Source organism: Delphinapterus leucas, chromosome 1 (assembly GCF_059928025.1).
Source record: "Delphinapterus leucas isolate spDelLeu-1000000601 "Yukka" chromosome 1, BTC_Dleu_Yukka2, whole genome shotgun sequence".
NCBI lineage: Eukaryota > Metazoa > Chordata > Mammalia > Artiodactyla > Monodontidae > Delphinapterus > Delphinapterus leucas.
Window position 1 is genome coordinate 6992952 of NC_143129.1, and position 60948 is coordinate 7053899.

General features: G+C 49.4%; 2 protein-coding genes and 1 long non-coding RNA gene across 5 annotated transcripts; all 3 read right to left on the reverse strand.

Moving 5' to 3' along the window:
* Positions 1–534: 534 nt before the first annotated feature.
* SHISA4 (shisa family member 4) lies at positions 535–3526 on the reverse strand. 2 transcript variants are annotated; one of them, XM_089904265.1, is made up of 5 exons: positions 3350–3526; positions 2913–3084; positions 2036–2169; positions 1186–1353; positions 535–690 (listed from the first exon to the last, which is right to left on the reverse strand). In XM_089904265.1, exons 1-5 carry the CDS (start codon positions 3420–3422, stop codon positions 551–553), a joined length of 687 nt encoding a protein of 228 aa, XP_089760391.1. In that variant the 5' UTR covers positions 3423–3526; the 3' UTR covers positions 535–550. The 2 variants fall into 2 exon arrangements, with proteins under 2 accessions (XP_089760391.1, XP_022417741.1); XM_022562033.3 differs by having other exon boundaries at positions 535–1012; positions 3350–3525.
* Positions 3527–14244: 10718 nt separating this feature from the next.
* On the reverse strand, positions 14245–60395 carry IPO9 (importin 9). 2 transcript variants are annotated; one of them, XM_022561964.2, is made up of 25 exons: positions 60237–60395; positions 56449–56557; positions 43476–43537; positions 43170–43256; positions 42248–42449; positions 39362–39450; positions 38561–38647; positions 37934–38053; positions 37722–37822; positions 37480–37538; positions 36736–36887; positions 35973–36071; positions 34997–35103; positions 34491–34630; positions 32072–32231; positions 21766–21992; positions 19713–19861; positions 19128–19256; positions 18248–18523; positions 17972–18138; positions 17299–17432; positions 16209–16331; positions 15766–15870; positions 15531–15607; positions 14245–15198 (listed from the first exon to the last, which is right to left on the reverse strand). In XM_022561964.2, the coding sequence occupies exons 1-25, from the start codon at positions 60378–60380 to the stop codon at positions 15088–15090; spliced, it is 3216 nt and encodes a 1071-aa protein (XP_022417672.2). In that variant the 5' UTR covers positions 60381–60395; the 3' UTR covers positions 14245–15087. The 2 variants fall into 2 exon arrangements, with proteins under 2 accessions (XP_022417672.2, XP_022417671.1); XM_022561963.3 differs by lacking the exon at positions 56449–56557 and having other exon boundaries at positions 60218–60395.
* Positions 23880–29859, reverse strand: LOC149750401 (uncharacterized). The gene is made up of 2 exons (XR_016391353.1): positions 25027–29859; positions 23880–24904 (listed from the first exon to the last, which is right to left on the reverse strand). It is a non-coding gene; the product is annotated as an uncharacterized LOC149750401 (long non-coding RNA).
* Positions 60396–60948: the final 553 nt, after the last annotated feature.

Below are 60948 nucleotides of genomic sequence, written 5' to 3' on the forward strand. Positions count from 1 at the left end.
GGTCAGGGGGGTGGGGGAGGGGACCTGCCTGGCCCAGTAGAGACACAGAATTGGGCCTGGGGGCCTCGTGCCTTGGGCGCACCTGCCCAGGCGGCCTCCTCTGATGGGGAAGGGCAGACCGGACCAAGCTTCCTGTACACGGTTCGCCCTCAGGACAGCCCCGAGGTAGCATCTGCATCCTAGAGACGAGGAGCTGAGAGCTGGCAGCCTCGGGAGACACAGGCACACCCAGGTTCGACGGGGCGGGGCCCGAGCGTGAGTCCAAGTGTACCGAAGAGGGGCAGGGGCCCTTGTGCGGCAGTGGTGCCTCACTCGCCGGCCCCTCGTGGGGAATTTGTAACCAACCAACGAGCACCCTCTTCCCCGCAGTGGCAAGATCCGCCTCCCCGGCTCTGGGAACCAGCCCGAGGAGCCCTCAGCCTGGGGGCTTCTGCCTGTGCTCCAGCCCTGGCACCCGCCCTCCCCTGCTTCGGGGCTGTGGGGCTGCCGGCAGAGCCAGGAAGTTGTGCGTGGCCCAATGACACAACCCACATGACATGTCATTACAGCTTTAATCCAGCAGCCGGGGCACGGCCCGTGGGGGCGCCAGCAGGAGGGCTTCTGCCCACGGCCGGTGGAGCCCCCTCAGCCCACGGCGGGCAAACAGGAGCAGCCCAGCCTTCCCGGCTGGCGTCCTGGGAGGAGAAGGGACTAAAAGAAAGCAGGGGCTGTGACCCAGGCTTTCCTGTCCTTCCCCCGCCCCGGATAAAAATAGTCCACGCGTCCCAGGCCCTCCCCACCCACCCCTCATTCACGGCCAAGTTCCAGCTCAGCTCCTGTTGCTCTCCCTGGGGCTCTGCTCCCAGAAGGTCTCAGGGTGTGGCTTGGTCTGGGGCCTGGCAAGCAGAGGACCCTGCCCACCCCCGGGCCGCATGAAGGTTCAGGAGGGGGCATCCCTGAGGGACGGCAGAGATGCAGCTGGTTGCTCAGGCTCCCGGGTAGGAGGGCTGGGGTGGCATATATGGGGGAGGAGCTGCAAGCCAAGGAGACAGGGTGAGGGTCACGGCGGCACGGGAGGGCGCAAGGGCGCCCCTGACCGCAGGGCCACGCGGGACCCACGGGGCCAAGGCAGCCTGGAGGTCTGGGAGAAGGACTCGGGTTGTGAGGGGGCGGGGGCGGGCAGGTGGGAGCAAAGGGCTCACTTACCTGCAGGGTTGTAGACAGGGGGCCCCGCCGGGTAGAGTGGATACTGGGGTGCAGGACCACTAGGTGGGTACATGAAGCCAGGCTGTGGGGCTGCAGGGCCAGCTTTGGGGTCCTGGGGGTACGGGTACACCGGCTGCACTGGGATGCCTGTCATTGGGATCTCCTGGCCTAGTTGGGGGCCAAGGACCAGTATTCAGAGCCCTGCCTCCATGGGAAGCCACCTCCTCCGGCCCGGGAGGCCCTGCCGCCTCTGCTCCCAGACCCTGCTCGGCCGAGTCCAGCAGGGAGCCTGCGGGTGGTCCCCGCTGCTCAGTCTGGGTTCAGCAGTTTGCTCCCTCAGGGGGTTTCAGAGACCTCCTGGGCCAGAGAGCACGGCCTGGGGAACGTCTTACCTGGGCAAGGAGATGGCCGCTGTGGGGCTGGAATCTTGCAGCCTAGCAGAGCTGCCCCCAGCGGGGGTCCCCCCACACTGACCCCCCGCCCGGGCGGGAGTCACCGTTCCCACGCCCACCAGTCTGGGCTTATGTGCAGCCACACACCAAGTCAGGCACACGTCCTCGAGCACGCACGGAGCGCACCGATGATGTTCACGCTCCAGGCCCCACCCCAAGTGCTTCCTACGAGCCAAGAGCGTGCACAAACCCAGGGCACACACGCGGATGCCGGCAAGCGGTGCAGGCGCACTCGTGCATACCAGTCCAGCGTTCACACAGGCCCCTGAACGCTCCTGTTTCCGGGGTTACGTGCTGGCAAGTGTGTGTCTGGGAGCACACGCTGCCGCAGAACCTCACCCCCGTGACCTCTGGTGCCCACCGTGGGTCTCAGCCTGGCCCGTCCCACATGGACGCACCTTCAAATGGGCTCTGCAGCTGCTGGCGCCGGCGGTACAGGTAGCAGCAGGAACAGAGGAAGCAGCAGATGGTGGTGGCGACCACGGCCACGAAGAGGATCACGGCGGAGGCGATGCCCGCTATGGTCTTGGGACTTAGACAAAGAACAGGTCCCCTCACCTTCCAACCTCAAGGGCGGGATCCTCACCACGCCGACAGTAACACTGGGCTCGGACCCCTGGCCAGCAGGGGGCCACCACAAACCGAGATGTGGGTCTCCTGGTGGGGCTGTGCCCGACTGGTGTGGGTAGATCTTAGGGGACCACACTTCCCGGAAGGCCAGGCGGCCTGCTGGTCAGAGAGTGGCCGGCGGAGATGTGGAGTGTGTGCCCCCGTCCATGACTTAACTGGTTAGACTCCAGCACGGGAGCCCTGAAAGCCCCCTGGGAAATGATCCAGAGCTGTTTTCTTAGATCCCTCTTTAATCACAGTCTCTCTATACCTGTTCTATATGTCAGCGTCCCCTCCAATAAGAAGTTTGAAAACCACTCATTGTGTCCCCCCCCCCTTTTCATGGAGAGGGAACAGTGGCCCACCCGGGACACGTCCTCCCCAAGATCATGCAGCTGGTGAGCAGAAGACCTGGGAATCAGACCCCGTCTCCCACCTTCCGGCCAGAGCTCCACTGCGCCCAGAGCTCCACTGCGCCCGGGTGCGCAGGCCCGGAGCGAGGGGAGGGCTCGGCCCAGCCAGCGGTGACCACATGACGGTAACTAGCCGGCCCCTCCTGGAACTCCCCAGCCCCGGCGCTACAGCCCTGCTTCGTGCCCAAGCCGGAGCCCTGGGTGTGGGCGAAGAATGTGGAGGCGGACAAGGAGGGAAGGGGCCGGAGCCCACCTGAAGGCCAGGCAGTGCTTCTGCTGCCTCTCGGTGATAAGCAAGGTCAGGTCCCGGCAGCAGTACCGATGGTAGCAGGTCCCGCAGCAGAAGGTGAAGAACTCGCAGTTGAAGCCCGGATGCCAGGAGCCATTCCGGTCCAGGTACCACAGGCAGTCCTCGCCGGCCAGCGCTGCGGGCACGGACGGGGGTACCCAGTGGCCGCCCAGCCCCACTCCCACTCCCCGGAGCTCCACCCTGGTCCCTGCGCCCAGAGGCCTCTGCCCGGAGCGGCCCCTGGGATCGGCCCCACGCCCGGCACCCGCCGCCCTCCCCTCCCGCGGACCCCGCAACGCCGGGGCGCGGACTCCCCCAGGGTCTCCGGGGCGCGGGCTCTCCCAGGGTCTCCGGGACCGCGCGCAGAGACCTCTCCCGCGCCCCCGGCCCCCGGCCCTTACCCAGGGGCGCCCCCAGCACCAGGAGCGCGATCGCGGCGAGCGGCGCGGCCCCGCGGAGCCCGGCGGGCGGCATGGCGGTGCGCGGGGAGCGGCGCGGGGCGCGCAGGACGACGCCGGCCGCCCAGCTCCGCGGGGCCAGCGCGCCCGCCGGCTCCTCTCCGCCTACTCTGGGCGGGGCTCGGCCGGTCTGCGCTGACCCTGCCCCCGCGCCCCGCCCGTCCGGGCTCCGCCCAGGACACGCCCAGGACACGCCCAGGACACGCCCCGAGCGGGCTCCTCCTTCCAAGTCCCCCCCCCCGGGACCAGTGGCTGCTGGGCGCTGCGGCCGGCGGGGCCCGCCCCCTGCCTCGGCCCAATCGGCGTCCCGGCCCCCAGAAGCCCGGATCCTGGTGCCACCTCCGAGTGCTCGGGCGCAGCGGCCAACCCTGACCTTCCCTGTGCGGGACCTCCTCTGCCCCAGTCCAGCCCGGGACATCCTGCGGCGGCGAGAGGAGAGCGAGGAGGCGGGGGTTACCCCGCCCCCACCAGAACACAGACGCCCATTGAGAGGCAGCTCAGAGCAGCTTTGTCCCCGCCGGGCCCACAGGCCGGGACCCTGCCAGCTGCGCTGGCTCCCTGAGTGGCCCCTTCCCCCTCCGAGTGGACAGCCCTGGCATGCGCCAGCCTATGGCCTCACCAGTCCGGATGGCAGGCAGCTGGGGCCACCTGGGGACCATCCAGTCCGACACCCTTGACAGTGAAAACCCCTTTCTTCACAAAGCAGCCCCGCAGAGATACTGCAGTAGCCAGAGAGCATAGGGAGGCCCTGCCCCCCACTCCCATAGGGAGTCATCAATCTCCTTGCAAATTTGTACTGAGTATTGCTAGCTGTGCCCCTGCTCCAGGGGCTCCCTGACCAGGAACATGCAGGGGACCAAGCTGTGGAAAAAATTCAAAGCTTCTCTTAGCTCCTCTGTGTGCATCCTTCAGGGCATTCAGACAGGCCCCTCATTTGGGGCTCCCCGGAATCCCACGAGCGAAACTAAGCTCACTGGTGGTATCAGTCCGTTTTACAGACGGAGATTTCTAGGATTCAAGGGTGTTAAAGGGTTCGTTCAAGGTAATAGAGCCAGTTAGGTGGCAGAGGCATTCTAAATCCAGCTTGCTTCGCCTACTGCGTGGGAGAAGGTATTTGCAAATGATATATCTGATAAGGGTCAAAATCCCAAATATACAAAGAGCTCATACAACTCAACATAAAAAAAAATAGATTAAAAAAATGGGCAGAGGACCTGAATAGACATTTTTCCAAAGAAGACATACAGATGGCCAACAGGTACATGAAAAGATGCTCAACGTCACTCATCATCAGGGAAATGCAAATCAAAACCACAGTGAGATGTCACCTCACACCTGTCAGAATGGCTGTCATCAAAAATACAACAAATAACAAATTTGTTGGTGAGGGTGTGGCGAAAAGGGAACCCTAGTACACTGTTGGTGGGAATGAAAATTGGTGCGGCCACTGTCGAAAACAGTATGGAGATTCCAAAAAATAAAAAATAGATCTACCATACGATTCAGCAATTCCATTCCTGGGTATTTACCTGAAGAAAGTGAAAACACTAATTTGAAAAGATTTATGCATCCTTATGTTCATTGCAGCACTATTCACAACAGCCAAGATATGGAAGCAGCCTAAGTGTCCATCGACAGATGAATGGATATAGAAGACGTGGTGCATTTCTACAAATGACTACTACTCAGCCATAAAAAAGAATGGAATTTTGCCATTTACGACAACATGGCTGCACCTGGAGGGTATTATCCTAAGTTAAATAAGTCAGAGAAAGACAAATACTGTATGATATCCCATATGTGGAATCTAAAAAAACGAAACAAATGAACAAACATAAAACAAAAACAGAGTTATAGATACAGAGGACAAACAGGTGGTTGCCAGAGGGGAGGGGGCTTGGGGAGAGGAAAGAAACAGGTGAGAGAGATTAGGAGGCACAAACTTCAAGTTACAAAGTAGAGTCACAGGGATGAGGAATATGGTGTGAGAAATAGAGTCAATAGCTCTGTAATATCTTTGTATGGTAACAGATGTAACTAGACTTATCATGGTGATCATCTTGGAACGTATAGAGATATTGAATCAGGACTTCCCTGGTGGCGCAGTGGTTAAGAATCCACCTGCCAATGTAGGGGACACGGGTTCGAGCCCTGGTCCGGGAAGATCCCACTTGCCGTGGAGCAACTAAGCCCATGAGCCACAACTACTGAAGCCTGCGTGCTGCAACTACTGAAGCCCACGCGCCTAGAGCCCGTGCTCTGCAACGAGAGGCCACCTCAATGAGAAGTCCGCACACGGCAACGAAGAGTAGCCCCCGCTCGCCACAACTAGAGAAAGCCCGTGCCCAGCAACGAAGACCCAACGCAGCCAAAAATAAACTTAAAAAAAAAATAATAAAATAATGCTTAAAAAAAAGATATTCAATCACTATGTTGTGAACAGGAACTAACAGTGTTGTAGGTCAATTATGGACAACCAAACAAACTCATAGAAAAAAAGAGATCAGATTTGTGGTCACCAGAGGAGGGGGGAGTTGGATGAAGAGTCAAAGGGTACAAACTCCCAGTTGTAAGATACTAAGCACTAGGGCTGTAATGTACAGCATGATCAATATAACGAATACGGCTGTAAGTTATACGAGAAAGCTGTCGAGAGGCTAAAGTCTGAGTTCTCATCACAAGGGTCCATCAGTCCAGCAATCCAGGTGGCTCCCATGCCCAACAGCAGACAGCCAGTCTCTCCAGTGTCCTGGGCGTGGAAGACCCAACAGAATCTAAACAGGTTAGGGAAGGGCAGCCAAAGAAGGCGCTGCCCTGTCCTGGGCCCCTGTGGGCGCTGGCACCCCACCAGGAGAGTGGAAGTGAGGAGAGGGTCGGCTCCTGCCCCAGGAAGCGGCTGGTAGTCTGATGGGGGCGGGGCGGGGGGCAGCGTACATCTGTCCTGACGCAGAAGCCGTGAAAAATGCCACAGAGACGGATGTATGGAGAGAGTTCCCAGTTCCTCACGCCTGACGGTGTGTCCATTCCCAGACCACAGGCTCTGTGAGTGTGGGGACCATAGGGCCCTGTGCTCCCTGTGACACCCCCCCCCCCCAGCCCTCACTACGGGGGCTGCCCCGTGGTTGCTGAGTGACTCTCAGATGAAGGGCTGTCTCTTTCCTGCCCCAGCTGTGTGCCGACGTGCTCTCAGAGCCCATTTGTTGGAGCTCCTCTTCGGCGTCCCTTCTTTCCGTGTCTTTATTTCTTCCTTCCTTAGGAAGCAAGATCTTAAATCTCTCCTATTAAAACGAAATAAAGCAAAGCAAAACAAAACCTCATGTTTCCCAAAACTCATCCCTTTCTAGCTATTTTCCTGCTTTTCTCCAAGTAGTTCTCCTCAAAGTTTACACCCCTGGTTCCTGCTCATCAGGACACCCAGCTCTCAGCTACATCAGCGATTTTTGTTTTTTTTCAATTTTTACTTTTTGGCTGCGTTGGGTGTTCGTTGCGGCGCGCGGGCTTCTCACTGTGGTGGCTTCTCTTGTTGTGGAGCACGGGCTCTAGGTGCGCAGGCTCAGTAACTGTGGCGCACGGATTTAGTTGCTCCGCGGCACACAGGATCTTCCCGGACCAGGGCTCAAACCCGTGTCCCCTGCATTGGCAGGCGGATTCTTAACCACTGTGCCACCAGGGAAGTCCGACATCAGTGATTTTCTAATTGCAAAATTCTAGGAAAACTTTTTAGTGCAGGGGATGGGAGGTGACTGGACAAGGGCAGAGGGTGAGGAAGGGGCCGCGGGCAGGCCAGAGGCGAGAACAGCTAGCCATGGGAGGGCTGGCGCTTCTCAGCAAGGGGTGCTGGAGCCTGAAGGCGGGGAGCTAAGGCCCCAGAGCTAAGGCCAGCCCTGTGGCCGTGACCGACCTGGACCTACGTGCTGAGCCAGGCCTCCGGGCTGGGAGGGAGTGAGGAAGAGGCTTGGGTGGGAAAGCTGGGGGCCCTGGAAGGTGGTTGTACAGACAGTTAGGCCTGGAAGGGCTTCCCCAGACCTTCTGCAGGCAAGAGCACGTGGGAGCATGGTCCCCTCAACAAGCTGGCCTCCCGGCCCCCAGTGAGCGGGACAGACACTTTCCTGGACCTGAGGAGGCAGAGTGCGTGAGTGTGATGATAATGGCAATACGAACAGCTAACTCTGCAAGTGAGTTTGAAACCATGCACCTCAGATTGGGACTTGAACCCACATGCTGGGACTCAAACCCGGCCAAAACCCACAGTCTTCCAACTGAGATCACACACCTGGTTTTAGAACTTAATGAAGCTCAGGTTCTTGATGTCTCGTTGCAGAAAGAATTCAGTGAGAGAGAAAGTGATAGGTAAGAAGTGGATTTATTTAGAGAGAAGCGCACTCCACAGAAAGAGTGGGCCATCTCAGAAGGCGAGAGCGGCCTCAGGGGAAACACACTCCACAGACAGAGCGGGCCATCTCAGAAGGCGAGAAAGGCAGCAGGGTCTGGGGCTGTCAGCTTTTATAGGGGTGGGTAATTTCATAGGCTAATGAGTGGGAGGAGTATTCCAGCTATTTCAGGAAGGGGCGGGGATTTCCAGGAACAGGGCCACCGCCCACTTTTTGATCCTTCTGGTCGGCCTTGGAACTGTCATGGCACCTGTGGGCGTGTCATTCAGCTTGCTGATGTGTTACAGTGAGCGTATCCTGAGGCTCACGGTCTAGTGGAAGTCCACTCGTCCGCCATCTTGGACCCACTCGGCTCCAGTCAGTTTATGTCATGTCCTCGGGCTACGTCAACCATTCTTTCAAAGGTTGTGCCCTGCCCCCTTCCCTCCTGTTTCAAGTTTGTCCCATTGTACAGATGAGGAAACTTGGGTTGGAAGTTAATTTTCCCAGCTCACGGTGGGGCTGGGATTTAGAATTGACTTTTGTGACTTCAAAGCCCAGGCCTTTCCACTTCACCTCCTGCCTCTCCTCGAACATGTGTAAAATGCTCCGTGCCGGGCCAGAGCAGTATTTGGGGAGACCTTGGTGCGGTGCGCAGCCCTTATCCCCAGCAGTACTCTGTGTGGGAAGCAGGGGCAGCGGGGGGGGGGGGGGGGGGCGGCGGCGGGGGGAGGGCAGGGCAAGCCCGTGACCCAGTTTGGGCTTGGCCCGGGGCTGTGGCAGTACTCTGCTGAGTCATCCCACCGTGGGGCAATGACCAGGGCCTCCTCCCCGCTGCTTGACGCTCCTCTTCAAATCAGAGCAGACTGACCTGGGCATCCCCGAGGCCCCCCTTACCTCCCCAGGCCCGGGGCCCTGGGGCCTCCACTCCAGAGGTTCCTGCCCCTCCCGACCGCCTAGCCCATGGTCCAAGCTGAGCCATCTTGAGACCAGAGTGACTCCCTTCCCTCCTTCCCTCGCCTCTGGGCAGTCAGGCTCTTCTTCAGGAGAGCCCTGCGGGCACGCTGCCCTCCTCCACCCCGCGGGCCTCTGTCCACCCAGCTCCTCCAGAGAGGTCATTACACCGTTTTGTCTGCCTGATGTAATCTCATTGCACTGAAGGAACAGAGTCTCCTGGCTCCTCTGCCCCAGGATTAACACACATTTCTCCTTCACCAGGTTTTTCCTGGTGTCTAGCTTGACTTTTTATTTTTTTAATTAATTTATTTTTGGGTGCGCTGGGTCTTCGTTGCAGTGCGCGGGCTTTTCATTGCGGTGGCTTCTCTTGTTGCGGAGCACAGGCTGTAGGTGAGCGGGCTTCAGTAGTTGTGGCTCGCGGGCTCTAGAGCGCAGGCTCAGTAGTTGCGGCTCACGGGCTTAGTTGCTCCGCGGCATGTGGGATCTTCCGGGACCAGGGCTCGAACCCGTGTCCCCTGCATTGACAGGCGGATTCTTAACCACTGCGCCACCAGGGAAGCCCCAAGCTTGACTCTTGCTGTAAACGGAATGCTGCCTCCTGTATTTGTCCTCTTGGTGGGGGAGGGATGTGTGTGTGTGTGCAGGGGGCGGGGGGGGGGGAGGTAATGGGGACGGGCCTCACCGCTGCTCCAGCTCCAGGTAGGAAGGAGCGCTCTTCTCTAGAGGGATTTTTGTCACTGCCTTTGGAGGGTTACCGCTCACAGAATGCCGGGCTTCTGCTTCTTTGCAGAGTCCCAGGACAGTCTAGGCAGAACTTGGGCAGCCAGGGTCTCAGGAAAGCAGGCAGAGGTAGCCAGCCTGCCCTGGGTGGCTGTAGGAGCAGCAGAGGTCCAGGTCCGGCCAGCGGGGCAGACGGGGAGAGCCAGGTTGTCTTTAAATGGCACCTTACTCAGCCTGCAGCCCTGCCAGCTGGGCAGGGTGGGGCAGACAAGTGCTATTTTGGGACTGAGGGTAAGAGAGGAAGAAGGCTCCGCTGACAGCTCTCCTCTGTCCCCACTCCCTCTCCGGGGAAGGGCTCACTGACCCTTCCCACCCGGGGTCTGTTTTCAGCCTGACCCCGCGTGAACCATCTGCGCAGATGCGAACGGCGGTCTTCCTCGGCAAGACCGGCTGTGCGAGGGCGGCTCCAGGTGCTGAGATCGACACTGGGCTCAGTATTAGCCTAATCATGGCCCCCACGGCACCGGCGGTGAGGCAGCCCCGCAGTCGGAATCGCTGCAGGAGGCGTTCCCCGGACCGGGAAGTGGCGGCTGGGGATTCAGCAGCTCGTCCAAAGCCGCCCCAGGGGATGAACAGCCGAGCTGGGATGCAGGATGCAGAGTCCCCGCTCCGAACCACCGGCCAGGGCAGGGGCCCTGCTCTGCCACTTCCTGGCTCTGCGAACTGGAGAAACTGCCCAGCCCCTCTGGCCTCGGCTTCCGCGCTGTAAACGGACTAGGGTTCAGTCAGACCCACCAGAACCGCAGGTCAGCCGGCAGAGGCACTCTGGTCCTTCTCTCTCTATTCAGCGGAAAAAGGATTTGCTGGAGGTCACTGGCAGGTCACAGGCGGGGCCTGGGCGGAACTGGCCCTCCTACCGCAGCCGGTGAGCACGCGGTCAGGCAGGGGAGCCAGGCTGGGAACCAGGGGTGCAAGAAGGCCACGCTTCTTTCTTTCAGTCGAATGAGATCAGACTGAGTCTCTATCCTGCCAGCTGGTGGGGAGTTCAGTCTGTTGTCCCTGTGGTTTGCCCCCCCCCGCCGCCAGGATCCCAAAAAGGTCCCGGGACCTCACACAGTGCAAACACGGGGGCGGGCTCTGCAGATGTGAGTTTGGGGGGCCTGCGAGTCCAGCGGCCTCGACTTAACGCGGCCCAGGCACAGGGACCTTCCGGGGAGCCCCGGTGCCCCGTGTCCAGCCCTCACATCTCCAGGTGCTCTGCCAGGATCAGGGCAGGGTCCTCACGACTCACGGGCCCACGGACTTCTAGAAGCTCCCTTCCTGTCTTCTGGGACCCTTCCCCCTCTCTTCCTCCAAGACCCTGGGCCTAATCTCAGTTGATGCAACCTTTCAATCAAGGATCCAGAAGCAGCTTATCCTCAAACAGTTCTGCCTTCCCCGTGCAAAAGCAGCTAAGGCAAGGAAGTGCAAAAACTCGGCTATGTTCCTGGAATAAGTGGAGAGAAAAAAACCTAGTGAAAGTAGATTAATACATCGATATTTTATAATGTCACGCAGACCAACATGGAAAAGCTCTGCTTAGCAGGTGGTAGGCAGGAGCCGCCGCCGCCGCCGCCTCCGTTTCTGTCCCCCGCACCCACAGCAGGACCCTCACAGAGCTGTCTTCCCAAAGGCTCACCAAGGCCCTAATTTAGCAGCAGCATCTGTGAAACTGAGTCACTCTAACCCAGTGAGTCAGGGAGACCGCCAAACACAGCTCCCTGCGACTGCAGGGTGGGGAGGCAAGGGGCAGACGCCCCCCGCCCAAGCCTGAGGGTCTTCAAGCCGGTCCTTTTTATGTGTAACCACAGCCCTGAGGCAGGTGTCAGTTCCCCGTTTCACAGAGAAGGAAACCGAGGACCGGAGGTTGTCGCTTGTCTCAGCCTCGTAATCGTGCATCTCTGGGCCTGTTTCATCCACCTGTAAACGGGGTGGACACAGCACCTACTCTGTAAGGTTAGAGCTGACCCTTGAACATGGGTCTGAATCGTGCGGGTCCGCTAAGACGTGGGTTTTTCCAACAGTAACTACTACAGGATCACCCTGTCCCTGGTTGGTTGAATCGCAAATACGGAGAACCGAGGGCCTCCTGTAAGTCCTAAGTGGGCTTCCGACTGCCCCTAACACCCTCCTCCCCGAGCCACGGTCAAGGATCCACGGCAGAAGGTCTAAACGAGATCAACAGGTGACACGTAGAGCAGCCCTGCATTTTGTGCTTCTGTGCATCGGCAGCTGTCAGCCGCCCTGCAAGGGCAGCCTACCCCATCGCCATTAGCCATTCCCTTCGGGCAGTGGGCACTCAACCCAGAACCAATATCTCTCGTAACATCCCCAGAGCCACCGCACTGTTTCTCATCCCCTACTAGACTGGCTCCTCGGGGAAGGGGCCAAGCCCCTTGCACCCGGCAACGGCCTTGCATGTGAGAGAGGCTTGATGTTTGCTGAAACATAATGGAAACAGAGGAGCCAGGAAATCGGCTGTGTTACCATCTCCTTAGTGGCCACGGGTCCGCCGGGTTAGTGTCTTCCACGGGACAGGCCTTTAACCTTCCAGAGCGATGTCCTGTCTGCCCAAGTCCCCCAGCCCTTCCAGCTTCTTTCCTCGACACGATCCAGGCCGTCCACCTGGCCTTCCCCTTGTAGATGGGCCTCCTCTGTCACAGAGTCCTCGTTGGACACCAGACGGGACAGAGCACTCCAGGCCCGCTGCCAGGCACAGGAAGCTCGAGGTTGCCGTACATGACGCTCTGGACGCTGTGCTGCGACCCCAGCCTTCGTCTGTACGGGGGTTTTGCAGAGACGCGTGAATAGCTCCTGGCATCACAGACACTCAGTACTGGCACGGGATTGTGCAACAGCGGTGCTTTGGAATCCTTGGCTTTTTTCATGGATGCTCTTGTCAATCCTCATCTTTGAAAACCTTACACAGAGATTCTGCCCACTTTTTGCAGCTTGTAGAGATGTTTGGACCGTATCTGAGGATAGGATCAGTGCCTCCCCCTCCGCCCTTGTCTAGGACCTATTTCTTCTGTAAATGGCCTCAAACCCTCTTCCGGAAGGTAAGGCATAAAAAAGCCCTCACCAGCCACTTACATCAAAGGAGGGCTGAGGACAGAGTGCCCTGGGGCACACCATAAACCACCCGATGGGTTAATCTGCAGAGAGCTGGTGGACAGTTACCCACTTTTGCTTTCCTAATGCTTTTGCTTTTACCGTGTCCAGATTTCACCTGGTATGTTATTAAAACTAGACACTGAGGCCAGTTTGACATCACTCGCTCTTTTACACTTTATCGTGCTTGCCTGAGTCACTGGCTGGTCCGTGCTCCCCAGGCAGCGGCGCTCGAAGGTCAGGGGCGTGTGCTCCTCGGCTTCCTTTCCCGCCTGTGCGCTTTCGTACCCGTGCGCCTTCTCTCCACTGAGAGCTCTGTGAAGCCCTGGGCGAGGCCCTGGTGTCCTAGCCACCGCTGTTCTTCAGGGTCAGGGGACCTGAAGGATCTCAGAACAGCCAAGGGCTCTTATTCTCCAACGGTCTGACCTTGAACTCCAACTCCTTGCAAACAGGTTGCCACCCTTTCCATACTGGAGCTAGCTCTCTGGCCAAAAAGACAGACACAAAGGAGGAGCTAGAGAGTAACTTTTTGTCAGTTCCCCGGGCCTCCAGCAGGTCTTTTTCACCTCCTGCCCTGACAACGGATGTAGTCTCTGAACTCTCTTCCTCAAGGATAGAATGGAAACGTCTAGTGGGAACCAGCTGTCGAGGTAAACGGGATACGTGTGTGAAAGCGCTCTGGAAGCACGAGGAAGCGCCTGCACGCCGAGGGCTGCCTCTGCTCTCGCCCACAGCGCTAAGTCTGTGGGGCGGGGGTAGCCCCCCAAATGCTGCCGTGACCCTTTCCTTCAGGACTCAAGTTCTGAGGCAGGAGGCCCGGTCCTCCCCAAAACCAGCGAGAGGAGAGCAGGAGGAGAGGACCTCGCTGGAGGATCACTCCGGCACTGGATGCAGACAGGCTTCCTAGGGAGCAGGCCCGGCCACTGTGTGGGAGCCCCGCGCCTCCCATGCTGCTGGCACGAGACCACTCCTTTGTGCCTATCCGGGACATCCTGGCCTGGTGGACCTTCAGCACCGAGCCCTGTCTTCAGACCTACAACCGTGGGGCGAGTCTCTGAGCACCAGTGGCCAGACGTGCCGTCATCTCCCCAGAATCATGGGGGGAGGAGCAGTGGTCAGAGGCGGCATGAGCCCAGGGCCTGGCTGGCAGCCCCGGGAACACACACACACCACCCCCCTCCCAGGCTTTCCACTGCAGGTGGGGGGCGGTGACCAGCAGGGACACCTAGCGGCAACAAGTCCCGAGGCTCCCGAGGCAGCCCCGCAGAATCAATGCCCATGGGGGGTGGTCTTTCCTTGAGAGAGTTAAATTCAGTTTATATTCTCTTTTCCCGCTGACACCGCCACCCTAAAGGAACGCTCTGCAGCTATTAAAAATGGGGCGCTGGGTGTGGGCAGCACCAAAAAAGGGGCTGCCGGGCTAATTCACCTTCCTCCTCCTGATTTCTTATCCTCATTCACTTTTGAGCCCACCACAGACAATTCCCAACTAGGAGAATCAATCATTTCCTCTAGGTCAGCTAAAACACACAAGGGTGTCTACTACATGGCTCTACCTAAGCCTTTCCCCTCATTTTAATTTTCCTTCTAAAAGGAATGGAAGGCAGAGGTGCTGAGACACCTTATACCATGAAGACTAAATTCATTTGTAAAGATTACTTTACTCTCCTAGAAAAATACACATTGCAAATTTGAGGGCTACAACTTACCCATCTTAGAGAATTCCTGAGGGAGAGGGGGAGCCTCTGAATATCAGACTGTGTGGGGATGTGTGTGAGAGGCATGTTAAATATGGTTGGGTCAGGTGGACTTTTTAAAAAAATCTGTTTTTCCATTTTTTTTTTTTTTTTTTCTAAAAAAGGAAAAACAAATTGCCACGTGTCTGGCTTATCCCGTGCGCGCACGTATACAGAGGAACAGCGTCGGGGAGGGGCTGTCATGCAACGAGGCAAAACCAATATGACCTCCTTCGACGGGGAGTCTCAGTGCCGCAGGAGGAACAGGGGTCCCTGGCGCTGCTTCCCCTCGCTCCTAAGAGACCCAGCACGTCTGCGGTAGGGGCAGAAAACACCACTGTCTCCCGAGGGTATTCCTATCTGAACACGTCAGCTGTCCTGCGAAAGGAAACAGGTCCACTTTAGAATCTGAACGGTCGTGACTTCCGGTGCTCCTCAGGCGAGGCCAAATAATCCACGAACACGTAAAACCCTTCTGGGCACTGTTTCTGGCCCGGCCAGCAGAGGACTCTAGGAGCAGAGGTGGACACAGCTGGGGACAAAAAGGTTCCAGAGACGGGCTTCTTCAGGGTACTTTGGGAAATGTCCTTTGTTCCAGCATTCCTAGGTGATGGCACTGGTGAGCCTGGTCTGTACTGTCAGTGTCACTCTGCAGAGGCCGCTCCCGGCTGAGAAGAAAGTGCATCTCAAGGCCAGTGAGGGCCGCAGAACGGTGTGCGTCGGGGCGGGAGGAGGACCGAGGACCGTCTCAGATGCCAATGGTCTGCAGAACCCGCCTCTCGTGGTCGTTGAGGTGGCCTGAGAACACCACGTAGCAGGGCTGCTGAGCAAACTGGCAGAGGAAGTCCGTGAGGTACGCCTGGAGGAACGAGGAGGGAGGCGTCCCTGAGGGCGGGAACCACTGGCCTTCACACTAGTGCCAGTGCCCCAGGGATGCTTGCCCGTTCTTGGCTCTAGGGAAGGTTCAACCCAGAGACTGAATTCCACAGGGATTTCCCAAGACCACACCTTGCAATCCACCGCTAGGACACAGCCCCAGGAAGCTGGATTCCAGCACGGGGCAGGGGCAGGAAGCCCCTGGGTGCAGAGTCCCCGCCCTCCCCCAGCGCTGCCCACCGGGCGAGACGAGGCCGAGCCGCAATGGTGCTGAGCCGCGGCTGCTGGCGAGACACCGTCTCTGGACACCCTCACCTGCAGATCGACCTGATAGAGAGGGTCCTTCAGGGCATCAGGGTCGTCTTCCTCATCATCCTCGTAGTAATCCTCCTCTGGAGAGACACCAAGCCAGGGAGGGTCAGGGCGCACAGGCCCCGGGGGGCAGGCAGCACCCACACGGCTGAGGTCAAGGGGTACACAAGCCCACGGGACATTCCCTGGGCGCCCCGCTCTTGGTGCCGGCGTGCGCGGGGCTGGCCTCGATGCTCACCGTATTTACTCGTGGCAAGAATATCGGACAAGAGCTGGCCCGCCAGGCCGTCCTCCTCGTCGTCGTCGTCCTCCTCCTGGTCGTCCCACATGTCGCTGGAGTCATCTGCACGGGGCCGAGAAGCAGCTGCAGCACGCGCACGCGTCCCCCTCCCACACCCAGACCGGCCGGGACACAGAAGCCCCGCGGGCCCGTGGCAGAGGACCAGGCCAGATCCCCTCACCAAGTCCGACTGGGAAAACTAAGCGTGCCGGTGGGGAGAGAACAGGCCGAGAGGCTCTGTGGAACAATTGGGGCCGGAAGCGCTGGCCTCCTGGCCACCCCCAAGGTGCTGCAGGCAGACCCTGGAGATCAGCCTGGGCCGTCGGGGACTCTGACAGCCAGCCAGCGATCTGCGAGCCCGGGGCCTGGCTGCCAACCCAGCCTCCAGGGAGGGCGGGCACCTTGGCTCCACTCTGCGGGGGCGGCCTGGCGCGCGGCGTTGGCCTCCGTGACGCTGGACAGCTCGCTGATGATCAGCTTCAGGATCTTGACCAGCAGGGGGACGCTGGTCCAGCGCTCAGGGTCTGGAAGGAGGAGGAGGCTCCACGTCCCACTGTCCCTGGGCCGCTGCCCCGCGAGGCAGTGCGCCACCCCCCCGCCCCACTCCACTGCCCAGCCCGCACCCAGCCCTGAGGCACAACGGAAAATTAAATAGCTTCGTTCTGCGCCACGCTACAGGAGTTTACAAGTCAGGAGAGATGAGAGATTTCAGGGACCAAAGGAGACAGGCTTTGCCAGTAAAAAAGCCTGCAAACCAGCGACCTGCACAGGGTGGAGCACTCAGGGCCCTGGGACTTGCAGTTTGAGAAACAGCACAGGTGAGCGCAAACCTGCAGTTAAAGAAGGCAGCTCCAGGGCTTCCCTGGTGGCGCAGTGGTTGAGAGTCTGCCTGCCGATGCAGGGGACACGGGTGCGAGCCCCGGTCCGGGAGGATCCCGCATGCCACGGAGCGACTAAGCCTGTGAGGCACAACTACTAAGCCTGCACTCTAGAGCCCGCGAGCCACAACTGCTGAGCCTGCGCTCCGCAACAAGAGAAGCCACCGCAGTGAGAAGCCCGTGCACCCCGCAACCAGAGAAAGCCTGCGTGCAGCAACGAAGACCCAATGCAGAAAAAATAAATTAAAAAAAAAAGGGTTAAGATGGTAAATTAAAAAAAAAAAAAAGAAGGCAGCTATGCGCTCTGCCCACACATCACCAGAGTCATGGGCCAAAGGCAATCAGACACAAAGACACTAGAAGTGGGTATCCAAGGCCCAGAATGAAGCTGGATGCTGGGGATCCCTGTACCTGGGACTCTTGTCCACTTGCAGCAGCAGCAGGACCCACGCTCTGCTCCACTGTTCACCTGGGGTTTTCTGCCGCTTCTCATCAAACCCATCGCTAACAACCATGTCTTAACTGCCTCCCAGCCCAGGTGTCCTGAGCCCCGGGGGTGGGGGTGGGGGTGGGGGTGGCAGTGCGTGTGTATGAGGGGAGCAGCGTCACCCACTCTTGGCCGACTTGGAGCGGGTGCGGGTGCCCTCGTCCAGGCTGTGGATCTCCTCCCCCTTCACGCGGATGTCCTGCAGCCGCTTGTCATCCGCGTTGATGCCGTGCTGGAGCAGCTTACACAGCGCCACAGAGCTGGCGAGGAAGAGCCAGAGAGGGCCGATCAGCTGCCCCCTCGGAGTGCACCCCAAGGAGACAGGCAGTTACGTCCCGACACTTGGAGCGTGCAAGTGCTTTCACAACTAATTAGGGCACAGAAGAGAGTCTGGCTGAAAAGGGGATCTCGTGTTCCTACGGACGGTCGGATGAGAGCTGTCCTTGAACAAAGCCGGAGCGGGTGAGCAGCACGACGACGTCCGCACCAGAGGGAGTGTGGGGTGACGAGACGCCGTGGACAGAAAGTCAGAAAGCTGGGTTTGTGAAGAAGAGGAAGCCGCCAGCAGGGCTTCCTTCAGCTGCGTGAAGGTGCGGGCAGGGGAGGGTCTCTAGCCAGCAGAGATCAAAAACACACACTCTACCTGCGACGACTATCTTCTGGGAATTTCAAGAGGGCAGCTACTTGAATATACAGTTTAGCCAGAAAGAAACAGAGGGAAAAGGAACGCAACGGGCAGCTGGGTAGCTCAAGTCAGGGGAAGAGGCGGAAGGCCCAGAGGAGGAGGACGCGGCCCCACCTGACTTTGCCCTCGTACTGCCCGTAGAAGAGGTGCTGGCGGCTGGTCCACTCGGCCATCACGAACTCCAGGGCAGGCTTGCCGGTGGGCCCCGGGAGGCTGCACAGGAACTCCAGGAGGGGCTCCAGCTGGGTGTGCACCAGGTGGGCGAACACCATGATCAGGGACTGGTGGGACAGGAGGACACCTGCTTCAGGGACTCAGGCAGCCAGGCAGGAAACAGAGGGCAGCGTGGCAGTTCCCTCGCCAGCGTCTCTGGGGCTGGGGCCGTCCTACCTGCATGACGCTGAGCGTCTCCGCCTGCTGCATCTTGCTGAGAATGGCACGGAGAATCTGGTCCAGGTTCTCCCCCAGCTCCCGCCCCGCCTTGGAGATGAGGGTGGACACGAGGCGGCCCACGAAGGCGGCAGTGAACTCAGAGGTGCGGGGGTCCAGGAGCTGGCTCACCACCTGCATCACGTACCACAGCCCATTGTGGCCCTGCTCGTCATGCCACTGGGCCACCTGCTCCAGCGTCACCGACACGTAGGCCCGCAGGCACTCACCACCATTCTGGGAGACAAGGGAGGGGACCAGGTCAGCCGCGGGCACACAAGCCCTCCGTCTGCAGGGTCTGGGGGGCTCATCCCGCCGGAGTTGGGGCCGCGCCGTTGCAGACACAGGCGCGCACCACCCTGTCTCTGCTGTGCCGCATCGGTTAGCTCAGAAACGCGCGCTTCTCATCAAAGGGAGAATGGACGCGCAAACGGAGTTTCAACCGTAAAGCTCTACCTCTGGTACTGAGAAAACAGAGCTAAGACACAGCAGTAACTGGGAGGACTGCAGGTCTCTGTGAGAATAAAGCAGACTCACACCAACCACGCTGCCTACAGATCTCCAAAGGCCGGTCCCTTTGCTGACCTCATTAGTCTGTACGTCTATAATCTCTTCCGCCACAGCAACACCCAGACACAGATAGTAGGATGGCTGGCACTCACACCTCTGAGACGCACAGAACGTCTTGGTTTTAGCAGTCGGAACCCTTCCTGGGTCCTCTGGGTAAATACGGATTTGAGGGGTTTCTATCTCAAAGGCAGGAAATGGTGTCCAACTTCTCAGCCTGCTGCACACGCACCGCGGCTCAGACACCTGCGTGGTGATACCTGCACGGAGATACCTGCATGGTGGCGTTGTCATCCGTGTGGAGGGTGCACTGGGCCACAGCAGGGAAAGCCTGGCAGATAAGCAGCTGGGAGAGGGGGGGCTTCGTGTTCCGCACGACCGTGGTCAGGATGTCAATGGCCGTCTGCAGGAGAGAAGTCGGGCTTGCCTCTGGGGTGGGCGGAGGGGGCCCAACAACAAGATCCTTACTGTGCGGAGCCCACCCACCAACCCAGAGACACTCATAATGAAAGGCGCGTTTCTGGAAGAGGAAGACAGCAGAGGGTACTCTCAGTCTCCTGGCGGCAGCTCATCACGTGAGAAGCCATGGGGGTGGGCGGGGGCGGAGGTTGACTGGACAGCCAGGGACAGTGTCATCACGGGACTGTCCAATCACCGAGGGCACCTTGGGAACAAGAGCTCCCTTCTGAAAGCCTCGAGAACCACCCACTGTCCTCGTGGGTGAAGCAGCCCAGGAACATCACCCCATGAACACATCACGCTGCTGGTGGTCGGCGTCAGCGGGGTGGGATCTCGGGGGGCTCGTGCAGGGCTCGCTCACGCTCTCATCCCCACCCCGGCCCCGTAACGACTGCCGTACCGCACAGAGCCCCGCAGGGATCTTGTCTGCTGGTGCCTGCATGATGCTGACCAGGGTGGGAATCAGCCTCATCTGCATGGGGCCCTGGCAGGCTTCAATCTGGGACAGCTCCTTGAAGATGTCCTGAGCCAGCGAGGCGACCACAGGATCTGAAGTGCAGAAGGCAACATGAGTCCCCCCGCCTGGCGGTCTGTGTGTGCTTCTGCCTTAATGCTGCCTGTTGTTGGCCCTAACTGAAGTGAACAACTTCTGCTTTGTTGTTTTTTTTTAAGAAATTTCATGTAACGTCTGAAACATTTATATTAACATATTTCCATACAAATAACCCAAAGAAAGTTTAGTATTAGTTGTTTTTTGTTTGTTTGTTTTTTTATACTGCAGGTTCTTATTAGTCATCAATTTTATACACATCAGTGTATACATGTCAATCCCAATCGCCCAATTCAGCACACCGCCATCCCCACCCCACCGCGGTTTTCCCCGCTTGGTGTCCTTATGTTTACAACTTCTGCTTTGATTACACATCACTGACCCGGGACCTGCTGGGGCCACCGGAGTAACCTGAAAAGCAGGGAGAGCTGCTAGCTGTCTGGGAGACAGCATGTGTGTGATCTCACGAAGTCAGGGACGAGTCAGCAACAGCTATTCCTAAAACAAAACCTGCCTCTTTTTCTGGGACAAATCTTTAATGTCTGTATTCTTGTGAAACTTGGACTGATTATGAAAACAAATGCTTAAGGGGAAAAAACGCCCCCACTGATACTTTGTTAAGAAGACATCAGTCTCAGAAACTGCCCAAGCACTGACTCTTCCCAGGTTCCCACGTGTCGACGAGGACCACGCACATCTCCTGGGGGTGGTCACCGCGCACAAGAACTCCCAAAGCCATCGGAGGGCAAAAGGTAAAGCCTTCCAAAAGCAGGGGCTCGTGAAGAAATGCAACTTCAGCTTGACCTGCTTTGTGTAAGAAAAATATAAAGCCCTCCCCTACCTAGCATGAGACAACGTATGCAGTGTGCAGGGCATTAAGACACGTTAGAAGTTCACCGCAGTGTTGTCCGTAATAGACAAAAACTGTAAACAACCCAGAGGTCCATGAACAGAATGGGTAAATAGATGATGGTATTTATGGAATAAATACTATGTGACGGGCGGAGAGAACAAGGACTATCTAAGAGTGCAGTGTGGAACCCTCCTTAGGACACATTTTTAAGTGAAGGAACGAATTGAATAAAATGTTCAGTATGACATCACGTTACACAACCAACCCCCTTCCAAGCTTCAATACTCGCTCTTCAGATACAAATGTCCTCAATATTTCTAATACACACTAACTGCAGAAAAACTTAAAATGCAGGAAAGTATTAAAGGAAAAAATACACCTGTAATTCCACCACCTAGAGATAACTACCCTTAACATTTTGATGCATTTTCTTCTGGTAATTTTTCTATATACATATCCACACATACATCCTTTTCTAAAGCAAAACCAAAACTTGTAGTTATATTCTACGCATTTTGGAAAACAATCTATTCACTTACTACAAGGTGAGCGCTTCCTCATGGCTTTAACAATTCCTTTGAGGTTTGATTATTAACGGCTGCACAGCATTCCATTTTATAGATATAATTAATTAACCTCTTACTGTTTCCAAATTTTTGCTACTATAAAAAACACGCAATGAACACCTTATTCGTAAACCTTTCCATGCATCTCCTTCTTCACTTTTCCTTTTCTAGTTATAGTTCTAGGCCATAGGAAGCTTTTGATTTAGTTGCTCAATTCCCTTACTTTACTGTCAAAGTCCCAGATTACATGTCTTGCCGGTTAGCTTTCTTCGTTATCTTTCTTCCCAGTTCTTACTAGACAGCAAGAGTTACAGGCATACGTTCTCTGCTGTTTAGTGCTGCTTGATCTATAGCACGACCCTACTCTCGCTAATTCAAAGTCACATTCTTTGCTTCTAAAATGCTAAGACCATTAGACCCAGGGAAGCGCTCACCGATCCCCGCCCACTCACCCCCCACCCGCCTCGCGCAGCCTCGCGCATACCGTTACTGTACTTTAGGAAGATGGCGATGGTGAAGGGGCAGATTTTGCTCTCCATGCTCGCTGTGAACTCTGGGTCTACCGTACAAACGATGCACAGGGTTTCCATCACCAGGTTGAGGACCTCTGAGCTGAACTGAGCCGCCAGGTGAATTAAGCCATCCAGGATGCTGGGGAGGAAGGGCTGAAGCACGTGGGTGCTCTCTGAGACTTTCAGCTGGTCACAATAACTGGAGAGCAAGAAATAAGCAAGAACTACTCACCAGCGGGTCCCTCAATTCCTGGTTTTTCCAATCAGCATTATGTGTTACAGCATTTTCATGTGAAGCTTTATGAAGCAACTTCTAGAGCTCATTAAGTTTTTATATCTTTCTGTGGCTTTTTTTTTTTTAGAACTATCACCACCATCATTTCTATGTTTTCTAATTTATTTCTGCTTTGGTCTTTGTTATTTCCTTTAAAATTTCTCTCATCCCTCTATTTCGTTTTGAAGCAAATCCCAGTCATGGTTACATCCAAATTATTAAGATATTAAGTCAAATGACTTATGATTCCTCAGACCATTGTTTTAGTCACATTCCTAAGATATATATATAATTTTCCAAACAGTGCTTTTAAATCTTTTCCAATACAACTGTTATTTAGTAGGAGACTATTTTTTAACTTCCATGTTACCAAGATTTTATACTTTTTGGAGTTTTTTTTTTTGCATCCTAAGATGAGATCAATGTATATAAACATTTTACACATACTCAAAAAACTGGTGTACTATTTGCAGGGTTTAAAAGTTTGTTTTCAAAACAGAAACAGACTCACTGACTTAAAAGAGTACGAACTTATGGTTACGGGGGTGGGTGGGAGGGATAGACTGGGAGTTTGGGACTGACATGTACACGTGGCTATATTTAAAATAGATAACCAACAACGACCTACTGTATAGCACAGGGAACTCTGCTCAATACTCTTTTAATAACCAAGATGGGAAAAGAATTTGAAAAAGGATACATGTATATGTATAACTGAATCCCTTTGCTGTACGCCTGAAACCAACACAACATTGTTAATCAACTAAATTCCAATATAAAATTAAAATTTAAAGATTTAAAAAAAGGAAGTTTTATTTCTTAAAAAAAGTTTGTTTTCTATACATAGTTCTACCTTATTCGCCTCTTATTCAATCAATAAATATTTACTGGGTGCTGCTTACCACGTCCAATGGGATACAATTATTAAAAATATATCATCTAAGTCTTTACTTTTGTTATTTTCAGAACGGTAATAAAACTCAATAAAGGGCTTCCCTGGTGGCACAGTGGTTGGGAGTTCGCCTGCCGATGCAGGGGACACGGGTTTGTGCCCCGGTCCGGGAAGATCCCACATGCCGCAGAGCGGCTGGGCCCGTGGGCCATGGCCGCTGGGCCTGCGCGTCCGGAGCCTGTGCTCCGCAATGGGAGGGGCCCCAGCAGTGAGAGGCCCGCGTACCGCAAAAAATAAATAAATAAATAAAAAGTCAACAAAAACATTGTTTCTCTATGTTAAAAGAACCTACTGCAGAAACAAGGCCCCCAGACCCCAGGTTCTCAATAAATGGTTTTACTTAATTTTTAAGTGTCTTACAACCATATTATTTGTATCAGCTGCTGGGTTCAAAGGTCCACAGTGACTAGTAAACCTGCGGGCTTAGATCGCACATTTGTTCAGATTCTTTGTTTTTTTGGTCCATAACATCCATTTTTTTTAAGCCACACCTCGCGGCTTGCAGGATCTTAGCTCCCCAACCAGGGATCGAACCCAGGCCCTTGGCAGTGAAAGCACCAAGTCCTAACCGCTGGATTGTCAGGGAGCTCCTCATCTATAACATCTCTATGTTCAATGCCACCATGCTCTAATCTAACTCCTCCTTAAGAGCTGGCTCAGCATCTGGCCGTGGGCAGCTCTTGGCTCGTCAGACTAGATTCTGCATCCATCTCCACTGGGACTGAGCTGTGCCCTACCTCTTCCCGCTGCTTCTCATTCTAAGGGTTTACAGAGTCTGGGAGACCACAGAGTGCATCATCTGGCCAGATCATATGGGATCTTCTATGCCATGCTAAGGAGGTTAGACTTTATCTTGGAAGCCAGTGTATATCAAAGTTTTTTTTTTTTTTTTTTTTTTTTTACAAATTACTCCTAACACCTAATCTCTTCCTTGCCCTACCCCACAGTCTTCAGGGAAAACCGACATCCCAGGAAAATGCTCTATATTTATCCTGTGGCCTCACGGACCGTCCGGTATACTCTGACTTTCTTCTGGGTACCTGTATCCCAGAGTTCAAAGAGCACAACCAGAGCCATGAGTTTTAATTTTCAGGCACAAGAAGCTGAGCACATGAGCCAGGGCAGCCACAGTGGAGAGGGAGGAAGGGAGGAGAGGCGAAGGCACCAACCCTGGTAGAGAGCTGGCATCTCTGGGAGTACAGACCTCTATCTTTAGGTATAAGATCTAAAGGTACAAGATCTGTACTTTTACTATAACAGGGACTACAGGTAGGGTAGGCCTGGAGGTGGTAAACAGTAAGCTCAGTAGTGGATGTGTTAGTTTTCAGGTGCTTGTAAGATACCCATCCTGGCATAGCCAGTAAGCACATACATTAATTTGGAGCTCTGGAGAAAGGCTGGCATAAATATGACTAGAGAAATGAGACACAAGTGGAAGTATCTGTCAATCAATATCTTGTTTCAGAAATGGTTTAAGGCAGTTTGCAATAATACATACACTATGATACGAATGAATATATTAAAACTGGGGTAAAAGAAAGAAAAGCCAAGGTGGTACGATGACCAGGAAAGGGCTGCTGGTGACATGAGAATGAGCACTTCAATGACATGATGAGAATATAAGCCAGACTGAAACTGGCTGGAAAACAAGAGGGAAAGGGCCAAACGGAGAATCCTGGCTGTGAAAGAAAGCACAGCTAGCAGCCCTTCACAGGAAGCTCTTAACCTGGGGTCCACTCTTCCACACATGATGTAAAACTTTATAAACAGGTATGAGTGTCCATTTCTTTGCCGTGCACGTTCATGGCTTTTGTCACTTTTCCAGAGACAGCTGTTACACCTTTCCAGAAAACCAATGCCCATGTAGTCAGAGAATTGAAAACTACTAAAAAAAAAGAGAGTTCTCTTCACATATTTTTTCTGATTATAAGAGTAATATAAAATTTAAACAAACTTGAAATTTCTTTAAATTTAAATTCTTCTCAGCTTTATTGCGGCGTGACCGACCTATAAAATGGTTAGCTGTGTCCACTGCGGTGACTGGACGTACATGCACAGCGTGAAAGATTTCCCACGTCCAGGTCATTGACACGGTCCATCATCTCGGATTTACCTTCTTCTGGGTGAGAACACTAATTTCTACGTCCCGTTACATGATGCAGTCACCATATGTCACGTTAGATCCTCAGCCCTTGGTCATCGGACCGACGACAGCATGTACCCTTTCATCAATCTCTCCAGGCTCCCCACCCTCAGCAACCACCTTCCTGCTCTCCTTTACAATGAGTTGGGCTTTTGAAAAGATTCCACATATAAGTGATACCATGCAGTATCTGTCTTCCTCTGTGAGGCTTATTTCACTCAGCACCGTGCCCTCAAGGTCCATCCACGCTGCTGCAAACGGCAGGCGTTCCCTCCTTCTCGCAGCTGAGTTATATTATGGTCCACCGAATACTCACACATCTCCATCCACTCAACCACCGATGCACACTCAGGTTGTTTCCATGTCTCAGCCACTGTGAATAATATTACAATAAACACAGGAGTGCAGACACCTCTTCGAGATCCTATTTCCATTTCCTTTGGATATATACACAGAAATGGGACTGCTGGATCAAATGGTAGTTCTATTTTTAAATTTTTTTAGGACCCTCCATACTGTTTTCCACAGTGGCTGCACCAATTTACATTCCCACCAGCAGTGCACAAGGGCTCCCTTTTTTCCACACCCTCACCAACCTTTTTATTTCTTGTCTTTTTGATGATAGCCATTCTAACAAGTTTGAGGTGGTGGCTCATTGTGGTTTTTTTTTTTTTTTTTTTTTTTGCAGTACGCGGGCCTCTCACTGTTGTGGCCTCTCCCGTTGCGGAGCACAGGCTCTGGACGCGCAGGCTCAGCGGCCATGGCTCATGGGCCCAGCCGCTCCACGGTGTGTGGGATCCTCCCGGACCGGGGCACGAACCTGTGTCCCCTGCATCGGCAGGCGGACTCTCAACCACTGCGCCACCAGGGAAGCCCTCATTGTGGTTTTGATGCGCATTTTCCTGATAACTAGTGATGTTGAGCGCTCTTTCATGTACCTGTTGGCTATCTGTATGTCTTCTTCAGAAAAAGTGTCTATTCAAGTCCTCTGCCATTTTTAAAAATCAGATTATCTGCTATTGAGTTGTATGAGTTTTTCATATATTTTGCATATTAACTGCTTATCAGATAAATGGTTTGCAAATATCTTCCCCCATTCAGTAGGTTGCCTTTTCATTTGGCTGATGGTTTCCTTTGCTGTGCTTTTTTAGTTTGACGTAGTCCCACTTGTTTACTTTTGCTTTTGTTGCCAAACACAAAAAATCATTGCCAAGACAAATGTCAAGGAGTTTAACTTTTATGTTTTCCTCCAGGAGTCTTATGGTTTCAGGTCTTAGGTTCAAGTCTTTAATTGATTTTGAGGTGACCTAAGTATATGGTGTAAGATAAGGGTCCAGTTTTCCGAACATCATTTATTGAAGAGACTGTCCTTCCCCCACTGTATATTCTTGGCTCCTCTGTCATAAAATAATTGACCATGTAAGTGTGGGTTTATAGCTGGGCTCTCTGTTCTGCTCCACTGATCTCTGTGTCTGTTTTTATGCCAATACCACACTGTTTTTTGATTACTGTAGCTTTGTAATATAGTTTAAAATCAGGAAGTGTGATGCCTCCAGCTTTTTCTTTCTCAAGATTGTTTTGGCTATTCAGGGTCTCTTGTGATTCCACACAAATGTTAGAATTGTTTGTTCTTCTATGAAAAATGCCACTGGAATTTTGATGGGGTTGCACTGAATCTGTACATTGCTTTGGGTAGTTTGGACATTTGAAAAATATTCATTATTCCAATCCATGAGTATGAAACATCTTTCTATTTGTGTCTTCTTCAATCTTTCATCAATGTCTTATAGTTTTCTGTGTATACTTCTTCAATCTTTCATCAATGTCTTACAGTTTTCTGTGTATAGATCTTTCACCATCTTGGTTAAACTTATGCTTAGGCATTTTATTGTTTTTGATGCAATCGTACAGGAGATTGTTTTTTAAATTTCTCTTTGTGATAGTTCATTATTTCTTCTTTTCTTTTCTAATTGCTCTGGCTGGGACTTCCAGTACTGTGTTGAAGAGGAGTGGTGAGAGTGGGTACCCTTACCTTGTTCTTCATCTTAGAGAAAAAGCTTTCAGCCTTTCACTGTTGAATATGATGTTAGCTGGCGGGGGGGGTTGTCATATATGGCCTTTATTGTGTTGGGATGTGTTCCTTCTACACACTTTTTTGAAAGTTTTTGTCATGAATGAGTACTGAATTTTGTCAAATGCTTTTTCTGCATCTATTAAGATATTCATGTGATTTTTAATTTTTCATTCTATTAATTGGTGTATGACATTTGTCGATTTATGGTATGTTGAACCATCCTTGCACCCCAGGGATAGATCCCACTTGATCATGGTTTGTGATCCTTTTACTGCGTTGTTGAATTCAGTTTGCTAGTACTGTGTTGAGAATCTCTGCGTCTATATTCATCAGGCATACTGGCCTGTAGTTTTCTTTTCCTGTAGTGTCCTTGTATGGCTTTGTTATCAGGAAATGCTGGCCTAGTAAAATGAGTTTGGAAATGTTCCCTCCTCTTCAATTTTTTGGAAAGAGTTTGAGAAGGAATGGTACTAATTCTTCTTTAAATGTCTGTAGAACTTACCAGTGAAACCATCTGGTCCTGGGCTTTTGTCTTATGGGAGGTTTTTGATTACTGACTCACTCTCCTTGTTAGTTATTGGTCTGTTCAGATTTTCAATTTCTTTATGATTCAGTTTTGTTAGGCTGTATGTTTCTAGGAATTTACGCATTTCTTTTAGGTTATCCAATTTGTTGGCATACACCTGTTCACAGTCGTCTCTTATGAACCTTTGTCTTTCTGTGTTATGAGTTGTAAAGTTTCCCCTTTCATTTCTGATTCTGTACTTGAGTCTTCTCTCTCTTCTTTTTAGTCTAGCTAAAGTCTGTCAATTTTGTTTATCTTTTCAAAAAACCAGCTCTTAGTCTCACTAAGTTTTTCTAATATTTTTCTGCTCTTTATTTTATTTATTGCTGCTCTCATCTTCCTACTGCTACCTTTGGGCTTAGTTTGTTCTCTAATTCCTGAGGTATAAAGTTAGGTTGTTTGAGATCTTTCTTTTTTCTTAATGTAGGTGTTTTTATCTATAAACTTCCTTCTTAAAACTCCTTTTGCTGCATCCCATAAGTTTTGGTATTTGTATTTTCCATTTTCGTGTGTTTTAGAATATCTTTATTATTTTTTAAAATTAATTTATTATTTATTTATTTATTTTTGGCTGTGTTGGGTCTTCATTGCTGTGCGTGGCCTTTCTCTAGTTGCAGTGAGTGGGGGCTACTCTTCATTGCAGTGTGTGGGCTTCTCATTGCGGTGGCTTCTCCTGTTGTGGAGCACGGGCTCTAGGCACACAGGCTTCAGTAGTTGTGGCACGCGGGCTCTAGAGCACAGGTTCAGTAGTTGTGGCTCACAGGCTTAGGTGCTCTGCAGCTTGTGGGATCTTCCCAGACCAGGGCTCGAACCCGTGTCCCCTGCATTGGCAGGCAGATTCTTAACTGCTGCGCCCCCAGGCAAGTCCCTCAGAATATTCTTAGATCTCTCTTTTGAGTTCTTTGATCCATGGGTTGTTTAGAAGTGTGTTGTTTAATTTCCATATATTTGTGATTTTTCCAGTTTTCCTACTGTAATTGATTTCCAGTTTCATCTCAATGTGATCAGAAAAGATACTTGGTATTATTTTAATCTTAAATTCATTAAAACCTGCTTCATGACTTATCCTGGAGAATGCTCCATGCATGCTTGGGAAGGATGTATGTTCTGCTGCTGTTGGATGGAATGTTCTGTATGCTGTTGGGTCCATTTGGTTGAAAGTATAGTTTAAGTCCAACGTTTCCCTATTGATTTTCTGTTTGGATGAGCATATTCATTGTTGAGGGTGGGGTATAAATCTCCTGCTATTATTGTGCTGTTGTCTATTTCTCCTCTCAGATATTGATATTTGCTTAATATATTTACCTGCTCTGATGGCAGGTGCACATATATTTATAATTGTTGTATCTTCCTGATGAATTAACCCCCTTATCATATAATGACCTTTGTTCCTTGTTACAGCTTTTGAATTAAAGTCTACTTTGATAAAAGTATAGATACCCTCCCTCTCTTTTGGTCTCTACTTACACGGAATATCTTTTTCCATCCCTTTACTTTGAGCCTATGTGTGTACTAAAACCTATAGTCTCTTTTGGGCAGCATATAGTTGGGTCTTCTTTTTCAATCCACTCAGCTACTTTGACTTTTAACTGGAGAATTTAATCCATTTAAATAAGTTTTGATAAGTAAGCCCATTTTATTAACTGTTTTCTGGCTCTTCTGTAGTCCCCTGTTCCCCCGACCTTTCTCTCTGGATGTCTTCCTTCGTGAATGGTGATCTTCCGTGGTGGAATGCTTTGACTCCTTTCTCTTTCTCTTTTGTGCGTCTATCATAGATTTTTGCTTTGTGGCTACCATAAGACATTTTATAGATATGATAGTCTATTTCACACTGACAACTTAACTTTGACTGCATACAAAAATTATACCCCTTTATTCCCTTCCTTTAATGTTTCTGATGTCACGATTTAACTCCTTTTATACTGTGTATTCGTAATGATAATCATAAAGTATTTAGCTAGTTATTTTTAACACTTTCATCCTTTAACCTTTATACTAGAGTTAGGTGGTTAACACACCACCATATTACAGTATCAGAGTATTCCGAATAGATTATATACTTACCTGTACCAGTGTGTTATATATTTTCACATTATTAATTAGCATCCTTTCATTTCAGCTTGAAGAACTCCTCTTGGCATTTCTTGTAAGGCAGGTCTAGTGGTGAAGAACCCCTTCAGCTTTGTTGTCTGGGAAAGTCTTCATCTTGTCTTCAGTTCTGAAGGACAATTTTCCTAGCTAAAGCACTCTTGGTTGGCAGTTTTTTCTTTCAGCACCTAGAATACATCATCCCACTGTCTCCTGGCCTGCAAAGTTTCTGCTGAGAAATCTGTTGCTAGCCTTATGGGAGTTCCCTTGTATGAGAGAACAGTTTTTTCCTCTTGCTGCTTTGAAAAATTCCCTCTGTCTTTGAGTTTAGATAGTTTTTACTACATTTTGTCTTGGAGAAGATCACCCTGGATTGAAATTTTGGGGTGATATATTAGCTTTATAAGTAGGAGGTACAAATCTCTCCTCAGATTTGGAAAGTTTTCAGACACTATTTCTTTAAAACGCTTTTTGCCCCTTCTCCCTCTCTTCTCCTGGGACTCTAATAATTTGTAGACTGCTTCTCCTAAAGATATCCCATAGTTCACATTTTCTTCCTTCTTTTTCATTCTTTATTCTCTATCCTCCTCTGATTGGATAATTTTGAAGGTTCTGCCTTCTATTTCACAGGCTTTTTCTTCTGCCCGATCCATTCTGCTACTGATGCTCTCTACTGCATTTTCCATTTCATTCTCTGTATCCTTCAGCTCCAGAATTTGTCTGGTTCTTTTTTATGATTTCTCTCTTTGTTGAACTTCTCGTGTTGTCTGTGAGTTGTTTTTCTGATTTCATGGAATTGTCTTTCTGTGTTTTCTTGTAGCTCATGGAGCTCCTTAAAATGGCTGTTTTGAAATTCTTTATCAGATAAATCACAGATCTCCACGCCTTTGGGGTTGGTTAACTGGAGCATTATTGTGTTTCTTTTGTGATATCATGCTTCCTTGGTTTTTCATGTTCCTTTATGTCTTGCACTGCTGCCTGCACATCTGAAGTAGCAGTCACCTCCTCCAGGCTTTACTGACTGACCTCTTCCAAGTGTCCAATCTTGGATTTTTTTTTTTGCTCCAGTGGTGTGCTAGAACTTCTCCACTGGGCTTTGGACTTCGACAAAGGCTCTCTCGTCTGTGGGTAACTGTCTCAGTCAGTGTTCTCCAGGAGGTCCTGGACCACGTCAAGATCCACAGCTGGGACCGAGGTCTGTGTTTCTATTATCTGACATACAGGTGGGTGAGATTCCCCCTGGGTCCCTTGGTGTACAGTGCCGATGACAGAACCAAAGCCAAATGGGGCTGTAGCCGGGACTATGGTCGGCAAGTCAGTGGCTGGGATGTGGGCTTGTCTTCTCAAAACAGCTCTCCTTGTCCTTAGATGGCACTGAGTTTGACCATCTCCTCACTTGGACAGATGCCAAATTGTTGTTGTGGGAGGGATAAGAGCGAGGGACATCTTATTCAGACATCTTGCCGACACGCCCCCCCGCTCCCCCCTCCCCCAGCAATGCTTTCTAAAGACATATAGTAATGCCAGCACCTCAATCTCTGCTTCAAAAGGTAAGGAGGTAGCGCAGGCAGGTGGAAGGTGAACTCTGCGTTTTTAGGGTTTCAAGCAATTCTTAGGATTCAACTGAGACTCTGTAAGTTTGGACTTGAAAATACTCCTGAAAACATCAATACTCCCTGTGGTCTGAGAAGGAATATAAATAAAGGACTAATAGAGCCACTAGTGCACTAGCTGTGAGAAAGAGAGGTAAAATTGGGAAAAAATAAGCAGTGTTTCCAGGCTACATTATCCCAAATTTGGTTTCCAATACAGAGGCAATCAATCAACCAAATGACGCTAAGCCTGCTTCTATGGCCCGCTGCTGTGCGACCCTAGGCAAGTTAGTTATCTCTCGGAGCCTCAGGTTCTGCTTCTCTGTAAGACAGGGAGTTGGTCTAGATGATTCCAGAGCTGGAGTGAATTGAAAAGGAACGAGGAGTAAAAGGGAACAGGATGTATCCGGGACTCACAGAAGCCATGTTTCTGGTATGGTTTCTTTCCCTGTCCTTCCAACATCCATTCTGCAGGAGATCTTCAGAAAGTTCCAAGCAACATAATCCACTGGACAACTGCTGTTTGGGACTTCTACCCTGAGCAACTTTCTCTTAAAACAGTTTCCGTTGTCCTAAGGTGGCGTACTCACCCCCAGATGGCTCTCACTGCAGAAATTCGAACTGATGGGGGTTGTGTCTCATGAAGACCACTAACTGTTGCCTGAAGAAACTGCTGGATCAATTCAGGGGACATAGCAACAGTGAACCGGCTGGCAGCCCAAAGGGCCCGGCCCAAGAGGAAAGGAGACACTGGGAGGAAGAGAGAGCAGTTAGAGGCTGGACAATACAAGTTTCTGCTACTGCCCACCCTCCTCCCCACCACTATTCCTCAGTTTGTTGCAGTAACTGGATACCACCTAACATACATAACGTAATGGAGAGAAAAAGCATGATCTTGAAAGATAAAAGCAAATGTATGACCTATGGCACAGAATCATTTCCCTAGTTTCACTTTTCACTATTTGCAAAGTACATTTTGAATATCCCTAGACTAGAAAGCCCCCCCACCCTTGTTCCCACCACAGCTCTCACCACCCCTTACCGCACTGCTAGTCAGTCCTCAAGATGTCTTCTCCACTGCCAGTTTTTTCCTACTCTTGGACCACTATTGGAACACTGTAAATTATAGCTCTGTCATGCTTTTATTTAAAATGTCAGCAAATTCCATAGTCTACCAAATAAAGCCCATCTAAATTCGCACGGCATTCAAGGTCCCCTCAGATCAGTGACTCTAGCATTACCTCTCATTTCCCTTTGTGCCTTCCAGACTCAGGCACACACCCCTCCCTAGGAAGTCAACACCTTACTTTGCCATTTCTGTGCTTTGTTTATAAGCCAACACACTCACCTCTCCTTGCATTATCTAACCGATCTCTTGGGCTGAAGTAATCCTAACTATCTCTGCCGCTTTAAGCCCATGTCTTTAGCTTTCTAACATGATACAAATATATGTTTTGATATTCTAGGCACTGGTGTAAGGATTACTACCCCTTGCCTATTATAAGATGCTTGAGGACAGAGACTATACTTATTCAGCTGTCATAGGGCTTAACTTAGTTACCTGTACAATAAACATTTAGTTGATGGGACCTATTCAACAGAACCAGCAGTTTGCACCAGCAAACGGTGCCAAATAATTACATACTAATTCATATAATGGATAGTACCACCCAAGAACACCTGGAAGTCCCAAAAGTTAAAACTGTCTTCATAGCAATACCAAGACATTATTTGTCTTTTTTCATTCTCATTCCTTCTCGAGTATATGGTGGAATTTTCCAGAGGTTACTGATGTGTGACACCGTGGCTCTGACAGCTAATGGAACGTATGCTTGCATTTCTTATATTTTGAAAGCTTCTCAGTTTTAATTTCTAATATGTTAAATACTGCTACATGTGACTCACAAAAAAACCTCCTTGGGATCACTGATAATTTTTTAAAGTGTAAAGGGGTCCTGAGACCAAAAAGTTTGAGAATGGCTTGTACAGAAAAGCTTTGCTAGGGCAAGTTCTACAAAACATATGCTGGTGAGTCTGAGAAATTCCAACACTGTCAGCCAACACGTGATTACACTATGTCCATTAGGTGCCAGGCACTGTGGGGCAAAAGGATAGATCAGACATGGCTTGTACTCAAATATCTTACATTCTAGTAGGAGAAAGAAAACATATTTGTCAACCACAACATAACGCAGCACGTGGTCAATGCAGAATCAGTAGGAACGTGCTCAGTGGGTCCGGAGCTCTGGATGCTCAACCATCTTAATTCTGTGACTCAGGCCTGAGATGCCCCGTAACAGCTGGCCTAAGGAGACGTGGAGAACATTTTCCAATGGCTTAAGCTACCCAGAGGGCATCCTACGGAGAGGAAGCAGTCGGTGGACTGACACGGCCTCGACGACGCAGGGGTCCCACGACTTAAGTACTCAAGGAGGAAGCAGAGACAGCCCCGGGGGCTCTGAGGGTGAGAACAAGGCACGGAGATCGTCACACAGAGACAACGCCGCCTCTCAGCCGCTGCCCCGCGCTGCTGAGAAGTCGGGCTCACGCAGTCGAGGCTACTTTTTAAGGCTAGTAGCGAACGTGGACATGGGAACGGACACTTTAATCATGTAGACAGAAGAGCTTGAGAAAAGTGACAAGAAGCATACAGAAAGGATGAACCACACACAGGCCGCCTGAGGGTGTGGGGACTTTGCAATGACAGAGCTTGCAGCAGAGTTCTCAAGGCAGAGCAGCCAAATCTGCACCCTATTCAGACGCCAGAAAACCCCCGGGACTTGAGCGCTGGCTGGGAGAACAGTGTGGGAGAACAGCATGAAGAGCTACGAACGAGGCAATCCTAGTCTCTCAGTGGGTGAAGCTTGAGTCAAGGTCTCTGGGCAGTTCGGAGGTTCAGACGAGCTCAAGCTTTAGGGTGGAAGAAGAATGGTCACCCCGAGGTTTACCTGCCCAAGTGAACAACAGGACTGAGCTGATGGTGGGCCTGAGCACGGTGCTGAAACCTACCTGAGAGGTTGAGGTCCGCGAGGACGACATTGGTCAGGAAGCCATGCATGTCGAAGGGGATCCTGCCACTCTTCACGCTGTCGGTGACGATGGACTTCACCGAGCCGAGGGCCAACATGCACGCCTCATGGATCTTCCACCTGCCAAAGGGACACCACAGCCTGGTCACACACACCCACGGTCGGAGCGACAGACGCTTGAGGGAAGCCAATTCAGGAAAGGGCGTTTCAGCACAGCCTGACCCCAAAGTGCATTGAGCTGCTCTTCCGATCTAAACCTATAACTGAAAACGGTGTAATTTAATAATAACAGGTTTTTCTAATTAAAAACAAAGCAAAAGTCCTTCCTTTCAAACCTTTTTAAAATGGGGTAAAAGCATCTTAGCCAACTGTTTTAAGGATGGGAAGAACTGCTTTAAAACAGATAACGCAAAGCAAGGACGCGCCTGCCTCCGACCTGATGCCCAGAGCACGTCCCTCAGTGGGACACCCGCCGCCCACTCTCACCAATGTCCGGTGCCGCCATTCTTGGTGTGCTCAGCTTCCTGTAAATGCCGAGTTGCTGCGGCGGCCAGGGCTGCTGCGCTCTCATTCTGGAAATCAGTGGCCACAGCCTGGTGGGAGGAGAGGCGCTAACAAATGTTTCTGTGCATATTAAACTGCAAGCTTCATTGCACACTGAATGGTTCCAACTCCTTTCCATACACACGGCTGAGCCCAATTAGGTACACTCAAAATACAGCCCCTAATTGTGTTAAGGTCTCTACGTTAAAGCAGTACCCGTATTTCCGCAGTGCCCAAGCACTGTGAAGCTCACAAAACGGACAGCTCCCTCTGGCTACATTCAGCAGAGCCTAAGTGGTCAATGAGAGATTCAGCTTTGGATGGCAGGGGACCAGATATTTATTCTCTGGGAGCCTGACTGTGGAAATACAAGGCTAATCTACTAGCTGAAACTTGGCGTGGTCTTTCCTAGGTGCCTTAGAAACACCGCGGGATAACAAGGAGTGCTCACCAACAATGAAACAACGAGAACAGGCCTCGCGCCTGACAGGCGGCAGGTGGCAGCTTCTTCACAGACCCTCAGCCTAGAGACAGCCCTGGGCTCCAGTCAGAGCCAGAGAAACATGAGCAGCCACCTGGGTGTCCAACCTCTCGGCAAGTTTTTTTAATTTGCCAGCCTCTAGTTTGTGCTACAGCTTCTTGCTGAAGAGTGAATGAAACCGAGAAGTTCCTGATTCAAGCATCCTTATGCATTAGAACACTATGCTCTGCACAATTCTTACACCTAATATCTACACGTAGATCAGAGCCGGGAGCAGTGACTTTGGAACTCCGGACCAGACGTCACTCGAGATGCTCTTCTTATCCCCCAGAAGTCTACGACACAGTCACCCCACAACACTGCTCAGCTTGGGCTAGGGATCCAGAAGAAGAGGAGCGGCTCAGGATCATGGGGCTCGTGTCACGGCGGCCCTCTTACCAGCAGCAAGTCCTGGGCCGCGATCCTGACAGTGTAGGAGAAGGTATCATCATCCTCGTCTTCCACAAACCGCTGGGGGTTGGCCGTCCACACTTTGATCTGAAAGGACGAGGACGCCAGGCCTCCCTGAGGCTCCCGCCTGCTCCGTGTGCCCCCCTTTCCATCCACACTGGAATGGCTCTGCCTCTTGTTCTCAGCTTGAACAGAACGCTACTCTCTTTGATGCAGAGAAGCGAGCCCTTTAACAAGCTGAGCAGCAAAGGCCGCTGCAGAAGGCCCCTCCTGCTGTAGGTGGCTGTTGCCCCCAGATACGTCAATTTGCTGAGTCTAGTAGGTCTCATGGGCATTTAATGGAAAATCGCGTCCACCCTTGTGTTGTTCACACGAGACAGGCATTATCATATTTTTTAATGCCCTTTTCTGGTCTAATGGTTCACCAACCAGGCTAATGATCTGAACTCTATTATATCTCACTATTTATAGAGAAAGGTAGGCTTTTCTGGCTATCTGGGCCTTTGGTCGGCAGTCCTATAGGTGTAAAAGTATTAGTACTCTGAAAGCCCAATTACCTAGTACAGGAGTTGATAAAACCCCAACACCCAGGGATTCGGCAACATAATGACATCAGAGCTTTCTAGACCCTCCCATGAAGTTACTCTTCAGGTGTCTATTCTTCAAAATCACTTGGTCGCCTGACTTAGACCCCACATGCAGGCTGCACTCTCTGAATGCAAGCCGGTCACTGTCTCCCATACGTGGTTACCTGCTCCTCGGTGATCTGCATGTATAGGATGAGATAGTAAATCAACTCAGGCAAGGCCTTCTTGACGGTGCTTTTGAATTTGCTATTTTCTAGGAGAGCGTGGACAAATTCAAAAATGCTAAAGACGAGATTTTCAAAGCCCAGGACTTCACCTACAGGAAACACACGAGAAAAGCTTTTAATGACAAGAAAGCAAAACGAAAGCACAGACGCTGGAAAGGAACTACATCATCTCTGTAAGTTAATGAATAGTTAAAGCACTTGCTAATTATTATTCTCCAGGGAATGCAAGAAGGGGCTGAGGAGTCAAAGAAAGGAACTTGAGGCTATTAAGTACTCTTTGGCTTTTCAAGTAAAAGAATCAGGGAATTCCCTGGTGGTCCAGTGGTTAGGACTCAGAGCTTTCACTGCTGAGGGTGTGGGTTCAATACCTGGTCGGGGAACTAAGATCCCAAAAGCCGTGCAGCGAGGCACCCCCCCCCAACCAAAAAAAAAGAATCAGAAACACTGAACATATCTTCCACTCAGAAATTCTACAATTTCACGAGACTTACGCAAATGCCTATGAGGAACAGATCAATGATTTTCAACTTCTCATTTCCCCACATCTAATACACTTAGAGGAAACTCGGTGAGAACACTCTTAAGAGCATGAAGCCTCTAAGTTCCTGCCTCTGTTCTGTCCTTTCCTGGCTCCCTTTCCCACTAAGTGGTGCACCTGTTGAGATGAGACATGCCACGTACCATCAGAATCCACAGGATCTTCCACTTCCTCTGTGTAGTTTACTTCTGTCCTCACATAAGTACAATGAAGAGTAAAGAAACAGAATCTGTAGTCTGCTTTGGACACACTCTACAAGGGAGTGCTGTACACTCCAGCACTAGGAGCAGACTCTTTAAGCGAGTGGAACCACATGGACGTTAGGACCCAAGGCTAGATTCCCAACCATGGGCTGGCAGGCCCGTCAGCCTTCTGGAAAGGATATAAAGCTGCGCTCTCAGTTAGGGTGTTCCAAACAATAGGCAGAATCTGCTGCATGGAGGACACCATGTGCTTTGGGAAGTTTTTCACCAGGGCTGTCACTGCCTGGGAAGTTAAAGAGAAAAACCCCAAGAGTTACAAGTGCTATGGGGGAAAAATCACTGCTTTCAGAGCACCCTTCAAACCCCCAGCACCTCCATCGCAGTAAATGTTTACCTTCAGGACTTCCATCTTAAACCCGCTGTCAGACGTGGGGCCGTCTGGTATCTGGAGGGCCTGGACGAAGGCCTCTGTGAACTGCTGCACCACAGGGAAGATCAGGACTTTGGCCGCGCCCTGGCGGCAGAAACCAAAGTCAGTACTGGACGCAGCCCGAATCAGTGGCTCAGTGCATGCACCAGACACCGAGACCCGCGCTGTCTCCAGACCCCTTCAGGCTCGGGCCTCAATCAGAAGGGCGTGGCCACAAGGTCACTGGAGGTGTCCCCAAGGTCTGCTGTGTCCTTATCCAACACTGGCAGCTCCTCACCAGGAGCTTCTTCAAAGCTATTACATAAGGCCAGCTTCTCAATCCCAGGGACTGGTATTTTTCAGCTAGGCTGGTTCCACACGGGAGAGAGATAAAAGAGCAGTGAAGTTCTGGGTGATGACTAGCGTGAAAAAGATGCAGGAGGAGGTGTTAGAAAAAATAAGGCTCAGACGAAAGGAGACTAAGCTACACGCAGATGAGGAACTTAACCAGAACATTCACTGCATCCACAACACGGCGAGTGTCCGTCCTGGCGCTGCTGTGCTGAAGACCCCTAGGCAGGCCGTCTGTTACCAACCTAAAGGCGCACTCACCTTCTCCAGCTCCTCCATGTTACAGATCATATGGGCACAAGTGGTAAAAATCTCCACGGCGCGGGAACGGGTTCGAATACCATACACCTGGAAACAAGTTACAGTGTAGCCATGAGACTGGTGGGTGTGCGTTCGTGCGTGCGTGCATGCGCGCGTGTGTGTGTCTGTGGCTAAACTGTGACTACTAAATCCTGACATGGGACTGGGGGCACAGAGACAGGAAATGTCAATCACTCATGTCCAGGAGACAGACTTCTTCTGTAATCCAGAGAATGGAAGGCAGCACGATGTTAGAACTTATTAGAATCAGCCTTACATATAGGCCTCTGTGGGTTAATTTGACAAAAATATGAAGCTGGATACAGCCTGAAATCCCAACACGGTTAACGTATTTCTGTCAAAACACAGCCCTTGGCTGGGGCCGGAGAGGAGTAGGGAGGTTAACCAAACGCATACAGAGTAAAGTAAGGGCTTATCGGGCGCAGTGCAGGGATAGACTCGTTTCCAAGTACTCGGCTGAGGCGAGCAAGCTTGGGTGGGCTGCCCCGTGAGAGGCCAAGGCAGCACCAAGGCAGCAGGGGTGAGATGTGAGGGGAGACCGCAGCTACTGCACGCTCTCATCACAGGCTTGTCCTCGCAGTTACAAGCGAAGGCCTAAGTATCATCCCAGCTCAGTCTTTGTCAGTTCTTGTCTTCAGGTCTGGGGACCAGCAGCCAACACAGCGGGCGCCCCCTGAACGGGGGCGGCTGGCCAGAGCCCGAGCAGCTCTGCCTGCTGGATGGCGCAGCTGAGACTCGTACCTCGGCCATGGTGAAGATCTTGTACATCTCTGGGAGAATGACAGGAGCAACCAGCGGCATCTGGGTGTCTGTGACTTCTCGAGTGAATTCTACAGAGAAGAAAGCCCCGCTTTACAAAGACCTTCCGCGTGAAAACTGTTGAACTGCTTCTAGGCGGCACATAGGGAAAGACGCTGGTTGGGAGACTTACCCTGGCGTACGGAAGTAGTGCCAATTATTGGTTAGAAGGGAAAGAGAACGCAGAGATAAAGGAGAATACACGAGATTAAGAAAGAAAACCTGTAACAGAACTGTGTAAGAATCCTTGTGAGGTTGCCTCAGGAAAATTCGGAATTAATCTAGTTTGTGCCCACTGTCACCATCCAGGTGCACTTGCAGGAGTCTCACCTTTGTTCCACTTTCAATACCCTGCCCAAGAAGCTGTTCTGACGCACACAGTCAAGTCTGTGCAGACTTACCTGGCTTGAGCTCCACCCTGCAGATGGGGACGATGTCTACTGACCTAGAGGTCAGGCCACTGCTCAGAGGAAGAGAAGGGGGTTTACACCCCGTGACGGCGGCGAAGAGCACCCCGGCCGCGGAATGAGGCTTGAGGAAGGCGAGGCAAATGTGGGTCCCAGCCTTCCCTTCACTTCCAAAGCCTCACCAGGCACCGAGACAGCAAGCAGGGCTCTGGGCTGTGTCGCTGAGCGTGGAGCGCAAGCCCTCGAGTCCCAGTGGCCTCTGCTGCTTAACCAACCACCTTCATTACTCTCATGGCCACTCCTGATAGCCTCAATTTACCAACGCTTTACAAGCTGGAGTCCAAAGTAAGCTTTCTGAAGTCACTCATCAGGTCAGAAAAAGCATGGGATGCCAGCGACATCAGTCTCCAAAGCTCTTTGAGAGCGAAGAGAAAGCTGAGGCTCATGGATCACTCATTTCAAGCCCTGGCGGCTGTGTCTGCATTTCCTTCACACCATCAGCCTTAGCTGTCGTTGATAAACAGCTAAGTGTAATGGGAATAAGCCTTATTACATTCGAGAGACTGGGACAGCACCTTCAACAGCCCTGACGAGAGTCAGACCCGCTCTCCTGCCGGGCTCCTGCCCCCACACCAGTGCCCTGCTCCCCGCACGCACACCTGAGCTGCAGCTGCCGGAGCGCGGTCCAGCCTCACGTGAAGGTGTGTGGCTGACAGAAAGGTCATCTCACTGAACAGTGATTTCCTTAGTCAAGCACAACAAGGGCTCTTGAGCAAGCCAACTGTATATACAAACGTACAACTATTCTTTTCTCCAGGTTTTTAAAAAAGAAGCTGAACCTTGTGTTGCAAGACTGGAAGGGAATAGGCTTCCTTTTCTTAGTAGAAAATAGGTCTGTTAATTGATATTTTGGCATCATGAGCTTGTAAGTAAAGAATCCTAGGGCTTCCCTGGTGGCGCACTGGTTGAGAGTCCGCCTGCCGATGCAGGGGACGTGGGTTCGTGCCCCGGTCCGGGAAGATCCCACATGCCGCGGAGCGGCTGGGCCCGTGAGCCATGGCCGCTGAGCCTGCGCGTCCGGAGCCTGTGCTCCGCAACGGGAGAGGTCACAACAGTGAGAGGCCTGCGTACCGCAAAAAAAAGAATCCTAGAAAGCGCATTCCACGGAGAGGGGTAGGAGAAATCACCTGAATAATACGCCGTACAAGAGAAACAAGGGCAATAAGCGGGGCAGGGAACATCTGAGCAAGGAGCATTTGACCTTTTCAGTAAGGTCAGCTCTATGCCCTGAGCACCCGTCACATGTAATCAATAAAAATACACTGGGTGGTGCAAAAAGGCAGCTGGGGCATGGGAAGAGGGGGTTTGAAACAAAAGGAGAGGGGCGATTTGCTTTTGGACATAGAACTGGTATTATCTACTATCAGTATTAGATGGACTAGTAAAATTGGGTCCAAATGCCAAGTTTAGTAAACTGATTGACACTCAGAAAAGGTTGTAACAGCGTTCCTAACTAGGTAAGAATACCTTTCAGGTAAGCTAGCAGATCACGGAGGAGGTGGTAAGACAGGGGTGAGACTTTCGCAAACTTATATAAACAGAAAGCAACGTGGTTTCTAACAGATCAGTACCCAGTGGCTAAGGTCCACATAAGGATTCCCTGAAAGCAAAGGAGAGCAGTGACCCCACATGGGGGACAGGAAGCAGGGCAGAATTTGCAAGAGACTGGGAGACTCAGGCCATACCTGCGGGTATTTCAGGATCGGTCCTGTGAGGGACTGATAGGTTAGCTAAGCTTAGAAGAGCTGTTCACTAAGTCTCCTTGGACTCCAAGTTCAAGTATTTCTCTCAACTTCTCAGAACAGAAAGAAAGAAAATACACCAAAGACTACATATTTTTCTAAGCTGGCCAAACGAAGATCAGGATTGCAGAGTGGGACTGTTTTTATCTTCTTTCGTATATCTCCATAAAAATTCAACTTGACTATTCTTAACTTTGCTTTGGTTGAACCAAGTAGAAAAATAATATATAATAATGATGCTAATCATGATGGCTAAAATCCACTGTGTGCTACCACAGGTCACTTTACACAGATTAGCTCACTTATACCACCTAATGTTCCTTTGAGGTGGACACCATCATTACCTGAATTTTACACACAAGGAAACTCAAGCTCAAGAGACGAAGTAGGTTGGGTCAAGGTTAAGCCAGGCTGTGAACTGAAGTCTGCGTGCTTAACCGCCACACTTGACTCTTTCCTGAGTGGGAAGGGCTGGCAGTGGCAGAAGCACAACACCGACTTCGTCCCCTGGGAAGTGTCACCGGTTCGGGAGGACAGCCATGGAGGTGACAGCTGGAGGAGCAGCAGGGAGGGCAATGCGTGGGATCCAGGGGGCAAAACCAGGGGATGGTCTCCAATACCTGTAAGCACTCGCATGGCGCCGTGGACTGCGTTTAAGTCTCCGCTCACCAGCATCCCCATGAGCAGGTTGAAGAGCTGGGGCCAGGCTTCGGGCCAGTCCCAGTGAGCGATGGCTGACACCGCATAGGCCACGCTGGAGCGCACCTTGCTTATCGACTCTCTTAAGCCATTGGGCAATAGCTCCCGGATGACAATTTTTGCCTGGAGGGGAGAAAAGCCCACCTGCCATTAGACCAGGTTATAAGTGAGTGGCAGAGTCCTATCCAGTTCATGTGCTGGAAGAGCAATGTGTACAAGACACTGCATATCTATGGAAAACTCCAATACTCCAACTGGACAAGTAATTCATCCAGAGAGTCTAACTATGGTCTCTAAATTTATGCTGTCCATTATGGTAGCCACCAGCTACATGCGGCCCTTTCAATGTAAATTAATTAAAATTAAATGAAGTTAAAAATTCAGCACATCAGTTGCCCTAGCCACATTTTAGGAGCTCAGCGCCCACAGGTGACTAGCAGCTGTACTGGACAGCACAGATACAGAATGTTTCCACGACGCAGGAGGCTCCAATGGACAGCGCTGCTCTAGACCTTCTGCCTCAGAATTTCCTGGGGGCCCAGCACGGTCGCACAGCACTGGGCTAACTAGAAACACCATTTCACGTAACCCTCGAGCAACTCTTTAAACTTGGAATTTTAGGTATTTAGGAAATTGAAGCTTAGAAGTTAAAATACTTTTTGAGTATTTCATAGCTAGTAAAAGGCAAACTGGCATCTGCACCCAGGTCCGCCTGGCACTCGAGCTCTCTCATCTGTAGCATGGCTCCCGCAATGCCAGCTACCAGTCACTCCACGGCTCCTTGTTGTAAGAGAATGGCCCTCACCATCTCCACAGGCAGACAAGTCGAGTACCTCTCCTCACCCTTTCTGTGGTTTCAGGAGGCCTGAACCTCTCCGACTGGGCACACCAGTGAGTCTCCACGTACTGCTTCAAGATGACTGACGCCAGCTGTGAAAAGAGTAAGCCCAGTAGCACAGCAAGAAAAAGACTCTCTTCACACATACAAACCATACACACGGCCCGATATATTCATCTGAAGTCTATCTAAATCTGGTATAAAATTCTAAGTTATTTATAAAGTGGCCTTATTCTTTCACTTTCCCATAAGAAAGGTCCACCAAGTAAAGGGAAATTACTTATAAACTGGGCCAATCAGTCTCGACCTACCTGACGGATCGCCAATGCCCCCTGAGGATCTACGGTCAGCTCTGCCAGGTGAACACCGAATTCTGGAAGGGAAAAGTCTATTGTGAGTCCAAGAGCGCCCAGGAACGCCATAGCGGTTTACTGAGCTCTAACCCTGATGCCAACAGGAAAGATTTCAGAGGATTCAGTGGCTCCAAGAGTGCTGATGACTGCTCAGATTGGCTCCTCTAAGCAAGAGAAGCAGGGCAGGGCTGCTGGCGATGAACAGTCCAGCACCTCTCACTTCCTCCAATCGCTGCACAGCCGTCTTGCCTTCCAAGGTAGCGATGCACGTAGTATCTAACCAAAAACCGCTGCTATCTAACCCCAAAGGAAAATTAAAAGGTGAGACTTCAGGAGTTGTCCAGATGTACACCACCAAAGAAGAGATGATTAGGTCTAAGAAAATCTGGCCTTCACAGGCTTAGTCCTAAAAATACAACTGTTATAAGTGAGCAGTTTCTAACAAGCAACGTAAGTAGTAATCTCGAAATGCATATTGGGAGGCTACAAACAACTCTGACTCCCAAATTAAAATTTAGATCCTTCAGTGTAATCCCTATCAAAATCCCAATGATTGGATTTTTGCAGAAATAGAAAAACCCATGCTGAAATTCATATGGAATCTCAAGGGACCCCAAATAGCCAAAATAATCTTGAAAAAGCCCAGAACTGGAGGACTCACACAAATCTACAGCAATCAATACAGTGCGGTACTGACATAAAGACGGTCACACAGATCAATGGAATAGATCACTCAATGCGGAAAGAACAAGTCTTTTCAACAAATGGTGCTGGGACAACTGGATATCCATGTGCGAAAGGAGTAAGTTGGACCCTTACCTCACACCATAACAAAAATTAACTCAAAATGGGTCAAGGACCTAATAAGGCCTAAAACAATGAAACTCTTAGAAGAAAACATAGGACAAAAGCTTCGTGACATCATGACATTAGATTTGGCAATCATTTCTTGGATGTGATGCCAAAGGCACGGGTAACAAAAGAAAAACTAGGCTTCATGAAAATTAAAAAATGTTGTGCATCATAGGACACTATAACAGCATAAAAGCAGCTACCCACAGAACGGGAAAACTTGCAAATAGGTATGTAATAAGCCACTAACATCCAGTTATATAAAGAAATTCTACCACTCAACAACAACAAAATGACCCAATTAAATGATGAGCATAAGACTTGAACAGACATTTCTCCAAAGATTTATGAAGGCCAATAAGCACATGAAAAGATGCTCAACATCACTAATCATTAGGGAAATGAAAAGCAAAACTGAGGTACCACCTCACATACATTAGGATGGCTACCATCAAAAAAACAGAAAAGTGCCACTGGAGAGGCTGTGGAGAAACTGGAACCCTGTGCACTGCCAGTGAGAATGCAAAAGGGTACAGCGCTGTGGAGAACAGCACAGCGGTGGCTCCTTAAAGATTTTTAAATAGAATTACCATATGATCCAGCAAATTCCACTTACGGGTATATACCCGAAAGAAATGCAAGCACTGTCTTGAAGAGATATTTATTTGTATGCCATGTTCACAGCAGCATATTTCATAATAGCTAAAATGTGGAAGCAACCCAAGCGACCATCAACAGATGAATGGATAAGCAAAATGTGGTCTATATGTACAATGGAATATTACTCAGCCTTTAAAAGGAAGGAAATTCTCCAATAGGCTAAAACAACTGCTATAATGGATGAACCCTGAGGACAGTACACGAAGGGGAACAAGCCAGTCACAAAAAGACAAGTACGTACGTACCCACTTACATGAGGTACTTACAGTAGTGAAAATCATAAAGGCAGAGAGTAGAATGGTGACTGCCAGAGGCTGGGGGACGGGGAATTGGAAAGTTACTGTTTAACGAGTATAGAGTTTCAGCTTTACAGGAAGAAATGGGGATAGTTGGCAGTGAGGGCTGTACAACAATGTGAATGTATTTAATACCACTGAACTGTGCACTTCAAGAAGGTTAAGATGATAAATTTTATATTAAGTGTATTTTACCACAAGAAAAAAAGTTTGAATTTAGATCTAATTTATACTTGCAAAGGAGTAAATTATCAAATATATATTTGTGAAAAGAGGAAGCAGAATGTAAGGCCAAGAGCGCACCCTAACTTTCGCATCTTGCCTTCCAGGGCTGCGTGATCCAATATGGCAGCCATCAGCTACAAGTGGCTACTGAGGACCTGAAATGCGGCCTCCGAGAACTGACACGTGCTGGAAATGTAAGACATGCACCAGACTGCAAGCGCAGTATGAGACAAAATACTGTGGAATATTTTAGTAAAGTTTATATCGATTACATATTGAAATAATACACTGCATACATTTGGTTAAATGATTACAGTATTAAAAATGAATTTTACCTGTTTCTTTTTTACCCTTTAGCTACTAGATGATTAAAACGTTCATGTGACTCACATTCTTCCTACCGGACAGCACTTTTTTGAGAATGGACAGCAGCTTTCAGAGCTGCTTGGTCGTGGCAGGTGCACAGGTTACAACAGGCTCACCATCCGACTTGAGAGCCATGATCAGTGGGGTTAAAGCCTGGGCCCTGAGCTGCCGTGGCAATCCCTATCCAAATTCCAATGGCGCTTTCCACAGAAACAGAACAAACAATTCTAAAATCAGCATGGAACCACAAATGACCCAAACAGCCAAAGCAATCCTGAGAAAGAATAAAGTTAGAGGCATCACGCTCCCCGATTTTAAATTGTATTACAAAACTGTAGTAATCAAAACAGTGTGGTACTGGCATAGAAACAGACATACAGATCAATGGAAGAGAACAGAGAGCGTAAAAATAAACCCACACATACATGGTCAATTAATTTATGACAAAGGAGCCAAAAATATACAATGGGGAAAGGAGAGACCCTTCAACAAATGGTGCTGGGAAAACTGAACAGCCACATGCAAAAGAATGAAACCGGACCACTATCTCACACCATACACAAAAATCAATTCAAAATGGATTAAAGATTTGAATGTAAAAGACCTGAAATCATAAAACTGCTTGAAGGAACCATAGGCAGTAAGTTCCTTGACATTGGTTTTGGTGATTTTTTTTTCATTTGACACCAAGATTAAAGGCAACAAAAACAAAAACAAGTGGGGCTACATCAAACTAAAAAGCTCTGCACAACAAAGGAAACCATCAACCAAATACAAAAGCAACCTACCGAATGGGAGAACATATTTGCAAATCATGTATCTGTTAAGGGTTTAATATACAAAATATATGAAGAACTCATACAATTCAATAGCAAGTAAAACAGCTGGATTTTAAAATGGGCAGAGGACCTGAATATACACTGTTCTAAAGACCTAGAGATGGCCAACAGACACATGAAAAAGATGCTGAACAACACTATCAGGGAAATGCAAATCAAAATCACAATGAGATAAACTCACACCTGTCACAATGGCTATTATCAAAAAGATAAGCAATAAGGGGACTTCCCTGCAGGGGATAAGACAGGGGGTGCAGGTTCAATCCCTGGTCAGGGAACTAGATCCCACATGCATGCCATAACTAAGAGTTCGCATGCCACAACTAAGTAGCCCTGGAGCCACAACTAAGGAGCCTGCCTGCCACAACTAACACCCAGCACAACCAAATAAGTAAATAAATAAATATTTTTTTTTAAAAAAAGGATAAGCGATAACAAGTGTTGACAAGAATGTGGAGAAAAGGGAACCTTTGTGCATTGTTGGTGGAAATGCAAAATGGTGCAGCCACTATGGAAAACAGTATGGAGGTTCCCCTAAAAATTAAAAATAGAGCTACCATTTAAGGCAGCAATTCCACTTCTGGGTGTTTATCCAAAGAAAATGAAAACACTAACTCAAAAAGATATATGCACCTCATGTTCATCGCAGTACTATTTACAATAGCCAAGATGTGGAAACAACCCAAGCGTCCACCGATAGGTGAATGGATAAAGAATATGTACGTGGTATGTATGTATGTGAGTACAGATACACACACACACACACAAAATAGGATATTAGTCAACCATAAAGAAGAATGAAGTCTTGCCACTTACAACACTATGGATGGACCTTGAGGGCATTATGCTAAGTAAAGTGAGTCAGTCAGAGAAAGACAAATACCATATGATCTTACTTATATGTGGAATTTAAAACAAACAAACAAGCTCACAGACGCAGAGAACACACTGGTGGTTGCCAGAAGCTGGAGACGGGGGGTGGGCAAAATGGGTGAAGAGAGTCAAAAGGTATAAATTTCCAGTTATAAAATAAATAAGTCATGGGGAAGTAACGTGCAGCATGTCAACTACAGTTAATAATACCGTGTTGCATATCTGAAAAGTTGCTAAGACTAGATCTTAAAAGTTTTCAGCACAAGAAAAAAAAATCAGTTGTTGTCCGATTATTTTTATTGCCCGTCATGAGTACACTGTTTGGCTTTCTTATCGATGTAACTAAAGTTACTTTCCACGGTAAGTGCTAACTGTCATAACTAGATTCCACTGAAATACCATCCAAAGGGTATTTATGCAATACAAAAGCTTAATATCAGGAAAAAGTTGTTCCAGGCAATGTTCCATGTTCAAGGCTTATCCAGGTAAGCAGGTGAAAAACTACTGAAAATAATCTATGCCTATTTCTTTTTAAATGTTTTCCTTCATATTGTTCTCTTTTGTATTTGGGTTGTTCTATTTTTTTAATGTTATTTATTTATTTATTATTTATTTTTGGCTGTGTTGGGTCTTTGTTGCTGCGCGTGGGCTTTCTCTAGTTGCGGCGAGCGGGGGCTACTCTTTGTTGTGGTGCGAGGGCTTCTCATTGCAGTGGCTTCTCTTGTTGTGGAGCATGGGCTCTAGGCGCACAGGCTTCAGTAGTTGTGGCGTGTGGGCTCAGTAGTTGTGGCTCACGGGCTCCAGAGTGCAGGCTCAGTAGTTGTGGCGCACAGGCTTAGGAGCTCCGCGGCATGTGGGATCTTCCCGGACCAGGGCTCGAACCCGTGTCCCCTGCATTGGCAGGCGGATTCTTAACCACCGCGCCACCAGGGAAGCCCCATGCCTATTTTTTTAAATTAATTAATTAATTAATTAATTTTTGGCCGCGTTGGGTCTTCATTGCTGCACGCGGGCTTTCTCTAGTTGCGGCGAGGGAGCTACTCTTCACTGCAGTGCTGAGGCTTCTCATTGCGGTGGCTTCTCTTGTCGTGGAGCACGGGCTCTAAGCAGGCGGGCTTCAGTAGTTGTGGCACGTGGGCTCAGTAGTTATGGCTCATGGGCTCTAGAGCGCAGGCTCAGTAGTTGTGGTGCACGGGCTTAGTTGCTCCGTGGCACGTGGGATCTTCCCGGAACAGGGCTCAAACCCGTGTACCCTGCATTGGTAGGCGGATTCTTAACCACCGCGCCACCAGGGAAATCCCTATGCCTATTTTTTTTAATGTTTAACTTTGAAATAATTTTTAGACTTAAAGAAGTTTCCTCCAATGCGTGACAGTCCTATTCTTTCCTTGTCTTTTATGAAATAATTTTTAGACTTAAAGAAGTTTCCTCCAATGCCTGACAGTCCTATTCTTTCCTTGTCTTTTATGACCCGACCACTTTTGATAAGTAACGGACAGTATTTCGTAGAACACATCTTGATATTCATTCGACTGACGTCTCCTCATGATCAGATTGAGGTTATTCATTTTTGGCAAGAATATCAGGGAAGTGATGCTGTGTCCTTAGCGTATCATAATGTTGATAAATTTTCTTACTGGTAATGTTAACCATGACCACTTGGTAATGTGCGGTCTGCTGGATTTTCCACTGTAAAGGTACTGTCTTTCCCTTTACAAATGACAAAAATCTTCAGAGAGATACTTTGAGATTATGTTCATATCCTGTTTCTCTTCAAACACTCACTGATTGATTTTAGCACCCATGTGTGGATCCTGCCTGCAACAATTATTACTGTGTTGTTTGTCCTGTGGTGCTTTTGTATTTCTTATTCTCTTTACACTTACTAATTACTTGCAATTCTTTTGTAAGGAAGCACTGTCCTGTCTCCTTTATTTATTTCGACCCGTGTGGACTCATGCTTATTCATTTCACTCCATGAATTTTAACCCAACATTCTCATTATTTGTTCTGTTGTTCAGCTGTTCCACTGTGACCACCAGCACACCTTCTTGCAGGCCTTTCCACATGCTCCCATCGTTTTTCAAGCCCTTCCTTACATTCTGTTATCACAGGATATTCTAGGCTCACCTTGTATTTTCTCTGCCTAAACCCTGGAATCAACTTTTCCTCCAAGGAGCCCTGGTGCTTTTTAGTGGAGAATGCTATTTAGAGATCAAGATCTGGGCGCTAGGTGTGCTCACTGCTTCTGGGATGTCACTGCTCCTAGGCCCTCTCAGAGAACAGCACTACGGCACACATGTATGCATACTAACGCATGCTTACACATACATCTGTCCGTCCATCCGCCTGCCAATCCATCCATCTATCTACTGATAACTCAAATGCCAATCCAATATCTCAAGGTTCACTCTGCTTGTCCTCCTTATTTGTAATGCTTTCTCTGATAGTGGTAAATCTGGCTCTCATTATCTACAATAAAATTACTTATTTGTTCAATCTTAGTATACACAGAAACTATTTACAGAACTATTAACACTTGTGGAAAACAGATATATTAACTGGAGTATAATTTTTGTGTACAGTCCTTTTTGAGTTGAGTCTTACAATATACAGTCAAAATACTATTTTCCAGGGACTTCCCTGGTGGTGCAGTGGTTAAGGATCCGCCTGCCAATGCAGGGTACACGGGTTCGAGCCCTGGTCCAGGAAGATCCCACATCCGTGGAGCAACTAAGCCCATGCATCATAACTACTGAGCCTGCACGTCGCAACTACTGAAGCCCACGCACCTAGAGCCCGTGCTCTGCAACAAGAGAAGCCACCGCAATGAGAAGCCCAGGCACCGCAATGAAGAGTAGCCCCTGTTCACAACTAGAGAAAGCCCGTGAGCAGTAACGAAGACCCAACGCAGCCAAAGATGAATAAAATTTAAAAAACAAAAAACCAAAATACTGTTTTCCAAAGTTACTTAGGTTAGTTCTTTCCTCCCACAACACCTAGTAGTAGTTACACTGTTCATCTGTAATACAGTTAGGTTCATGTGTTACTAATTGTACCCTTCCATTGTTTGATTTTAATTATTTACTTATTTGGGGAGGTATGTAAAACTTTATTATGATTCTCAGAGTTAAAGCTACACAAGAAGGCATATGCTCCCTCCTCATCCCTAACAACTTCCTTCCATCCTCTCCCCAGCCTCTCCACATAGATAACCAATCAGTTTCTGGTTTATCTTTTCGGTATTTCTTTTGCATAAACAAGCAGATACATGTGTATTTTCTTGTATCCTCTTGTTTACATGAAAAGTAGTATATTATACTCTTTCGCACTTTGCTTTCTTTCAGTTAACATTATAATCTGGAAACCGTTCCAAAACAGTTCCTCAAGATTCCTTATTCTTTTTTTACGGCTGCATAATATACCACTGTATGGATACACATACTTTTCTCAGCCATCTTCCTACATATGGGCAGTTAGACTGCTTCCAATTATTTTGCTTTTATAAACAATGTTGCAGTAAATAATAGTGTGCAGCATGTATTTTTATATTGTTAAATGTGTATCTTCAGGGTAGATTCCCAGAACTGGGACTGCTGGGTCAAAAGTAAGTGCATTTGTAGTGTTGTCAGGTGTGGCCAAATTTCCCACCAGAAGGACTGCACCAATGTGCATTCCCACTAGCACTGTTAAGGAGTGTTTCTCCAGGACTTCCCTGGTGGCACAGTGGTTAAGAATCTGCCTGCCAATGCAGGGGACAGGGGTTCGAGCCCTGGTCCGGGAAGATCCCACATGCCGCGGAGCAACTAAGCCTGTGCACCACAACTACTGAGCCTGTGCTCTAGAGCCTGCAAGCCACAGCTACTGAGCCCACATGCCACAACTACTGAAGCCTGCACGCCTAGAGCCGATACTCTGCGACAAAGAGAAGCCACCACAATGAGAAGCCCGCGTACCGCAATGAAGAGTAGCCCTGGCTCACTGCAACTAAAGAAAGCCCGCGCGCAGCAACGAAGACCCAACGCAGCCAAAAATAAATAAATAAATAAGTTAAAAAAAAAAAAAGTGTTTCTCTACAACCTCACCAACAGAACGTGCTTTAAAATTTTTGCTAGTCTGATAGAGGAGAAATCATATCTTTATGTTGTTTAATTTGTATTTCTCTAAATCATGAGGGACTTTAAACTATTTGTGTGTGTTTGAGTGCCTTTTTAATGACACTTAGGAGGAGGGGTGAGTTCTCTGTCTATGCCCCACCCCCTCATTTTTCTATTGAGGTTTTTGTCCTTTGTTTCTCAATTTTTAAGAGTTCTTTATATATTAAGGATATTATCCTTTTGTCTGTGGTACATGCTGTGAAACTTTCTCTCACTTTGTCAGCTGTCTTCTGACTTAAAAAATTTCATCTCTATTTATTTCTTCTGAGCTTGTTTTGAGATCCAAGTTTCTACTGTATAATTTCCCTTCTCCCTCAGGAACTCCTGTTCACATCTCTTGCAGGGCAGGTCTGCTAGTAATGAAGTCCCTCAATTTTTGTTTGTCTGAGAAAGTCTTAATGCTTCAGTTTTGAAGGCTGATTTCAGTGGATACAGAATTCTAGGTGGTAACATTTTTCTATCCTCACTTGAGATATCTCACTCCACTCTTCTCTCGCTTATATGGCTTCTGAAGAGCGGTCCAATGTAATTGTTAATTAATTAATTAATTAATTAATTATTTTGCGGTACGCGGGCCTCTCACTGTTGTGGCCTCTCCCGTTGCGGAGCACAGGCTCTGGACGCGCAGGCTCAGCGGCCATGGCTCACGGGCCCAGCCGCTCCGCGGCATGTGGGATCCTCCCTGACCGGGGCACGAAGCCGTGTCCCCTGCATCGGCAGGCGGAGTCTCAACCACTGCGCCACCAGGGAAGCCCAATTGTTAATTCTTGTTCCTCTATGGGTAAGGCACTATTTTCCTCTGACTCCTTTTAAGATATTCTCTTTGTCTTTGGTCTTCTGCAGTTTGAATATGATAGGCCTAGGTATAATTTTGTTTTGTTGGTACTGACTTTTTATATGGTGTTTTTTGTCATGAAAATTAAAATTTTAATGTAGTCAAATTTATCAATCTTTTACTGCCTCTGGATTTTGAGTCATAGTTAGAAAGCCTTTCTTTATGCCAAGGATAAAGAAAAATTCACCCATACTTTCTTCTAAAACTTTTATGGTTTCATGTTTTAATTACTTAGATCCCTAATTATGTGAAGCTAATTTTTTGTCTGGTGTGAGGTACTGACCTAATTCCAAACGGCCGCCCAACTGTCCCAGCGCCTTTATTAAAAGGTCCAGCTTCACCCCAATGATCTGAGATGCCACCTTTATCAATACTACATTTCCATAGTTACTTGTGTCTACTTCTGGACTTTCTTTTTTATTCCACAGTTCTATTCGCCTGTTTGCGTGCCAGTGCCACACTGCTTATTTTAATTATAGAGGCTTTACATAATGTTTTAATGTCTGGTAGAACTAGTCCCTCCTCACAGTTTTCCTTTTTTGGTGTTTTTGGAGCTATTTCTTCCAAGCTTATGTTTCTATGAACTTCAGAATCAACCTTTCTCACTCATCTAGAATGCTGAGCTGTGCTATCCAAGGACAGCGCACACCTTTCCATTTCATGTCTGCTTTTAAGGCTTTTAGGAATGTTTAAAAAGTTTCCCCTAATAGGTTTTTGCACGTTTCCTGTTAATTTTATTCCTAAGTATTTAATCTTTTTGTTGCTATTGTAAAGGGTTTTTTAAAAAACACCATTATATTCTCTAACCTTTTACTGTTTGTGTATATGAAGGCTATTGGTTTTTATATTTTAATTTTTTGTATTTTTAATTTACGCTACCTTACTGAATTCTTAGATTCTTAACTCTTTCTTATTACACCCTAATTTTAAGCTTCAGTTACTGATACAACCTTACGGCACCTATTATTTCACTCGGGAAAGGAGAATTTTCGCAAGACCACCGAAAAAGCCGCCACATTCTTTCTAAAGCATTTATTAAGTGATTAAATCACAAGCAAACACTTCACACCTGCAGAATTACCTCTAAAGATGGTGAAATCCATTCTAATTCTTAGGGTTAATCTGGCGACTTCAGCCTCTGGTAAGTCTAAAAACCCCATTTTTAACAGAATAAACAGTAGGTGCCTACAACCCAAAGGTATGGGAATCAACTTTCCAAATGGACTAAAACACAGATGAGTCAGACATAACTTAGGAAGATCTCTTGGATACCAACCAATGTTCAAGTTTAATGGAAAAAAGCACTCTAAAATGCATGTGTGGGGTCTTCCCTGGCGGTCCAGTGGTTAAGACTCCGAGCTTCCACTGCAGGGGGCATGGGTTCGATCCCTTGTCAGGGAACTAAAATCCCAGCATGTCGTGGCCAAAAAAAAAGAAAAAAGCGCGAGAGAGAAAGAGCACTTGTAGCGCTCTGTAAGGCTCCCAGACTTCCTCTGACTTCAGATACTTGGTGTGACAGTGGATGCTAACTTTATGGCCCTAAGTCTGCTAAGAACGTCACTGTCTACCCAGGTTTAGCTCCCTGGATACTGTCAACCAATTCTGGCGAGCCTGTATGAGGTCCTTCAGAATGACTATAAACATATTCACAAATTATCCAGGCCACGCAGTATTTTCCTTTACAGCACTGTTTCAATAATTTTTGCATGGACCACTCTGATATGCATTTTTAATGTTCCTGCCAAGAGAACAATTTCTGGATCATCACTACAGGGACAAAGTAATGAGATCAAGATAAACAAAATCTTTAATCATAAGGTGTGAAAAAGACACTGAGGTGTAAAAGAGGACTTTTTTTGAGGAGGGCTTGAAACACGAGTGGAGACTATAAAGCTTAAACTAATCTGAATAATTTCCTCCCAGTAAGCACAGATGGCTGCCGTCGGGTTCGCGCCGAGGCTCACAGAAGGGGAAGGGAGAAGGAAGCAGGCCTTCTCCGTCAGTGCACACTCCCACCGACCAGAAGGGCCATTGCGGCAGGAAGACCAGGCAAACTCTACACAGGGGTCCTTTCTCACCCACCTGAGGACCCCGAGTTCGCGCTTTCTGAAGAAAAGCTTAGCGTGAACACACGCTTTCCGTCCGAGCGCCGGGAGTGCTCGCACTCTGCTGAGGGTCGTGACAACTGGGAGCCCTTCATTCTGTAACATAATCTTTAAATTCCTCTTGTCCAGGGACCTATCAGAGATCACACCCCAATTTCCACCAAGCGCCGTGCGTCACGCATCACTGAGACTGTAAAAGATCCACGTGGGAGCCCAGGAACCTAAGTCAGCCAGGGGACTCATACGCACAACAAGCACTATAGAACGGATTTTCTCTGAAAGTTTATTTCCTCCACGTACGAAAGCAGAAGCTCGAAAAACATGATTCTCTGTTCAAAAGCTTTAATGGGAAAGAAAATCTTCAAAGAGTATCATCTAAAGACAAATTTTTCAAACAGAATAGATTTTCTTCCCTACAGGCTCCCAGAGTTTCAAAAACAGTGACACGATCAACTCTGGTTTGGAAACCCCCCAAATTCAAAGACAAAGAGCTCATGTGCATTAGGTTACAGGGAGATAGGAGGGAAAATATCAATTATTATTTTATTTAACCTAATTTAGTCTGTCTAGACCATATACCCATTAGAAATACAGGATATCAGTCTCCATAAAAGAGTTTCATATCATAAAATCTAATTTTATTTTTAGTTAGTTTAATTTACTTAAAAGCTATATGAAGCATCACTGACAGGACGTGACACTGGTGGTGTGCAGGTGATGAACTCTGTGCTCTCTAAAACTGACAGGATGAAAAGCCAGAAAAAACCCTCAATTTCTCTGACTTACTTTAACTCTGATCAACACCACTGCCTTATCCACTGACGACTTCTGTGAAGTAGGAAAACTCCTATTTACAGATATTCACTTAACAGAGATCATACAGTATTCTTTGATGAAGTATAACTAAGTATATCCATAAAGAAAAAAGTCCTTATATTTTAGTGTGTGTTGGGGGATTTCCAGTTTTTCTGAAATTAACATAATTTCTTTAGAAAGCATTAGAAAGAACAGCTGAATAACTTACTTTGGGATGATTAAGGCAGGGAAAATACAAGAGACACAGACAGACAGAGCTGTTTTATTCTGTCTTGCTTGAAAAGGACCAATTACAGATTAAACTAAGATTCAATCTATGAAGTTAGGCCAAAGGGGGACATTCTCAAGTGGGCTGTATGAAGTTAGCTTTCTAAAGCCATTTTCGTTAAGAAATTTAATTTCTCTAGTTCCCTTTCCCAAGGTGAATAAGGACAGACCTGTTGGGTTAACCTGGGTTTGTACCCTGACTCTAAGTGGTTCTGGATTAACCTTTAATCCAACCCAAAATGGTAGCCTCTGACTTCCTAAGGAATCTTTTGCTCTCTCTCCTTAATCATTCTCTAGCCTTTTAGTCTCTGCCGCCCTCTCTGGTTTTCCTCGCTCCTCTTTCTCTCATTTCACCCCACTTGGCAAAAACACGATCCTTCTATAACTTGGCTGAGAAGGGAAGATCCAAAGGAGAGCATGGAGGAGAAAGGATAAGCTGAGAAACACATGCTCCTGGTCTTAAGGGTCGACTGGAGACATGAGGCTTGGACAGTCAGGAAGGCTCCTACGAGGAAGAACTGGGGACAGGGACTGTCTGGGAAGGAGGGAGTTCTGAGGAGAGCTCTGGAGAAGTCCCCCTTTCTCACAGGGTTTTTCACAAAACCACAGCTGAAAGGAAAAAGAAAACTGCACCACTGGCCTTTTTCCGAGCGTGGCCGCCTTCCGCTCGGCTCAGTGCCCGCCACACGCCCAGGAGTGCATCTGGATCCTGGAGGGCTCCCTTCGCAGGTGACAGTGCTTACGCTACACTGGAAGAGAGCCAGAAAAGCGCCCATGAGAACCAGAAAGCGAACTTCCACCAGCAGGATCATCTCTCTAGGCACCTAAGATGGGGAATCAACACAGATATCTCGGCAGCGTTGGATGTCAGGAAAAGCGAGGGAGAGATAATGCCCCCTCCCCAGCTCAATATAATGGTGGTGGGAGGAAAGAAAAAAATGTATCTTCTGTGACACATCTGCTGGGAGCAAGACAGAAGAGACTAAGTCAAGGCCAAATGTCTTCATTTCTAACAGACACAAGAAGTAACTAAAAGAAGAAAGTGACCTGGGGCCTAAATCTAGTCATATAAGAACGGCTCTGCTACACTGGCTGGCCTGGAGAATTAAAGCTTCAGAATGAAAGCAACACCTTCCACCGCTCAGGTGAGGCTGCTCGTAGAGGACAGTAAACAGAGAAGAAAGAAAAGCAAATAACTTCGCTCTAAGACGTAAAAAAAGTCAAGCATAAATACACCAAAAAAAGAGAGCTGACATTGTCAAAAGTCACGATCTCGTAATAAGTCACACGAAAAAGAGCTCATAAAGCTGAGGAGAGAACATTAGACTTTGACGTAAGAGACCTTTGGCAGTTCACAAACTTTCCTTCTCTTTAATTACTGTGTTCATAAGATGCTTGATATGATCCCACCTAGTAAACAAAGTGGAATTAGAAGAATGCTCTAACAGATCAAAAAGACTAATTCTTACTTTACTGAGGTAGAGCTAAATTCCTACAAACCCTGTTGATAAAACTCAAACTCTCAGTCTTCCTAAGGAAACAAAAGGGTACCAATGATCTGCTGGAATACTGTATAGCAGAGGAACCTCCAACTTTCAAGTAATAAGCTTCTCAGTTCAGGATGTGGGTGCTGTCTGAAGAAGGTGGCTAGTGGCACCATCTCCTCTGCCACTGAGCCCTGTGAAATAAGCTTTCACTAGTCAGAAAGGTTTGCTGGGTTTCCCTCAGATTCCAAGTGACTAGGGAAAACAGCAAGCACAGGGACTTACGAAGACCATCCCAGGAGAGCAGGCTGGTGGGCGCAGCCTATCTTCACCCTTTCAAAATTAGCCCACTATACAAGTCAGGTGGGTCTCTGACATACACACCGTTTCTTGGCTTAAGAGGACAGGTTCCCATTCTGGGAAACATGGTAACTGATAATAGGCAAGTTATTTCCCGGAAAATACCAGCTGGCAGGCTGAATGACCTGGATGTACTTTGGGCTCCAGCACCTCAATTTTCTAAGATAACTGCTTCTTAAAATCTCCTCTACTCCAGAATCTGGTCAGAGCATGGCCACCTCTCTTATCTGTCCACTTAACAGAGAGTTGACAGCTGACCTGTGCCTTTCCCCCCAAATTAAATTAGAAATTGTTCCCTTTGTCAAAGGGAATTAGATGGGTTAATCTTCAGGATCAGTTGGGACCAGCCTCCCACGTGAGGCAATAATAAGGCTCCTAAAGACAGTGTGGCTATTTGAGGGGACAGAGAGACTAGACACAACCAGATCTGGTTGTCGTCCAATCTTGGGCCTCTTGGAACCAAAAAAGGATTGAAAGAACACACATAATAATAGACACCAACTCCCAGATCCCCCATCAACTCCAAGTTTTAAGGAAATGTGCTTCCTAGGACCAGAAAGCAAGGTTTCTTCTACTAGGAGAAAACTAAAACATGAAGCAGCTCCAAAGGCGTGGAAAAGATTCATTCACTTGCAGGAACGGCTGCTCGCCTAGGCCTGCAGGGTGTTCTAACAGTGGGAGCAATGCCCTGCGCGCGTCCTCAGGACAGACTGCTGGCTAAAGCCGGGCTGGGAAGGCACGTACTTTGCTTTCATTAAAGGAAAAGAAACTGGTCGCGCAAAGGAAATGTGTGACATTCAGACTGAAGAGAAGACAGGAGGTACTCTGGACCCCACAGCTAAAAACAACTTGTGAAAGGCCACAAGAAGAGGAAAGGAGAGAAGCAAGGTACTGTATCTGAGAAACGGATCACCATCCGCCATCTCAAAAAGAGGTTACTGAAAGGGGTGGATTTCTATAGTTTTTCAATAAACAAAAGAAATTAGACTATTTAAAAACACAAACAACCCCCAAAGGGTCCAAAGTACCACATTCAACTCCACAGACTTGATTCAACCTTGCACATCACATCCCAAACCTGAGTCACATGCCTTCCTACTGGGTCACCAACAGCAGGCTGCTGTGTCAAAGCCTCTCCACAGCTCGCAGCACACTGGTAACAGGTTCCCGGTAACTTATGGGGCGTGTGTGGGGGTGTGTGTGTCTGTGTGTGAGAGGGAGAGAGAGAATCTATTCCCATCAGTGGCCTAGATCAAATGCAAAATTCTGCACTTCTGTTTAATTTCTTATTTTGAGACCCAAAAAGATGAAGTAGGAGAGCAGAACTTCAAGAAGATCTCAAGAAGATGACAACTGACTTTGCCTAGATGAGACCATGGTGTTGGCTAGAGTCGAAGGGATCAGAGCCCAATCGGAGCTGCTGCTGGACAGTTCAAACACGAGTGAAGGTTCACCTTTTGTAGGAAAGCAGCAGACCTATGCCTGGGGCACCGGGAACCCTGGGTGTCACTCAGGGAAGGTACCGGACCTTCAACTTTATTCAAGTAGCAACTTGAATGTGATGAGGTTCCTTTGCTCTGTCACCCTTTCTCCTTCACACGCAAGGGAGGCAGACACGTTAGCGTGAACAAAGGAATTTCACCTAGTAGGCTGTTAATAACTCCTACAGGTCAATCTGTGCACAGCTCCTCTTATAGGATCTGACATTTCACAAGACAATGACAATTACAACTGGGCCTTCAAAATGGTCCTTAACCTGCTAGATCCCAAATCTCAACGTATTTCCAATAGAGATAATTTAGTTCTTCAAGAGCTCTCTCATGCTGCGGGAGAATATAAAATTAAATTTAAGTGAGCTTTGTCTTAAGTTCTTTTCAGTAAAAACCCTCAGTCCATAGGCGGGCCAACTCCTACGGACACGCTGAGAGGTGGTGGGACCGTCCTGCTGAGCTGGAGGAGTCCGCAGGTTTGGAGTTCTGCCAGCGAAGCCCCGACAGGCCAGACGTATTCCTGACATAAACCCCGAGCGGATTTCCCTCCTCCTGTTTCAGGATCTAATGCTCTTCGGAGCGTGGCTGCCCCGGGCCTGGAGAAAGGCCCGCTCGGCAGGAACTGAAGGACAACCTCAAGCCAACGGCTTGTTTTCTCCTCCATCACTTTCAAGCTTCCAATAGGAGGAGGGGGACAAAGACACAAAGACAAAGGACGATCGGCTCCTCCGAACAGTGCCGGCCGCTCCGAAAACCGGCGGGGACGCGGCGGGGAGGGGAGGCGGCCGCACAGGCATGACTGATTCCCGGGGAAACATGTGGAGGCCCCGCCAGGCCCCCAGCTGACAGCCGCGCCCAGGCCCACCGTCCGGCGGAGAACGCGCCCCCGCCCCAGCCCCCGCCCCCACTCCGGCCTCGCGCTCCGGCCCGGTGCCCCCGGCCCCGCGCTCCGCCCGGCCGGGACCCAGCGGCCCCAGGCCTCCCCGGCCCCCCCGGGCCCAGCCTCCGGCCGAAGCGCGGCCAGTGGTCAGCGCGGCCCAGACCCACCGCCCTCGCAACGGCCCGCCTCACTCACCCTCCGTCACCTCCAGCACCTTAATCTGCTCCTCGGCGGCCGCCCGCACCTCCTGCACCGGGGACAGGATCCCGGTGAGCGTGTCCACCAACGCCTCCTTCAGCCCCTGGGCCACCGGCCCCGGCAGTCCGGAGGCCGCACCAGCTGCCGCCGCCGCCGCCATCTTGCTCCGCGCCGCGCGCCAGCCCCGCGGCCCAACCCGCCGCCGCCGGACGGCTCCTGCGCGCGGCCAATCCGCGACGCCGCGCCTGCGCACTGGCCGGGCAAGCGCGCGGGGGCGGGGCCGAGGCCCGAGCCTCCGGAGACAGCTCCACCTGCCGCGGGAACGAGAACTGCACCGTCTCCGCAGGAACCTGGCCGGGGGGCCAGGCGGTGGGGTTTCTCCTGCGGCTTAACGGCGGCTGAGCAGCCTTGCCGGGAGCGCAGCTCGTGACCTGTGACTCCACATGCACCGGTTCTTCACGCGTAAGATACTAAGTCAAGAGAGGGTGGGATGGGGAAGGGTGGACGAGGATTTAAGGAGAGGGTCGGAATTAGCTCCTCTTTCAAACCAACCGCTTTTGCCCCGAAACAAGTGAGAGTCTTCATCTCTTAGCCTCAGGAATCCAAAGGTCGGGGGAAGGAATCTGCGTCGACTGGGCAGTGGGGAGTCCATTGGTTTTTCAGGTGGATGAACCCAACCTCAAGGTTGGACCGTGGCTGGCCAGGAGAGAGCAGCGTGGGAAAGGGAA

Coding starts and splice junctions, on each gene's coding strand:
- SHISA4 (XM_089904265.1), bottom strand. CDS start 3,422: ATGCCGCCCGCCGGGCTCCGCGGGGCCGCGCCGCTCGCCGCGATCGCG. Junction 3,085..3,349: donor GGTGCTGGGGGCGCCCCTGG/GTAAGGGCCGGG, acceptor CCGTGCCCGCAG/CGCTGGCCGGCGAGGACTGC. Junction 2,170..2,912: donor AAGCACTGCCTGGCCTTCAG/GTGGGCTCCGGC, acceptor TCTTTGTCTAAG/TCCCAAGACCATAGCGGGCA.
- IPO9 (XM_022561964.2), bottom strand. CDS start 60,380: ATGGCGGCGGCGGCGGCAGCTGGTGCGGCCTCCGGACTGCCGGGGCCG. Junction 21,993..32,071: donor GCAGTGAGAGCCATCTGGGG/GTGAGTACGCCA, acceptor CTTGCTCTCCAG/TTATTGTGACCAGCTGAAAG. Junction 15,871..16,208: donor CCCCGCAGAGTGGAGCCAAG/GTGCCCGCCCTC, acceptor GGCCCCGTGCAG/ATGACTCCAGCGACATGTGG.